At 33.4% G+C, this 56,778-nt stretch overlaps 4 protein-coding genes and 1 long non-coding RNA gene across 5 annotated transcripts; all 5 read right to left on the bottom strand.

The window, feature by feature from the left end:
- Positions 1–1,566: 1,566 nt before the first annotated feature.
- Positions 1,567–3,049, bottom strand: LOC139520689 (uncharacterized). The gene has a single exon (XM_071313558.1). It carries the CDS (start codon positions 2,740–2,742, stop codon positions 2,122–2,124), a length of 621 nt encoding a protein of 206 aa, XP_071169659.1. The 5' UTR covers positions 2,743–3,049; the 3' UTR covers positions 1,567–2,121.
- A 16,133-nt stretch (positions 3,050–19,182) lies between these two features.
- LOC139518544 (homeobox protein ceh-30-like) lies at positions 19,183–21,366 on the bottom strand. Its single transcript, XM_071310038.1, has 3 exons — positions 20,916–21,366; positions 20,070–20,233; positions 19,183–19,645 (listed from the first exon to the last, which is right to left on the bottom strand). Exons 1-3 carry the CDS (start codon positions 21,235–21,237, stop codon positions 19,313–19,315), a joined length of 819 nt encoding a protein of 272 aa, XP_071166139.1. The 5' UTR covers positions 21,238–21,366; the 3' UTR covers positions 19,183–19,312.
- Positions 21,367–28,046: 6,680 nt separating this feature from the next.
- LOC139521561 (matrix metalloproteinase-19-like) lies at positions 28,047–31,335 on the bottom strand. The gene is made up of 5 exons (XM_071315037.1): positions 31,323–31,335; positions 30,851–31,030; positions 29,660–29,802; positions 28,912–29,060; positions 28,047–28,188 (listed from the first exon to the last, which is right to left on the bottom strand). The coding sequence occupies exons 1-5, from the start codon at positions 31,333–31,335 to the stop codon at positions 28,098–28,100; spliced, it is 576 nt and encodes a 191-aa protein (XP_071171138.1). The 3' UTR covers positions 28,047–28,097.
- A 199-nt stretch (positions 31,336–31,534) lies between these two features.
- LOC139518543 (uncharacterized) lies at positions 31,535–33,022 on the bottom strand. The gene is made up of 3 exons (XR_011663402.1): positions 32,892–33,022; positions 32,127–32,381; positions 31,535–31,663 (listed from the first exon to the last, which is right to left on the bottom strand). It is a non-coding gene; the product is annotated as an uncharacterized lncRNA (long non-coding RNA).
- Positions 33,023–41,739: 8,717 nt separating this feature from the next.
- Positions 41,740–43,356, bottom strand: LOC139521560 (uncharacterized). The gene has a single exon (XM_071315036.1). It carries the CDS (start codon positions 43,354–43,356, stop codon positions 41,740–41,742), a length of 1,617 nt encoding a protein of 538 aa, XP_071171137.1.
- Positions 43,357–56,778: the final 13,422 nt, after the last annotated feature.

Here is a 56,778-nt window from a genome sequence, read left to right as displayed (position 1 = left end):
TTTCATAAATTGATAAAAACCCGGGATTATATTTGCCGTTTTCGCGGACATTCCAGGAGTAGATTACTATATTTTAGAATGTATATCAGAAGTTAAACGCTATATATGACTTGGGAAATAATTCTCAAGCCAAGGTTCAAGTAATTGAAGGGGTGTATTTCGACAACTTATTTGCCAGGGAAAATACAAATTTAACCAAGGGTAAAAATGTTCGATTTACTTGCAGAGTGTCAGATATATTTGTATTGATTGAATTAAGATATAGAAATTTTACAATGACAGATGATATGCACCTTGAAAGTTAAACATCCTATGATAAAACAAAAATATGGAAAACCGTATACATGTACTTCCGTCCCATCTTTCCTTCCTACATTACTTGCGACAGTACTGCATTTTTAGTTAAAATAACTTAAAGGGTAAACATTATTAAATCGATTTCCACAACTCGAGGTAATGTTTTATAAAATGACATCACAAAACGAACAGAACCAGAATCAACCAACAATATAAAAAAACCGAATAAAACTTGCAAAAATTAGACGAAGTCACAAACCCTCTTCGACACCGCAATTTTGTGAAAGTGTAACGTCGTGTTGTAGGAATGTCGTGCCCAACGTTTGAAAGTAGAAATAGAGCTATCAATACTTCAATTCACCCTTATTACAAGAAGCCATGTAGTTTGCGCTTATATAAAGGGAGATGGAATGATTGGCATGCAATGTCAGTCCTCATATATTTCCACGTCTTATTTGTCTATTTCAAAGTTGTCTGACTGAACAGCCCTTCCACGGCAGGTATCTTATAAAACTTAAATGGGATTTTAAAAATATATAAGTTTCTCACTGAAGGTATCCAAAGAAGGTAACCAAAGATTTTGCGACGATGCAAATATTAAACTTTACAATATAAATAAAAAACCTTTAACCAATGAATTCAAATAGCAAAAGCTATGCAATTAACAAATATATACTTATTAAGAAATCATTAAGCTTCATGTAAATTATTTAACAATAAAATACATTAAATATGAAATTTTGAGTTTTACCAAGGGAGCTAATAATTAATTAATAACACTGTCTGCCACACAGCATTTCGGGGACTCTCCCTTTGGTATCTTTCCTCCCTCTTTTATAGCTGACTAATCGGGGGCTTTTCTAATTATTGGGGGCATTATGATGACCTATAGTTGTTAATTTCTGTGTCATTTAGTCTCTTGGCAATCATAATACATATTCTTTTATATATAGCGATGTCGTTATTACGATATAGCTATGTCGTTTTAACGACATAGTGATGTCGTTATTACGACATGATATGTCGAAATTACGACATAGCGATGTCGTTATAACGACATGTTATGTCGAAATTACGACATAGCGATGTTGTAATAACGACATGTTATGTTGAAATTACGACATGCTATGTCGTAATTACGACATAAATTTTTTTTTTTGAATGGCCCTTATCGGCTTCCGTACGATACTGTTTGATTTATACATATTCAAAAGATACCAGCATTCAAGCCAATACAAATCGGGTTCTAAAGAATAAAATCAAATAAGATTTTGTTTGCTAATCATTCTTTTTTAATTTTGTAACGCCTATCTGTATAATGAATGAATTTCAATGCTAACCACTTATGTCACAATTTATAAAAGCTGTAAGCAGTACTTCATCGAACGAGTGAAATTTAATCTTTATACATTAGCGATATATACTAATATTGAGCATATTCAATTTTGTCTCCATTAGATGAATTGAAAAATATAAATAAGAGTATTTGATAAATGAAAATATAGAACTTAAAATTATCTCACAGAATGTCGTCATACAAAATTGATTATACCTACTAAATATTTACATTTATTGGTAAGTCTGGTAATTAATTCTTTGTTATATTTGTCCTTTCAATTAAGCACCATTAAATCTCGTTAAATATTTAAACCTGTGGTCATTTCAGATGCCCGACAATGCAGCTAATTGATATAGACACATAAACACAATATATTGACAATTCACTTTGCGCGGCCTGTTGTCATTTTAATGACGCACATGACTTATTTCTCGTAACACAGATTAATACTGTTAGATAAGCAATATCAGAGCAAATGTGAAAGTTTAATAAGAGCGGTTTGAAATTTCTCTGTCTCTGAATCTTTTCGGTGCTGGTCGTAAATATCTACAATCTTTCAATTCGTCCCATTCTTCGTCGGTAATCGGTGGAGGAGGGGGTCTATACGAGAGGTCTGGTTTGCCTAGAGGATATGTTTTAGTACTATAGACAGACGGCAGCATGATTGGTGGAAGTTTTAAAGGTCTTCTGTAACACTTTGGTTCCGGGCTCTGAAGTCCAAAAGCATCGACGTCGTCTTTCTCCATACCGTTTTCTTGCGACAAGACTGGTAAAACTGATTTACTAGAAAGCACGGAAGATCCAATATCTTCATTCTGCGAACTCTGTCTTGACAATTGCTTTTTTGTTTTATCAAGAGAATAAATTGTTCCTATTTCACCATTTGGTAATACAATAGAAGCTTGAAGTCCGTTTTCACTTTGTTGTCTTTTGAATATTGATGCCGTCTTTAAATCTTGTTTGGATTCCACAGAAACAAGACGTTTTAAAAGTCGCATTTTAAATTTCGTTGGTGAAAGGTAAACTATATTTTCTGCACTGTCTGAATAGTTTTGGTTAGACACAGCTGGCATAGGAGCTAGCACTTGGTTTGAAGCCATCTCCATTCAATTCGTCTTCAGATTTTATCACTTTATTCCTAAGGTCAAGAGCTTTATATCTCTAAATGTTAATATAATCAAAATTGTTAAAGTGCAGCTTTTAAAGACTATCACAAATTGTCACGAGTCCTCAATATAATTTTCAATAAAACAATCCAATTTATCAACCATAAATGTTATATCCTGAATATTTATTGATGTCTCATGGGGTCTCAGCACTTAAAATTCTTTATGTAACAAGCGTTATGTCCAAACTATTCAAATACATACTATGATGAAACCATTTCTATTTCGTTGTTGATATACAGGCTTCTAGCAATGTATGTGAAGTTAGCAGCCGGTTCGTTATTCGTTATTCGATATTCAATATCCAACCGGCTGCTAGCAGCCAGTTTGTTATTCAAAATTTAGTGAAAAATTCAAAAGAAAATTAAATACTTGAAATCATAAAAAGCACGATTTTCATAGTCAAAAGGACTGATAAGATACGTAGGAATCATTAAATGACCTTTTCAAGCTGTCGCAATTTCTCGTTGTCCTCGAATATAAACCCTTTTCTGTGCGACTTATTTGTCTGTATGTAATATAGAGTTTTGTCATCAAAACGACTGCAAAGATGTACTTTTGTGTATAATGTTTCTTACGACAAAAAGAAAAACCAATAACTCTAGAAATATTTTTAACTATAAATAGAAATATATATGGAAAGCCGAAAAAAAAAATTCAGTCAAAAATTGTCAAAATTTTAGGACAAAGGGCACAGGGTGATGGTGAGAGCCCCCTGATCTCTCAATCTTTCTAATATTTAACAGACATTTAGTCAATAGGTAGATACAAACGTGACTAAAAGGACTTTGGCTACACTTCCTGTCTTCTATGTTTACGGATCGCCCAAAGTGCCAGTTGGATATTCAAAATATATAGCGAAAACCTACCCGAGACCGCTTAAATGAGGTTGAGACCCCCCTGGTCTTTCAATGTCCATAAAATTCAACCAAATCATTGACTCTGTATATATAAAGATTGTATTAGATTGATTTTCCAGAAAAACGTCATCTTCAATATCTACGGAGGGCTAAGATTGTCACTTTTCAGTCAAAAAATGTCCAAATTTTAGGACAAAGGGCACAGGGTGATGGTGAGAGCCCCCTGATCTCTCAATCTTTCTAATATTTAACAGACATTTAGTCAATAGGTAGATACAAACGTGACTAAAAGGACTTTGGCTACACTTCCTGTCTTCTATGTTTACGGAGCGCCCAAAGTGCCAGTTGGATATTCAAAATATATAGCGAAAACCTACCCGAGACCGCTTAAATGAGGTTGAGACCCCCCTGGTCTTTCAATGTCCATAAAATTCAACCAAATCATTGACTCTGTATATATAAAGATTGTATTAGATTGATTTTCCAGAAAAACGTCATCTTCAATATCTACGGAGGGCTAAGATTGTCACTTTTCAGTCAAAAAATGTCCAAATTTTAGGACAAAGGGCACAGGGTGATGGTGAGAGCCCCCTGATCTCTCAATCTTTCTAATATTTAACAGACATTTAGTCAATAGGTAGATACAAACGTGACTAAAAGGACTTTGGCTACACTTCCTGTCTTCTATGTTTACGGATCGCCCAAAGTGCCAGTTGGATATTCAAAATATATAGCGAAAACCTACCCGAGACCGCTTAAATGAGGTTGAGACCCCCCTGGTCTTTCAATGTCCATAAAATTCAACCAAATCATTGACTCTGTATATATAAAGATTGTATTAGATTGATTTTCCAGAAAAACGTCATCTTCAATATCTACGGAGGGCTAAGATTGTCACTTTTCAGTCAAAAAATGTCCAAATTTTAGGACAAAGGGCACAGGGTGATGGTGAGAGCCCCCTGATCTCTCAATCTTTCTAATATTTAACAGACATTTAGTCAATAGGTAGATACAAACGTGACTAAAAGGACTTTGGCTACACTTCCTGTCTTCTATGTTTACGGAGCGCCCAAAGTGCCAGTTGGATATTCAAAATATATAGCGAAAACCTACCCGAGACCGCTTAAATGAGGTTGAGACCCCCCTGGTCTTTCAATGTCCATAAAATTCAACCAAATCATTGACTCTGTATATATAAAGATTGTATTAGATTGATTTTCCAGAAAAACGTCATCTTCAATATCTACGGAGGGCTAAGATTGTCACTTTTCAGTCAAAAAATGTCCAAATTTTAGGACAAAGGGCACAGGGTGATGGTGAGAGCCCCCTGATCTCTCAATCTTTCTAATATTTAACAGACATTTAGTCAATAGGTAGATACAAACGTGACTAAAAGGACTTTGGCTACACTTCCTGTCTTCTATGTTTACGGATCGCCCAAAGTGCCAGTTGGATATTCAAAATATATAGCGAAAACCTACCCGAGACCGCTTAAATGAGGTTGAGACCCCCCTGGTCTTTCAATGTCCATAAAATTCAACCAAATCATTGACTCTGTATATATAAAGATTGTATTAGATTGATTTTCCAGAAAAACGTCATCTTCAATATCTACGGAGGGCTAAGATTGTCACTTTTCAGTCAAAAAATGTCCAAATTTTAGGACAAAGGGCACAGGGTGATGGTGAGAGCCCCCTGATCTCTCAATCTTTCTAATATTTAACAGACATTTAGTCAATAGGTAGATACAAACGTGACTAAAAGGACTTTGGCTACACTTCCTGTCTTCTATGTTTACGGAGCGCCCAAAGTGCCAGTTGGATATTCAAAATATATAGCGAAAACCTACCCGAGACCGCTTAAATGAGGTTGAGACCCCCCTGGTCTTTCAATGTCCATAAAATTCAACCAAATCATTGACTCTGTATATATAAAGATTGTATTAGATTGATTTTCCAGAAAAACGTCATCTTCAATATCTACGGAGGGCTAAGATTGTCACTTTTCAGTCAAAAATTGTCAAAATTTTAGGACAAAGGGCACAGGGTGATGGTGAGAGCCCCCTGATCTCTCAATCTTTCTAATATTTAACAGACATTTAGTCAATAGGTAGATACAAACGTGACTAAAAGGACTTTGGCTACACTTCCTGTCTTCTATGTTTACGGATCGCCCAAAGTGCCAGTTGGATATTCAAAATATATAGCGAAAACCTACCCGAGACCGCTTAAATGAGGTTGAGACCCCCCTGGTCTTTCAATGTCCATAAAATTCAACCAAATCATTGACTCTGTATATATAAAGATTGTATTAGATTGATTTTCCAGAAAAACGTCATCTTCAATATCTACGGAGGGCTAAGATTGTCACTTTTCAGTCAAAAAATGTCCAAATTTTAGGACAAAGGGCACAGGGTGATGGTGAGAGCCCCCTGATCTCTCAATCTTTCTAATATTTAACAGACATTTAGTCAATAGGTAGATACAAACGTGACTAAAAGGACTTTGGCTACACTTCCTGTCTTCTATGTTTACGGAGCGCCCAAAGTGCCAGTTGGATATTCAAAATATATAGCGAAAACCTACCCGAGACCGCTTAAATGAGGTTGAGACCCCCCTGGTCTTTCAATGTCCATAAAATTCAACCAAATCATTGACTCTGTATATATAAAGATTGTATTAGATTGATTTTCCAGAAAAACGTCATCTTCAATATCTACGGAGGGCTAAGATTGTCACTTTTCAGTCAAAAATTGTCAAAATTTTAGGACAAAGGGCACAGGGTGATGGTGAGAGCCCCCTGATCTCTCAATCTTTCTAATATTTAACAGACATTTAGTCAATAGGTAGATACAAACGTGACTAAAAGGACTTTGGCTACACTTCCTGTCTTCTATGTTTACGGATCGCCCAAAGTGCCAGTTGGATATTCAAAATATATAGCGAAAACCTACCCGAGACCGCTTAAATGAGGTTGAGACCCCCCTGGTCTTTCAATGTCCATAAAATTCAACCAAATCATTGACTCTGTATATATAAAGATTGTATTAGATTGATTTTCCAGAAAAACGTCATCTTCAATATCTACGGAGGGCTAAGATTGTCACTTTTCAGTCAAAAAATGTCCAAATTTTAGGACAAAGGGCACAGGGTGATGGTGAGAGCCCCCTGATCTCTCAATCTTTCTAATATTTAACAGACATTTAGTCAATAGGTAGATACAAACGTGACTAAAAGGACTTTGGGTACACTTCCTGTCTTCTATGTTTACGGAGCGCCCAAAGTGCCAGTTGGATATTCAAAATATATAGCGAAAACCTACCCGAGACCGCTTAAATGAGGTTGAGACCCCCCTGGTCTTTCAATGTCCATAAAATTCAACCAAATCATTGACTCTGTATATATAAAGATTGTGTTAGATTGATTTTCCAGAAAAAACGTCATCTTCAATATCTACGGAGGGCTAAGATTGTCACTTTTCAGTCAAAAAATGTCCAAATTTTAGGACAAAGTGCACAGGGTGATGGTGAGAGCCCCCTGATCTCTCAATCTTTCTAATATTTAATAGACATTTAGTCAATAGGTAGATACAAACGTGACTAAAAGGACTTTGGGTACACTTCCTGTCTTCTATGTTTACGGAGCGCCCAAAGTGCCAGTTGGATATTCAAAATATATAGTGAAAAGATACCTGAGACCGCTTAAATGAGGTTGAGACCCCCCTGGTCTTTCAATGTCTATAAAATTTAATCAATTCATAGACTCTGTATATATGAAGGTTTTATTAGAAGTATTTCCCAGAATATTGTCATATTAGATATATATGGAGGGCTTATATTGTCACTTTTCAGCTAAAAATTATCAGAATTTTAGGACAAAGGGCACAGGGCAATGGTGATAGCCCTCTTATCTCTCAATCTGGGTATTACTAAGCAGACATTTAGTTAATAGGTAGGCAGAAATTATAACCTTATGTTCGAAGGGGGCAACTATCCCCACTTGGGGTTGTGAGAGATTAAACCAGCAGCTGACCACCGTCTTGACAAAGATATAGACCGATTGAGCTCGGCAAATTGTGAGCTATGGGATGAAAAAACCAGGCGCACAGGGTATGATTACCACGAATTTTATATATTTTGATATGGACGATAGGATCGAAAGATCAAAAGCTGGGTCTAAAAACCATTTAATCGTGGATATTGGTTTTGGGTGAAGCAAATTGATTTTATTTTGGATTGTTATAAAGATAAAGACATCGATCCAATAGCTATTAATAGCTGGAATTAGTTGTTGAAAACGTCAAAGCCCTGAGTGGTATTGCCAAATGAACCACCGCCGATGGTACTCCCGGATGAGGAAGGATCAGTTGGATCAGTTGATCGGAACGAAGTCCAACATTTTAGCGTTGTCCCAACCCTATACTAGGAAGGATATTATCACCCAAGCCAAACAGCATGAGTTGATAGAGGTTAGCAGGATGTCGAAAGATCGACTACTGGAGAAGTTACAGGAACAGATCAGAGAAGATAGGAAATAATTGGGGATAAAATTGAGGTACATCCACTGAAGAAAGCCTTTAAAGATGTATTTACTACCTGAAAGATGACCACTATTATTGACATGGATGTGCCGACCTTCCTTGAGGTCTCTCAGATGTCAAGGGTGGAACTTATAGACGATTGGGCATTGAAAGGATAACAAGTCAATGTGATGCTGCACTGTGAAGATTAACCCAACAGGTAAGATGGATGATGAGAACGTGGGATACTTTCACTCGGGAAACCAGATTTTCCCCTCAACCACGGACTTGCTTGAAACCCTTGAGAAGATGGATGAAACGATCGGAGAGAAGATTGCACAGTGGACCTCTGAAAAAAGTGACTGGACATCGAAAGCAATTGTAAAATTTTAAGTCAATATTACCAACGACCGCTGGGTAGGTCACAGTACATTGATTAGCCGGCGTGGATCAAATCCAAGAAGGCTGTAATCAATGTAAAAAATAACGACGAGGAGTGTTTCAAGTGGGCCATACTTTCGGCCTTGCAGGTAGACCCAAAACAAACGGACAGGGTTACACAGAGCTCAATCTGGTAAGCCTTTAGGATATTAATTAATTTGAGAAGGCCAATTCCACCCTGGCGGTTAATGTATTTACAATAGATGATAGTAAAGTATACCCGCTGCACATTTCAAACGTTAGTGAACAGCGGGAGAGAAAACTCAACTTACTGCTGATCGAAGGCTACATGTGCTTGAACCACGTTTATAGCAAGGAAGTTCTGAAAACCAACAAAGAGTGTTTCGTCAACCACAAGGCAATTAGAAGTTTAGTGTCGTATTATGGCCATGGTGAATTTTTTAAATATGAAAGTTTTTGTACAATGAAATAGATTCTTAGATAATTGAAGAATAATATAGCCTCCTTAGTGGGGTTATATGAACATTTAGATTGTTTTTAGCATGTTTTATATGGTATTTATCTGTTCGACAGTCCGTTTTTTTCTATCCGTACCACCCATAGGTCCATAAATTATTGTAGTGTTTATTAAAAAAAAATTATCGCTCGACCTTTTCAATTCAATTTATGGAAAAACGAGCAAAAATGCATGTGTGTTTTTTTAACCTTTCGATAGATATATGCCTACAGCCTCAGGAAAGGTAATGGTGAAAAAGAAATCAGAATCTTTCGAGCCCGAAGTTTTTAAGACCTTGTCGACTATGCAGAGATCCTGAACAGTTCCGGTGCCATGTATCAAGTCAATTAACCCTCTCGAGAACCCTAAGGCGATAAAGATCTAAAAGTGGACGAAGATTGTGTCTCACAACTAAAGCAAGATAAGCATTGTAGCGGACTTCAAACAGTGTTTCTACCCTCCGCCTTTGACCAGCTCCTCTATCGCTTGGACCTGTGCAACACTGCATACCGTGCTGGAAACAATGGTGTGCGCAACGCGATTATGGCGATCCTCGATGCCATAAAGAAAGGTGAACACATCAGCATCAAGGAATATAAGCAACTCCATCGTAATATCCTCAATTAAGAAAGGTTTTGCTCGAAAGTATGCATACGGTGGTAGAAGTTTTTTTGACACTATCGCCAGTATCGCTGGTCGCATGTTCACCTCCTCTGCTGCCAAGACATTGAAAAGCAGGCCTATGAGCACTGCCACCAATGCAGCCATGATAGGAGTGGTAGGTGGTAGTCGTCAACCATGTCGTTGACAAAGTGACCCGCACTCGAAAACCCATTGACCAACGCAGCAAGCCCAATCAACAGCTTAGTGTTAAACGCAGAAAGCCCAACAACCAAACCCAGTTAAACAATCTCATATCTGGTCGTGGCATCGGTAACTTCGTCCAATGCTATAAATAAATACATAATGTCTGACATCCTTACAATCACAGAAGGGTTGACCTTCGATGAAAGTCTTCAAAAATATTAATACTAGGTTCACGAAGTCGAACCATAAGCTGTCGCCCAACTTACCAGCTCTGGAGCGTACCTCCTGCAGACGAAAACAAGATGCAACTGTACAAAACCATCCAGAAAAAATCCACGATCCTCTGTGGATTTCGCATGAGACAGTGTGATTTCATAGCCGTTCCCTAAGCCTCACAGTTTAACTGCCGCCTAGCTGCCAATAGTGGTCGCGAAAAGACAAGATATATTATCGTTGCCTTTCAAACCGACAGAGATAGTGACAAAACCCATAATGCTTCCGTGTTCAATCGCTGTCGATTGCAAAATATCCATGTCACCCTCAAAGCTGAACGCTACTCAGCCGTCGACTTTAATGCCGGATTTTTTTTCACAAAACAAGGTTGCCATAGAGTTCGAGGAGGATGTAGATTTCAGAAAGAAATTCTACAACATTGACACCCTCCTCAGTAACGGTGGTGTCAACCCCTCTGATTTCATTGACATATACTAGTAGCCGCTGTTTGTCATCGATGTAAGTCATCAGTCCAAGCGGACATCCAGATTCGGTCGGAATTCGAACGTTATGTTCCCGCCAACACCGAAGCATTTGCACTTCCAATCTCCGTAGGAGTCATAGGCCTCCAGTTCGAATCGGTCGGTCAGTAGTTGAACGTCGTGTTTTAATAAATAAATGGACACCACACTGTTGCAGCAAATCGTCCACAACACAGACCAAAAACAAGGGTTTTCCATCCTTGTCTCTGGAAACGACAGTCGCATTTTTACTCGGTTCAACCCCCTCCCCCAACTACAATTTAAGGAATCGAACACCACATTGGGGTTTAAGAGACAGCTGGCTCAATATCTTTAATTGTTTTTCCATAGGCGGTAATGGTAACGTTTCTTTCTGTAGCTCAGTCCATATCGTAAACTTGGATATGTATGATAGCTCGTTTCGAAGCTGTGACATTTTCACATATGTGGTTAAATTTTCGGGGTAGGAAAATTTAATACTTTGAACACATTCAATAGCTCCATAGTTTTTACACATTTATTCTATGTTCCTCTACTTTCCTAATCACCACAAATAATTAAGTTCAGTCATTTGTTAAAGATAGAAACATGTCCAATATCACTACACAGAGATTTTTTCTTTACACGTGACTTTTGAGTTCCTCATTTCAAGGCGCATTAGGGATGTTGTCCCAGCTGTACACATTTGATCGGGCAACTAATGTTACAAAGAGGGTGAATACATTGTTAGCATCAGAAGCATCAACAGCATCCTGGTGAACAGTGGCATCATCAATAACAGCTACATACACGGCACCCAACAGTCCACTATCTGAAGCTCCCCCCCCCCCGCAATCGATCCCGGGGTAAAGATCATTCAAACCCCCATAAAATATGGTGTACTTACCCGTGATCTTGAGAACCATCAATCGCATCCTCCACAATCTCCGCAGAGAACATCTCACCATCCGCTTCCATCTTCGCGAGGCATGAATAAATAGTCTATCGAAATACGGTTTGAACTTTATAAAAGGTCAATCTAAATATTACAGAGAGCAGACAAAAAAGGTTTCCCGGTCACCATTCGTTAATTATCCCACACAAACCTGCAAGGTGAACACAAGATGTTGCTCACCCCGCGACAGATTAAAAAGATCACCAAACTCCTATAAAATGGTTCTAGTGGAAAAAAGCACTAACCAATTGAAGAAAAACAATCAAAAAGAAAGTGGATTCCTATCCATGTTAGCGGAAAGGGCAATGCGAGTCCTTCCTATGTTGGCGAAGACAATTCATGTCAGCATGAGGTGTTGAAGCCCATAGTTGTCTGTGTGAAATAGCGATCAACAATGCATTTGGACCTGGATTTTACATCAAAAGGGGTAGTTGTGTGAGCTGTGTGAAGGTGCGTGATAAAGGTCTGTATATTTTCCTTTCAACCTATAGATCGGTTTGTATTTGAAACTAGGTCATCGATTATATTAGGCCTAGGGTTCTGGTCTGATCTGATCTACAGCAAACAGTCCGTTCACCCTCATTTAAGTGGTCTCAGGTAGCTTTTCACTATATATTTTGAATATCCAACTGGCACTTTAGGCGCTCCGTTAACAAAAAAGACTGGAAGTCTACCCAAATTGCATTTAGTCACGTGTGTATCTACCTATTGACTAAATGTCTGCATAATATTAGAAAGATTGAGAAATTAGGGGGCTCTCACCATTGCCCTGTGACCTTTGTCCTAAAACTTTGATAATTTTTAGCTGAAAAGTGACAATACAAGCCCTCCATAGATATCGAATATGACATTATTCTGGGCAATCCTTCTGATACAACCTTTATATGTACAGAGTTTATGATTTACTTAAATTTTGTGGACATTGAAAGACCAGGGGGGTCTCACCCTCATTTAAGCGGTCTCAGGTAGCTTTTCACTAAATATTTTGAATATCCAACTGGCACTTTGGGCGCTCCGTAAACATAAAAGACAGGAAGTCTATCCAAATTCCTTTTAGTCAAGTGTGTATCTACCTATTGACTAAATGTTTGCATAATATTAGAAAGATTGAGCAATTAGGGGGCTCTCACCATTGCCCTGTGCCCTTTGTCCTAAAATTTTGATAATTTTTAGCTGAAAAGTGACAATACAAGCCCTCCATAGATATCAAATATGACATTATTCTGGGCAATCCTTCTGACACAACCTTTATATATACAGAGTCTATGATTTACCTCAATTTTGTGGACATTGAAAGACCAGGGGGGTCTCGCCCTCATTTAAGCGGTCTCAGGTAGCTTTTCACTATATATTTTGAATATCCAACTGGCATTTTGGGCGCGCCGTAAACAAATAGACAGGAAGTCTACCCAAATTCCTTTTAGTCACGTGTGTATATACCTATTGACGAAATTTCTGCATAATATTAGAAAGATTGAGCAATTAGGGGGCTCTCACCATTGCCCTGTGCCCTTTGTCCTAAAATTTTGATAATTTTTAGCTGAAAAGTGACAATACAAGCCCTCCATAGATATCGAATATGACATTATTCTGGGCAATTCTTCTGATACAACCTTTATATATACAGAGTCTATGATTTACTTAAATTTTGTGGACATTGAAAGACCCAGGGGGTCTCACCCTCATTTAAGCGGTCTCAGGTAGCTTTTCACTAAATATTTTGAATATCCAACTGGCACTTTGGGCGCTCCGTAAACATAAAAGACAGGAAGTGTACCCAAATTCCTTTTAGTCACGTGTGTATCTACCTATTTACTAAATGTCTGCATACTATTAGAAAGATTAAGCAATTAGGGGGCTCTCACCATTGCCCTGTGCCCTTTGTCCTAATATTTTGATAATTTTTAGCTGAAAAATGACAATACAAGCCCTCCATAGATATCGAATATGACATTATTCAGGGCAATCCTTCAGATACAACCTTTATATATATAGAGTTTATGATTTACTTAAATGTTGTGGACATTGAAAGACCAGGGGGTCTCGCCCTCATTTAAGCGGTCTCAGGTAGCTTTTCACTATATATTTTGAATATCCAACTGGCACTTTGGGCGCTCCGTAAACAAAAAAGACAGGAAATCTTCCCAAATTCCTTTTAGTCACGTATGTATCTACCTATTGACTACATGTCTGCATAATATTAGAAAGATTGAGAAATTAGGGGGCTCTCACCATTGCCCTGTGCCCTTTGTCCTTACATTTTGATAATTTTTAGCTGAAAAATGACAATACAAGCCCTCCATAGATATCGAATATGACATTATTCTGGGCAATCCTTCTGATACAACTTTTATATATACAGAGTCTATGATTTACTTAAATTTTGTGGACATTGAAAGACCAGGGTGGTGTCGCCCTCATTTAAGCGGTCTTAGGTAGCTTTTCACTATATATTTTGAATATCCAACTGGCACTTTGGGCGCTCCGTAAACATAAAAGACAGTAAGTCTACCCAAATTTCTTTTAGTCACGTGTGTATCTACCTATTGACTAAATGTCTGCATAATATTAGAAAGATTGAGCAATTAGTGGGCTCTCACCATTGCCCTGTGCCCTTTGTCCTAAAGTGTTGATAATTTTTAGCTGAAAAGTGACAATACAAGCCCTCCATAGATATCGAATATGACATTATTCTGGGCAATCCTTCTGATACAACCTTTATATATACAGAGTCCATGATTTACTAAAATTTGGTGGACATTGAATGACCAGGGGGTCTCACCCTCATTTAAGCGGTCTCAGGTAGCTTTTCACTATATATTTCTAATATGGGCTTTCCATAAACATTTCTATTTATAATCCTAATTGTTTTCTAGAGTAATCGGTTTTTGTTTTTGTTTTTAAGAAAAATCCTGTATAAAAGTACTGTACCTCTTTGATTTTTTTTTATTGACAACAATCTATATTACATTTAGACAAATATGCAAATTAGAAAAGGGTTTATATTCGAGAACAACGAGAATTTGCGACAGCTTGAAGAGGTCATGAAACTATTTCCTACGTATCTTATCAGTTCTTTTAACTATAAAAATCATGCTTTTAATGCTATTAAGAATTATCCTTTTTTATTTTCAACTTAATTTTGAATATCCAACCGACTGCTAGCAGTCGGTTGGATATTGAATATCGAATATCGAATAACGAACCGGCTGCTAACTTCACACACATCTTCTAGCAACGGTAACAGTCAATCTAAATGTTCCTCCCTACTAAGTTAACTTCTTCATTGTGAGCGGTTTAATTGGATACAATTAAAAGTACAGTAGAAATCGGTAGAGCGTCTTTATCGTAAATTTTCTCCTGCCTTACCCTGATACAATCCTTTACTTATATCAATACATATTATTGTTCCGTGCTTTATATAGTCCTCCAGGGTTGCTAATTTCACCAATAAACCGATCACATCACACAGTACGTCCTTGTTTAGAAACACAGGTGCCCGAATTAAATTATATTAAAATTGATACGTCAGTCATCGTCGCTCAATTTAACTTTATGACACATTTAATCAGTTTTAAAACTTAATATTATTTTACAACTGTTTTTAAAAATCCATTTTGAACAATCTATATTTGAGATTTATTGACTTTTTCATTTAAATTAAACTCAAAATATCACGCTGCATGACAATTATAAAGGCAAATTAATGATTTTAAATAGCAAACAGTGAACGTGTTGTCACAGAAGAGAGGCGAAAGATCCCAAAGGGATATTCACAGTCCAGTCTCAAATTGTTTATATTAACCTCATCAAATATTGATTAAGAAAGTTTGCTGGCCGTAATTTTGGTTATATTTATGTATTTTCCGAATTTTTTTGACCCTGTAATCAATACTACTGCTAAAATATCTGTTGTTTTCTCATAAAAAAAATCTTCCTCTTTCATACTGCAATATTATATTCATTGCAACACCGAAGCAACATTTACGTCACAGCAAAATCAATTTACAGACTCCAACACATGAAATTAAATGCAGTCTGAACATTATTCAAATACAGGCATTATAAAAGTAAACATTGTTTCTATGAAGAGACAAGTTGTTCCAACTTCATTGCAGCTCCGAGTGAGCACATGTCGTCGGGGACAAATCACTTTCAATTATACCTTCGAATCGATTGATCATAGTGATGTAGATTGACCCTTATTTCAAGTGCAGCTAAAGAAATCAAGGGCCAAAATACTGCTTGGGAGGTGAATTCTTAAAGCAAGAATGTTCAGGTCAAAAGATGATTTTGATTGTTTTCTTAGTGTTCAGTGGCAAATATTTCATTCATATATATTGATAGAACCAAGGATTTGAATACTATACAAATCCTTGCTAGAACAAATCAACAATGCATAGACAAGGAGGGGGTTCTTTATCTTACAGATAATGTATCACACTCCCTACAGGATTGTTTGGATTTAGTGTCACAATTAACATAAGCGTTTGTATAAGTAAAATTGAGAATGGAAATGGGGAATGTGTCAAAGAGACAACAACCCGACCAAATAAAAAACAACAGCAGAGGGTCACCAACAGGTCTTCAATGTAGCGAGAAATTCCCGCACCCGGAGGATCCTTCAGCTGGCCCCTAAACAAATATATATTAGTCCAGTGATAATGAACGCCATACTAATTTCCAAATTGTACACAATAAACTAAAATTAAAATAATTAGACTAACAAAGGCCAGAGGCTCCTGACTTGGGACAGGCGCAAAAATGCGGCGGGGTTAAACATGTTTGTGAGATCTCAACCCTCCCCCTATACCTCTAACCAATGTAGAAAAGTAAACGCATAACAATACGCACATTAAAATTCAGTTCAAGAGAAGTCCGAGTCTGGTGTCAGAAGATGTAACCAAAGAAAATAAACAAAATGACAATAATACATAAATAACAACCGAATACTAGCAGTTAACTGACATGCCAGCTCCAGACTTCAATTAAACTGACTGAAAGATTGTGATTTCATCATATGAATATCAGGCACAATCCTTCCCGTTAGGGGTTTAGTATCATACCATCATAACATATATGAGAAGAACATAACCCGTGTCATGCCAACAACTGTTTTTAGAATAAATGTGTTTAGTTCCGATGCAAAGACCTTATCAGTGACTCAATATTAACGCCAAAATATGCAATCTTTAATGACTTGACAACAGTATCGTAATTATATCCCTTCTTAATAAGTCTATTCAAAGGTTTTGTAAGTTTCTGAGGTGAATACTGACACCTTTGTGCTTTATAAAGAATATTTCCATAAAAAATTGGATGTGAAATACCTGAACGTATTAGAAGTCTGCATGTTGAGCTATATTTACGAATGATGTCTTTATACCGATGATAAAATTTAGTAAATGTTTTGACTAGTTTGTGATATCGAAAACCCTGGTGTAATAATTTTTCAGTAATACATAAATTTCTCTCGTTAAAATCTAAAACATTGTTACATACACGACCGAATCGTACAAGTTGAGATATATAAACACCGTAAGATGGTGACAAGGGAACGTCACCATCTAAAAACGGATAATTAACGATAGGAAATGAAAAATCATCCCTTTTATCATAAATTTCAATATTCAGCTTTCCATTAGTGATATAGATATCAAGATCGAGAAAAGAGCAGTGGTCATTGTTAGTATTAGCTTTATTTAAAGTAAGTTCAACAGGATAAATTTCATTAATATACATACTGAAGTCGTCATTATTGAGAGCCAAAATATCATCCAAATATCTAAAAGTATTATTAAATTTGTTTATCAGATGTTGTTTCGATGGGTCTTTGCTTATTTTTGTCATAAATTGTAACTCATAACAATACAAAAACATATAGTCCTGAAAATATAATGTACCCTACTGTATGGCCGGCGGACGTCAAATGCAATAAGTCGAAGAATATTTACGACACACATAATTCAGCAATACGAACTATTGAAAAAACACCAATTTTGAGCAGATGCGTCGGTTGAAGGCATGTATTATTCAACTAGTGGATTCCATCGTTTCGCTCACAGTAGTATTTGAATAAGAACTAGTTTACTTTACAGGTATGAATTGTTCGGTGATGCCATAAATTTTGGAAAGAAGACAGGCTTGAGGCAACCATTCTTTTCTTCAAGCCTCTGTGTAATTTATTCAATTGTATATAGTCTGCATCATACTGGAATAAAAGAATGACTCTGTGTTGGTAAGAATAGTACAGATTTTCCTTTAAGGATGCTCAGTTTTATTGCTCACTTTCTGTTAAATAACACATTCACCAAAAGTATAAGTTAACCATACATTTAGTCGTTATGTATTAGCATCGAAGTGATCACAGTTAAACAGAATTGTTGTTTGGTATGTATTTATAAAGATGTTTTCCTTGGTAATGTTTTCATAATATGATACAGTGAAACTAATTCTACCAACCAGTTTCGAGTTTATATAAATTGTTGAGAACACTAATTCAAACGATAGAGTAGTCAAATGTTTAGAACTATCATAATGTACGAAATACAAATTGTACATTTCTTTTTCCTTTTTTCCTAGTTTAAAAGTTGGTGACGCAGTTACCTAATTGCCAATAACACGATAATAAATTTTGTATGTTTCTGTTATATATCTGGGTCAAAATTCTAATTTGGCATATACTTATTTTTGTACTATAAAAAATATATCCCTAGATATGGCTACAAACCCATGAGTATTATCTGTATTTGTTCTCGTACTATTGTGCTTTTTTTGCATGGTTGTATGCCGTGACTCAGTTATTATTTATCCCGCAATCGAATTTTTGACTTTTGGCATCCATGGTGCATTTGGGTTCTGATGTGCGATTCGGACGCAGGAGGATTTTACAGTGGTGTTTCCATTGTATTTGTGTTTAACTTGATTTGAACTTTACCTAGAAAGTGTATATCATATATTATATGTAACTACAAAAATTACTTTCGCGGCGTATTTGTCAATGTACAATCAGCTACACAAACATTGTTTGTTGGCGTCTATGTCTATTTACTGTCATTAGCGTTTTTGTTGGCGTCTTTTTTTTTTTATTAGTTTGAACGTTTTTATATTCTTATTACTTAAGTTATGTGTGTTGCATGTCTGAGTTGTCTGTTTACAAGGTTTCGGATGTTGGTTCTCAATTCATGTCGCATTGGCTTATTGTGTCAGTATAACGAATTTACATTTGTATATGCAACTGACAATTAATTAAGCTCATTGCAATAGATTTTTACGACGTTTTCTTATGTCTTACTGTTGTTCTATTGTCTCAGGTTAGGGAAAGGGTATCAAACGCTCTAAAACATGTTTCACAACTCTAAATTATATGTTAGTCCGTTGTTTTGTTGTTAAAGGCCGCCATCTAATTGCTTACTTTTACTTCAATTGAACTCTCTTTTGTCTCATTGCTCATCATCCCTGTTATTATAAATGTACAAACTTGAAACAAAAGAGACACAAAATCTGTGTTAAAATCCCAATTTGGCACGTATAAATAAAAATGTTTCACTACAAAATGAACCCCATTCGAAAACAGACGTACAATGTGGAAAACCTAATATAACATAACAAGAAAAAAAGATGAATATACACTATTTATATACCATTTATTTATTTTACCATGACATTAAATACAATAACAATATTCAAATTACAATATTTGGCACTTTGGAAACATTAACGAAGATAGCACTATAGTTCACATAATATACAGACAAAATCAAAACGAATGATGCCCAAGTAGTGGAGAACTTCTGTCGAATTTAGTACTGTATGGAGAGTTGTAGTATCCTGGAACAATGGCAGACGGTGATTTACGCGCTGAGAAAGTTGACATCGGATGTTGCGACATCATGTGTGGTGCTCCTATAAAACCTGGAAGTTGTAACATATTTGTTCCGCTGATGTTGTGTGGAGGAGGACATGGCATTCCCATAGCAACAAGTTGAGCAATGTCGACGCCACCTGTTGGTAACAAAAATGATCTTGACTGGTCGTCATCTCTTTGTTGTCGCTTTTCCTTCATTCTTCTGTTTTGAAACCAGGTTTTTACCTAGAAAAGAAAACAATAATAATTATTATGTACAACAATATCATTAAATATAAAAATTATCATAAAGGCATTATTTTCAATCTCAATTCGATCTTAATTGACAGCTTAATTTAATTGCTACAAACAATACTAATTCTAATTGTTTTGTCTAATTGTTTTGTATCATTTTGTTCGTCTAGACAGTGGTACTTGTATTTCAATAAAATATGCAAGTGGAGGCATATACCGACTTCATAAATCTTAGTTAATAATTCATTAGATATTTATATACATGTATCGATTACACATCTTACTATGAAATAGTAAAAAATAAGATCAGATACTTTATTAAATTAAGCATATGAATTAGGCTATTGTCCGATCTATTTATGAATAACATTTGCGTATCAAATGAAATATTCCCGAAGCTACAATGTATACTTACTTGTTGATCAGAAAGCATAAGCTTTTCTGCAAGAACACTGCGCTCGTTGGCTGGAAGGTACTTCTGTGTATGGTATCTCTTTTCCAAATCACAAATTTGTTCTGTTGTGAAGGCTGTACGGGCTTTCTTTCTCCTTCCAGATGTGTCAGAGCCATCTTCAGAATCTACAAAAAAGCAACACCATTAAGATAAAGATATTTTTTTCTCTTGATCTAAACAATTTTAGTTGAGTTTACTGAGTGGCAGTTTGCAGTAAATAAATAATTATGCATTTGTTTTATTGGTTTGCAGTTAGTAACATATGCAATTTAAAATTCTTTTCAACTACATAACTAATTTCGAAGATTATTATGCAATTTTTGCGTAACAAGTCTATTTAAATCTAAATCAAACAATTTCACTTATTTTCTCCTTGTATAGCTCAATTATATCAAACTTAGCACGTGAGAATTTCAATTGTAAAATATATACTACATAATTCGCATGTAAAATAATGTCAAATATTCATATTTGAGGAAAATATCATGTTCATATTAGACTATGATCATTTAACTCCCCATTTTATAATTAAGTATATGTCCTTTTCTAGCTATGGTTCTTATGCGCTTTATCAATGTTTCAAATTGATTTAAAAATAATTATGTTATTCCCAAAAAATACATAGACATTTTCTTTATATTGTTGTATAATAAGTAAACTCGCATTTTTGCCGGCAATTTCAAATGTTTAAAATTCCATGTGCAGACGACTGCTTTGACGCATGCACGTACGAACAATAGCAGTGTACTTTTAAAAAATGAATTCTAAAGTGATTTTTTTTTACAATGGAAATGCTGTGATACATACCAGAAATGAATGCACCAAATGATTCAGAACTCTCTTCACTAGTTGATTTAGATCTGCTTGAAGTGGTACTCTCTGTGTCCGAGACTTCAGAATGGTTCCGTTTTCTTTTGGAATTCGTCTTTGGTGTGCTCATGGATGGAATAACAGTTGCTTGCAGCTTGACTGGAGTGTAGTTATCCAGAAGCTGAAGTCGTGGTGCAAATCCAATTGGCGGCAAGTTTGGAAATGTTAACGGTACTTCTGGAAAACTCTCTTCTCTACTGCTTTTCGCCAGATTCTCAATGGTAAACGCCATTCTCTGTGGTTTCTGATTTACCAACATTTTTGTTTGAATTTTCTGTCTCTTAGTGTGAAGCTTTTCCAAGAACAATTTTGAATGTGAGTGATTTATGCCAAATCGGGTATATATACCAGGGGTAATTAATCTGATCACTTTTATAAACACCGTTTAGGTGAATTTGACACATATGTATTTTCTATTAGTCCCTAATGAGAGGGGTGTTAATCTTTCTATTGTTCACCCTGCGAGGACAAGTTGGCTGTCATCAGTCACCCGTAACATGTTGTTTTTGCTAAATACCATGCTATTCATTAATTATAGAAACTGCATAATAATTATTTACAATTATAGGAATGTTTTCTCAGTTGGGATTAAGTTTGACTGATAATACCAAGCTATCATCTGTTCCCCCAAGCCTTCACACAATAGTATATTAGTAATTTTATTGTACACATTTTCGTATCACATGTTAAAATTTAATCAGAATTATCAAATTTATTGGATTATCTGCAAAATTTTATGTTTGATGTTTTTGTAGTAGATTCTAATCGCATTTTGTCTACAATGTATTTTTAAATTGATTAAATTGATGAAAAGATTCAAATTAAAGTTTATTGAAAAGAAACATTGATTTTTTAAAAAGATTTAGTAAATTAAATAATTTCTCTATTGTATATCAATTTTCAAATTACACCCAAATAGTTTAGTTCCACCCTTTGTTAGGTAATAAGTATAATGAGTATATTGTTCTTGCAGTCTTCATAATAGTGTACTGCACTAAAAAACATTGATACTGAACACCCATTTTTTTCAAATTTTATTTCATAATATTACATAGTGAACCGTTATCTAAGGAAAGACACCATGCCACAAGTTGATCAATCGGAAGAAATTCGCCCCCATCAGAAGCTAATCATTAATCAAGTTCATATAGAACAGAAAGTACAAAAACAAATTCTGACAAGGACAATTTTCACAATCTCTATCAACCCTACACGGAGTGATTTAAACCCTGTTATAATGGCTTATAAAATTATAGCAAAAAAGGTTATGTAGTTTTTTTCATTTGAATTGTGTAGCATTTTTTTTTTATATCCGGACCATTTACAGAAGACTATGCGTTGTGGGTTTTGCTCATTATTGAAGGCCGTACGGTGACATATAGTTGTTAATTTCTATGTCATTTAGTCTTTTTTGGGAGCTCAGTTGTCATATTGGCAATCATACCACATCTTCAGTATTATTTTTATTCCTTGTAATGTTTTAGTTTTTAGAAGATTCTGGTAGCTGGTGTTGCCTATCTTGCACTTTTGATGGTTCCTGTTAACCTTTTTTTCGATTGTGATAATATGGAGAATTTTAACATTGTATCTTTATAAATTTTAAACATGCACGGTTCATCCAGACGATCGCTAGAGTAATCTGGACGTATAAAACAGTTGAACGTCTCTAAATACGAGCAATATTTTAAAGTCAATAGAAAAAAGTTTTCATGCATTTTATAGAAAATATAAGATAGAATAGCGTGAAATTAAAACGCAAATTCATTTTATAGGAACTTTATACAAAAAACATATAATATGCTGCCGATGGTGAATGGAGAGAGAGAAAATAAATACATTCATCATTTGAAATGATCCAGAATTAAAACTTATTTTGTGTGTGAGAGAGGGGTGTCATCATGAAAAAAAATAAGTTTGCAGTAATTTAAAATAGTTGTATACATATTGATTGCAATTAAATTTCAGACATAAAATTGCAATTAACCATATGATATATTAATCTAGGTGTGAAAGCCATAATATATGCGTATATTAATTATGTATTACAATTAAAACAATGGATATATGCTGAGGATTCCTCGAGGTAAGATATGCCACAGTTTATTATTGGTCAATTAATTAGCATTCCTGCCATAGAGTATCATTACTGTCTGGGAATTATGGGTAATTCTGCAACCTGTGAGGTATAATCTTAAACACTAACAACATATTTATAAAACGTATGCAGGTATTCATCGTAGTGTAAAACTTGACCATGACATCAATACTAGACTCTTATCGCGCAAGTATAATAAAAATATGTATAAAATTAAGCAAGAAAAAAAACCCAAGAAAATTACAAAATTATAAAAAATATTTATGTTTAGAAAGTGTAAAACGATAGATGAAGCAAGAGCAACTGAAGTTTAAAAAAAGGGAAAACTGCATGGTAACAATATTATTTTGAATCCCGATGATTTTCGGTTCTTTTTTTTATATTACGATACTAGTAAGATTAACAGAGTTATGGGAATAATATAACGGAGTAAGGATTCTAAACATCCTCCTTGGACGCACAATCAGTTTCCATTGGTGAAGTGCATGATTAAGACCAGGCCAAACAGACAAACTATCTGTATAAAAAGCTCAAAAGTAAAATTTAACTATACACGTGTCAATAACTAGTATGTATGGAATACAGGAAATAATGTTCGTGTTTAAACTGGTCAACCCTTCAATACTTATGCTTAAATACCCGTATTTTTTTCTTCAAAATTACTTACTATGTTAAGTTTAATCTCATCATAGAAGAATACCCATCAAATAGGATTAATGAGTGTGCTACTATTTTAGCAGATAAAGATAAACCTAAGTTGGATTACACTTAGCTCTATTTTGTTGTTATAGTTGATCAAATAAGATTGTAATTTTAAAGACAAGGTGCTAACTTGTATATCGAGTACTCCTTTCTGTAGCTACATTCTTTGTAAACGAGGATTAACAAGTTGGACCATAGTCAAAGGGGGGAAATGAAAGAATTCTTTGTAAAAGTGTCAATTTTCTTATAAACAACAATTTAATTTCAGCCACGCGCTTTATTTACTTAGGCTAGTCTCTGTCTGAAAACTCATAACTCTATGTATACGTAATTGGGTGGTATTTAATATATTTATGAAAGTTTGTATGCATGCAACTCATTGAACTGCATTCAAAATATTAAAATTTTTAAAACACAAACTTTAAATTTAGAAGAAAAACATATATACTGCATAAAAAGCACGCATTTTTTTTTAATTTAATCACATCAAACGCTATTAATGTACCAGATGTGCACTTTGACAAGCCCAGAGTCTCTTCAGTAGTACTCAAGATCAAAATAGTTAAAAACCCCAACATGAAATGTTACAAGAGCAGATATAATTGACATGGAATTACAAGCATTGCCAAATCCGGACAAGGAATCAAAGCTATACAGAAAATTTCAATTTAACAAATTCCAGGTTCAAAGCACTAAGCCACTGATCTGGTAATACATCTGATGCTAACAGTCCACTGAACAGCAGAGGTTTCGTCCCAATTGTACATGCAGCAATTAAATTTAACGGTACCTATATAAAAAAAAAAATACCAAAAAAGCACTGCTTAATCAGGGCAATGAAACAAAGTAATGCAGATTTCTATTTAATAATATCCATATTTTTATGCCAGTACCGAAGTACAAAGATACTTGGCTTTTAATACCGTCAGAGACCAACAGGGGCGCAAATGCATTTGCGCCAATTTAAAAAAAAATCAAATCTTTCATTTGCGCCACAAGGTTATATTTCATTTGCGCAAAAATATAACAACTTTATTTGTGCCATTTCACAGGTAATACAGGCAACATATAACGGAAATGTTAAATATTCATTGTTGAATCGTGAATAAAATTTGTTTCTACAGTATTTCTCCAAGATAATTGTTCATACCCATTTCTAATACAAAACTGAGGTTTAGAATTATAAAATGTTCACATGTTTGAGGTGTATAGATAGACATTGTAAGTTCAGAGACAAACAGAGGAAACATGTTTGTATTTTTTTATGATCACACATACGTTTAGGTGTACCATAAAACTTGCAAAGCATGAATAAAACTGATACGGCCAAAATTATAACTTTACTGTCGTGTATAATGCTTTAAGTTAAAACTGTCTCGCAATTTTAGTACTTTCAAAATATGTTCAAAGTATAACAGAACTGTGTTTCAACGAAGTTTTAACATACTTTGTATGGTTTTATGATGACTGATTTCTAATGATTGTGTTTTGTTATATAGAAACGAAAACTGTCTTTATCATTAAAAGTCTTTTTTTTGAAAAAAAAAACAGTTTTTATACAATTTACGTGTATATACCTGTATTATTGGCGCAAATGAAATATGGTTTGTGTCGTAAATGAAAGATTTTTTTGGCGCAAATGAAATGCCAATTGGCCCAAAAGCAAAGCACCGACCAACAGTGCACCAGAAGAGATTTTGACCCAGTTGTTGTAATACCATAAAAAGGCTTGCTGTAAAATCGCATGTTTGTTTAAATACCCATCAAACTTCAATGTTGTAGAATGCAAGCACGGATCCGGTAACTCCTAGATGTTCAGATGCAACTAAACAATCTCTAAATAGTAACAAAATTAAAACAAACCTTAACGTCCGCCTTTAGTAAATACTCATCTTACAATCGAAAGATAGACTTTCTATAAGAAAGTAAATCTTAAACGCCGTTCAATGCACATACACTCCTCGGTCTACTGTAAGACTACAATGGCATGCAGCGTTCATTTAGGCCTTTACGATTTGCAATGATGTAGAACAAACCAATAGTACAAACATAAAGTTACCGATGTCCTTTTTTGTATAAAATTATGATCCGTGCAATAATCTTAAAGGTACAGTTAACTATAACTGAAATTCAATGATAGAAGCTCTGATAATCAAGCGACCAACATAACAAGTTTGTTCAAGTGAGCGAAATCAATACACAGAGAACAAAAGAAATGGGGGAAATTATAAGACTGAAAATTCGTGCACGTATGGTTCTCTACATTTACTTCTGCTTCATCTGTAATTAAACCTGACAACAGTGATTTAGCAAAGTGTGCTGAAAGTGGCATCGAACAAAAACAACATCCTACAAAAAAAAAAAACACTTAAAAAAAGCAAAAGGACATGTTTCTGGCTTTAAATAACCTCTCCGTCGAATTTTCAATCAATTTATAACAACTACTATGGACATTTGTTAATGTGGAACTCGGCAAGAATTTTCGCGATATATTCGTGCCAACAAACCAATAGTATATACATAAAGTTTCCGATGTCCTTTTTTGTATAACATTATGATCCGTGCAATTTAGGCACAGTTAACAAATTCAACTACTATGGACATTTGTTAATTAGGAACTCGGCAAGAAATTTTCGCGATATATTCGTGCCAATGTATTTTATCCACCATGACAACATATATACATCACATTTAGGATACTAAGGTTGGAAAGTGCGACGAGCGAAACAGTCTCTTGTCTCTGAAAAAAAGTACCTCTAAACTTAAACGAAACATAAGTTGTATATAGGTATATAGATATATAATATAGATATTTTTTTTCAGAGACAAGTGCCCGGCCGTGGAGTGAAGCCAAGACTTGTATGCTTAGTATATAACTTTTCGCGTTATCGTGAGAGTAAGGCTCTTTCAAAGCAGCTGATATAGTAGTAACGTTTGTCAAATAGCATTTATTCAAAAACAGAAAAAAACATATGCATGCTGACGGAGTTCGCACTACGTTTGCGCGCATTTGGGGATTAAAATGTTTTACGTTTGCGCGCAGCTTTTGATTACATTTGCGCGCATTCATTTTACAGGTAAACTCAGGTAAAAATATAAAGAAAAAATTAAATTAATTATAATTGACAATATTTTTTTTTTTATTTTCATAATAAATATGACTATCAATTATTAATTTGGAAAATATTTCTTAATTCAAATTATGTATTTTCATATTAAATTCTAAAACAAATTATAAAGTGATCATTATAAACTCGTATAGCTTAAGACATACATCTAACTTCATTGCGAATATTTCAGAGTGAAAAGTGTTTCAACGAATAGTGATCGTTTTTAAAATTAGTAAATAACTTAAGTTAGTTTGTAAAGTTACACCAAGGCACTAACATGGAGTTTCGGCATGTATACCGACATGTAAAGAAATGAATTTATCAATACTTTAACCTTTACAATTAGGTACGTTTTAGCATTTTAGAATTTTTACCTTTATATTTTTCTAGAATTTAGTGCTTGTGCATAATAAAACGGACTTATCTTTCTCGAAATCCCACTTTAAGCTCATCGTTGGTGAGCTGGGGACTCACACTAACGGAATGAGAACTTATACTTGTTAATAATTGACCAAATTATAATCAAATAAGTATTATTACCTGTATTTTACCTGAGTTTACCTGTCAAAAAAATGCGCGCAATTGTAATCAAAAGCTGCGCGCAAACGTAATGATTTTTGCGCGCAAATGTAATGGTAATGCGCGCAAACGTAATGCACCGGTTCATTGAACGGCTGAAAATATAAGTGTTATAATATGATGTGACTTGTATTTCGTTGACCTTTATAAGTATTTTTACTCTTTACAACCATATTGTTTTCTTATTTCATAACTTTATTTCTTTAAGAAGCATGCCATAAAACTATGAATAAACATAGATAAAATGAATTAAGTGCATATAACACCTTCTTTAATGCCATTTATAGCCAAAATCCATATTCGGGACTATATATGAAAGACTTGTATATTATGTCTCAATTGCACGTAAAAAAACTTTAACGGTCTAAGTAATTTGTTGTGGTATTCTATCAGCAGACAACTGGGTGGGCTTGTATTGCCCAGTTTTAAGTTTCTACGAAGTGTTATGTCAACTTTTTGGACTTTTCGTCGTCTTTCGTTTGTTTGTCATGGCGTTTTTTCCACTGCTTTTGAATCCCCTCTTGGTATCGTTCACCTTTTTTATATAAACAAATTAGGCAGATAAATATAAGACCTGTTTACTTTATTACATATAAATTAATGTCCTTTTGACACAAGATTGACAAAATCAGTTCACCAGCAAACATTTGATATCCAAGATACAGATACTGATTTAGGATATCCTTTGAGTGCTTTGCGTTTCGTCGGATGTACCTTTGTGTACCTAAACAATAAAAAGAATATTTTAATCTTAATAATAGTAAAATATAACTATACTATTTTCGTATCACAATCCGTGCAGTGTGATACGAGAAATCATTAGAGAACATTTATTAGTTGCCACATGTGTGAAGGCTTTTACACACATTACATATTTCAGTAACTGCGAGTACTCTTAGATCGGTACTCTGTCTTTCGTCTATATGCTAATCTGATGAGTCAAGCCATTTCCAACTTATAGTTAGTCTGTTAACTTATTATGTTGTGCTGTATAACAACTATGAATCTTATGCGACTTTTTGGTAAGTAGACATATTTGAAAACTCGCTGCTAGCTTGAGTCTGGTCCCCGATGCCATATCAAAAACGGAAGCTGTACATTCAGTAATGTCGATTATCAGATTTTGATTTAATATATTGAAATTGTTAATATCAGCTGTTCGACACTTTTGTTCAGAACTTTTTTAGTAGAAATATCAGTTGAGGTATCAACTGAAACTGACATTATTTGACAAAATATTTCCGTTTTACGTAATATTTTAGCAACATTAAATATATGCCAAGACCTTACCCGAAAAAGGTAGTTCACAAACATAATTATTTGATAAGATCTTGACTCAAATTTAGATATTAATGCCAAGTAATATTTGCCACTGGAAGTTAAACATGACTTGTGCAGAATGACATCAGGAAATACTTAAAATGTCCTACATCAACAGAAAACTTACTGAAGATTTTTGAAAAAGTACAAGTAACCGTTCTTGTATGTAATGGCGCCTGACCCTTCCAGAACTCCCCTCCAGTATTTGCTTATTCGAAGTCGGTGTCTAGGTCGTACATTATCGTTCCAAAAACTCCATTCCCAATAGAAAGATTCCTGAAGTTTAAAGCATAAAGAATGGGTATTAAGGTTTATGTCAAAAATTGAGAAAATAGCACGAAGCTTCTCCGTATTTTGTATATAAGCTTATTGTAATAGCTTGAATTACTATAGTATGAGTATAACACCTCCACGCAGTGTCGATATAAAATATGTGTCTTTTTGTATATTATATATTTTTTTTGGTTTTTTATTTGTATTTGTATTCTGTAAATGTCAGCTGGTATCATTCCTGTTTTGGAATTTACACCAATAAAATTATTTGATTTGATTTGATTTGATTTATAAATGCATGAATACGTAACAAAAATAATTGCACGAATACGTAACAAAAAGATAAATAGCCATGATAGATAGGTATTCAACATTGTTTATGCATTTCAGTATATGAATGAATACGCCATTCAGTTGTGATAATGTTGATGAAAATTTTAACCGCCATATAGCTTTGACAGCATAATTTTTTTAAAATATATAATACATAAATACGCTAAACTATTCTTGGAGCCTAATTTGCAACTGAAAAATACATTTTGTGAAGATGAAATGATTTGAAGGGATTCTAAGAGGTAATAATTCTGGATTTGTAAACTAACACCAAATAAGAAAAGTCTTTCCTTTCTACCCCAGTTTGGTATCATTACAGCAGCTCTTGGTGGTCCGTGTTTCCTATGGAATGGAACCTCCGTCTTGGAAACGGAAGTTGGGTTATCAACATCACATTTCCATAATATATCATCTAAAATACACATTGCAGTTACAATTGCCGCATTTGCAGTATTATTTGTAGCATTTGCTATATCTATTATATAGCATTTGCGGTATTTAATATAACATTTGCAACACAATATAATTTTGAGCCTAATAATACGCCATATGTGTGGGATGTATAAATACCAAGACACGTCTGTCCGATAAAATTGATATGTAAAATCATACGACTTATAAAGGGAGTATGCAAAGCTCTCTGTGTGTTGAAAAGGCTTGCTACAACTCGTTGAGGGGTACACAGATGTCTTGCTTAAAGAAAAAAATGCTTTTTTTTATCCAAAAACCCCTTATCCAGAGGCTGTTAAATTTCCCGTTGACCACCTATTCATCTTCTACCCATTGAATGTATTGCTGCCCCGAGTGTTCTTGTCCAGTATATACATGAAGTATCATTAGCTACATGACTTTTATAAACAACAATCAATCAATGAATACTTCCATTTCTATTATCTATTTTGAATTTATTGAACCATTAAACTAATTTTTGAATCTTCACATTGAATAATCAGCGAAGCGGATTATGTAAAATGTGAAGAGTCAAAAATTAGTTTTATGGTTCAATAAAATCAAAATAAATTATTGACATTCATTATAAATAAATTTCTATAAAAATAAGGCTCAAAGAACTTTTTATATTATTTATATTAACAATAACAACGTACACACATGTTGGCGTATGAATACACAACGCCAGAGTGGGCGTGTCGCCATCAAAATTGACAACATGGAAAATAAAACTAATAATTTTAACCAATCAGAAGACAGTAAAAACACCAAATTTATTTATTCTTAATTTAATTCCATACCTTGATTGTATATTTAGCAAATTTAGAAAGTATTGCTATATTGCTATTTTATGTTTTAATTGGTTGTTGCTTACTGGTATTTTTTACTGGCAAATGTTTCGTGCATAACTGTGACAGATCTTTTATATAGAATTTAATCGTATTAATAGTAAAAAATATATTATTTTACTGCTAAAAAAAAATCCATTATTGTAAGCAAATTGTATTCACCTTTGAAAAAATAATATTTCTTTTCGTTTGGTACGTATACTGCAGCATCGACATGGGATTGGACACCTTCACAAAAGTTCGACAGGGAATGGACTTTGATCTGACCCGTATGTCCATTTCCAGTTTGGTTTAATGGGACAGCTAAGTTATTGCTGACAATATACTCCTGACCACTGCTAGCTTACATAAAATAAACATAACATAAAAATGAAAATAAAAAATATGATAATCTAATACTAATTATAATTAATCAGAACACATTGTTATATATAATTCTAAAACGATAAAACAATTGTTATTTCTACTTTCATTCTTTGGTTTTTTGACTATGGTATTTATGATATGTTGAGAAAATATTTTACACATGCTTTTTGTGGTTCGGGCAATTCCACTGCACAATATTGTGTGTGTTGGAGTCATATTTTCCAAAAATAAGATACCGACCTTTGCAGGAGGTAAAATTAGTATAAACCTGAGTTACACATTTTGAATCACTAAAACATACCACTTACAACTCTAAAACTCTTTAAAACGTTTTACGTATTTGAAGAGGCCAATTATGGAAAATAAATTAGTTTAAAGTGATTTATAAAATATTATTTAACGATATCAAGACATAAAATTTACAACTCAATTTATTCTTCAAAAGAAATCTGAAAGTAATATTTAATATTTTACCAACGATAATATCATCAACGTTTCTACATAGTTCCGGTGTCTTTGTCCTATAATGTACCCGAAGGACGTGCTTCCTACGCATGATTTTCTTCATATACTTTAAATATCTTATATTATGACTTTTCTTCTTTAAACCTGAAAATAGTATATATAAGGAGTTTTTTGCTGAAATTCAATACAACATATTTTTAAGTTTCATGTTTTCAATAATGAAGAATTATACATCAACATGTTATCGTTTTTTTGTATTATCATGTATGGAATAGCATTTGCGAGAGAAATATGTATAAATAATTTGAATGCACTCAACAATGAGAATTTTTCTTTTGAAATATATAACCTGTTGGTGACCTTCTGCTGTTGTTTTTTTTCTATGGTCGGGTTGTTGTCTCTTTGGCGGCACATTCCCAATTTCCATTCTCAATTTTAATTGAAGTTGAAATAAAATGCATTTGATAATTAGTTGTGTATAGGATTTAAAAACAAGACTTTTGCATTTTCATGAAGCTATGTTTGAAACGATTACTGTTTTTGAATGCAACGAACTCCACATTAAATGTATATAAAATGGGGAGGGTTTTTGCAGTTTACAATTTACCGTATATAGCTTGGGCTCTGCGTTTATCGTTAAGTTGAAGTTCATGATGAATCTTGTCAAAAAATGGTGCCATGACGTCATTTTTGTCAGAGGAATGCGATAAGCCAATGGCATGACCGAGTTCATGGATGGCAACTGATAAAAGATTGATTCCAGAATCTGTAGAAACACTCCAGGGTTCTGATTCATCAAAATGAGTATCACCTGAGATAACGTGATCTTCTCCGGGTTCAAAAGCGTGTGCTAACACGTTACCTAAACAATGATACAGAGGTTAATACCACAGGAGTATATAAAATAAGTTTTTTTGTTTTTTTTATTTGAATATTGCACATTTGTACTCCAATGTGGTTGGAGGTATACATAAATAAATAAAAATAAGTTTACAATACACATAAAAATAAACAATAAAAGAACAAAACATTATATACATATAAAATAGGCATAATAAGCACCAGTAAACTATTGTTTTTCTTTGTGTTGTTTTTGAAACTTTGAATTATTCTTTTATTTTTGTTATTTCAAGACGTTTTAAAGCTGAACATAATGCATGGTTTTGCTCATTTATAGAGGCCTTGCAGTTATATATAGTTGGTGGAAAGTTGTCTCATTTGCATTATACTACATCTCCTTTTTTATATAAAACATAACATAATTGTAACCATTCATAAACAGCCAGCCATAGTCCAAATTTTGGCATGCAACTGTTAACCAGTTTCGTGTTTTACTATCAAGATAACTTAGTCTAAGGGAGCTGCATGTTACCTTTTCCATCAAAGGGATTGTTATCGCCATGGTCTCCACTAGCAAACCGGATGTTTATTACAGGATCTTTCGTTACATAGTAGAATTTCAACGGAATTGCCTTGGACCATATCCTCAGTGCTTTATCGAATATTTTTCTGGAAATAGTAACAAAACTTAAAGATATACAGATATAACTACTAATGTATACTTTTCTAACAAAAAAGGTTACAATAGAAACAACGATCATAAATTAGTAGTGCCTGATGAACTAGGTAACAATGGTATGATGAAATAAAATATCTGTAATGAATGGTAATTTTAAGGTAACTTTCCTTAGTTTGTTATTTTTGAAATTTCATTTCAATCCGTTTCTTTTTTAAGGGATTCATTTTACCAAAGAAAAAGGGGGAACATAAGAACCAATGAATAAATAGATCTATCTACCCTGAAATTTTAGACCAATCAGACAATCCGTTGTTGATTTGCTGCCCCTGTATTGGTAATTTGCAGTTTTTAGTTGTCATCTTGAATATTATTATAGATTGAGATAACTGTAACAGCAAGCATGTCCAGTAAATTGTTATCAAAGGTAGTAAAAAGTAAAAACACAAAAATACTGAACTCCGAGGAAAATTCAAAAAGGAAAGTCCAAAATCAAAAGGCAAAATCAAAAGTCCAAACACATCAAACGAATAGATAACAACTGTCATATTCCTGACTTGGTACAGGCATTTTCTAATGTAGAAAATGGTGGATTGAACCTGGTTTTATAGCTACCTAAACCTCTCACTTATATGACAGTCGCATCAAATTCCATTACATTGTCAACGATGTTTGAACAAAACAAACATACTCAAAGAGTAAAAATGTCAAAAATAGGGGTACAGCAGTCAACATTATGTTATCATCTTAATCACTATAAAAACAACAAATGTAACGAAGAAGCACAAAAAGGCATACATCAAATTTAACATCCTCATTTTACTTATCTTATACGATTTTATTTATCTATGTAAAGTCTACCAATAAAGGATGGAAGGTTTTCATTACTGGTGTAAAATTGCGCGTTTGAAATTCGCACAGGTAGACATAAAAGTAAGATCTACAAATAAATCATCATCACCAGGTTTATCAATTGACCCCTTAAGGAGTAATGGTACGTTATAGTCAATATTTCGTATATTTTCATAATCTTTTACAAAAATAGTCTCCACTTAATTTACTGTGAAAAAACTAATTTAAAAGGCAATAACTCCTTTAAGAGTCAATTGAAAATTTTGGTAATGTTGACTTATTTGTAGATCCTACTTTGCTGAACAATTTTGTTATTTACAGTTTATCTACAGCTCTTTGAAAGTTCCCAATTTTGATGATTTTCCAATTTTTCATCAGTTTTTGCCCATTTTTGGGCTATTATATAGGTGTAAATATAAGAAAGTTTTGTCATATTTTGATGCTTTTTCGTGACAAATTTACCATGCTGCCAATTTTGTAAATTTGTGATTTTATTTTGTTTTAAGAACAAAATGCATATGATCTCAAGTTTTTTTGTTATTAATGATTGAAAAAATACATATTTTAGTAGTTGAAAAGACAAAAGTGACATGGGATGACATTTTTCTGGAAAAAAAAATTTCATGTACCCCTTACATATTTTCTCAAAGTTTTGGCTAAATAGACTGCCTTGATTGGTAATAAATTTGAAAAATTTATTACTCAAAAACTACTGATTGTAAATACCCATTTTTTTCACAGAGTTTAGTTTGATTATGATATATATCAAATACATTGCTATTTTCCACTTATATTACATAGTTTTGAAATAATTCGAGAACGAGATTTCAACGAGACTGAAACATTAGAAGAATACATCCTTAATTCATTTTTTGAACTGGATACGCTAAGGATGATATAGACCAAGTTTGGTTTAAGTTTGCTCAGTAGTTTTAGAATATTTTTGTAAAAGTTAACCGACAACTGACGACGAAAGAAGCCAAGTAGTGAGATAAGCTCTTTGACCCTATTGGGCAAGGTGAGCTAAAAATCAGTTGAAAAAGGCTTTACTCATCAGATGGATACAAATAGAAATTCATCTTACAAAAACACAGAGTGAACGTGGCCGGGTACTTGTACATCCCAACAACTATAAGAAACTAAGTACATATCTGACAGTACTCAAAGTTACTGACTGCTGGCCCAAAGCCAATAAAAACTAATAAAAAAATCAGGCATCTAAAACTAATTATCAATCAGTACACATCCAATATCCAATAGATTTAGTGTAAAGACTAAATTAACAGTCAGAGAAAAACGTGACCTTGTGTAATGCCAAGATACAGGTATCGACAGATTCTAGATCCTAAAAGTGCATATGTATATAACAATTATATTTAGTTTGCTTTTAATTTCCTGATAACTTAATCAATATTGTTACCAATAAATTAATGTTCAAAGATCTAATTACAGTATTCAATTGGTTTCATTTTAGAATAAGTTTATTAAGAGGATTAAGAGAATTAACAAGTTTACCAGGATCGTTTTTTAATTTCTGGGCACGATAAACAACATCTACGTAAAATGAGGATAAATAAACTCATAGATACCAGGACTAAATTTTGTATATACGCCAGACGCGCGTTTCGTCTTCAAAAGACTCATCAGTGACACTCGAATCCCAAAAAGGTAAAAAGGCCAAATAAAGTACGAAGATGAAGAGTATTGAGGACCAAAATTACTTAAAGTTTTGCCAAATAAGCTATCCTATGGAACGCCAACACTGTCTTGTTTTGACAATTTTCATTATATGATGTGCATTTACCTTTATATGATGTGCACTTGTCATTGTATGATGTACACACACCTTTATATGATGTGCAAATATCCTTATATGATGTGCAAACATCCTATACGATTCCATTAATATATGTAGTTTAAAGGTTTGGTTGGCTCTCTTGCTTTGTTTGTATAAATGTTTGTTCAAGCATCCAATAACACCATACAAGCTGAAACCCAGCCTATCTAATGACTAGAATTGTAAAACTAAATTAAAATGCATGAGCAAACAGTTATAATCAAGCCAATCAAACTTTCAAACTACATGCATAGCTGTAATGTGATATGAATGTTAACCCTGCTTTGTACTAGACCGACACCCTGAGCCGTATTTTTTAACATGCTAGTTCACAAGGTAACTTTCCGAAGGAAGACATGTCACCTTACCCGGACAAATTCTTCTGATTCCGAGCCGACCAGCTTTTGCTCTTATTTCTTAATTTCGCGTTCTTAGCAGGGAAGCAGCAAAAATCAATTTTAAAGTCTTTGGATTTGACCCGGCCGGGGTCGAACCCATGACCTCTCCCACTCTATGCGAACATGCTACCACGAAAGCACCACCATGTGCAGTAACCCGCAATTTAAAGGTTTTGTGGGAAGCCGCTCATTATTTGGTGATGGGGGGGGGGGGGGGGGGGGCACTTTTTTTGGTAAATGTTTGATTCCAAATTTCTTGAAAGAGATTTTCCATTTTCAGAAGGGAAGCGAAATAAATTGTTTCCATTTAAAATCAGGGGAAAATAAAACAATAATGAAATAAAAAAAATAACCATGTTCTTTTTTTTTTAAATTAAAGTCCATCAAGGATATACACGTGCTCCTACCCACACTACAGTCGGTGTCTAACAAATGATTAAAATATAAAGTACAGATCATCTGTCTAAGATTTGGTTACAAGGATCTAACAACACTTCGTTTAACTTTCTCTCCTGGTAAATATTACATCAGCCAATGAAATTTCAGCCTTCATATTTTTGAAGGTGTGGATCAATCCGACAAAACCAGAGAATCCCAATGGTCTTGAATTGAGCGTTTTCAGATCGGCGTAAGCAAAGCTTGAACACACAATACCTGTAATCTAATCAGATTGGTGTCTAAATGAACTTAAACACTGCATTTATTCATTGTTTACTGAGATCTGTTGTTCTTTTACAGATAGAGAGTTGTGTTTTGAATTTTCCAAAGTGAAGATTTACGGCAGTGGCTTTTAATATTTTGCGTTTATCCAGGAAACTATAATATATTTAAAAAAAAACCAAATAGTGCAATGTGTCTGAGTATGCTCTATAATAAAGGTCCTTTTTGGGCAATTTTAGCTCTTCAGAGTTTTTTTGTTTTATTGGCTATTATCTTGATAACTTATCTTTAGAGAAACCTTTTCTTGAAAACCGGTATAGACAAGAATAGATATAATCAAAGTAGTGAAGTACTGATCATCGGATTACTGCAAATTATTGTGGATGGTCACAAGCATTTGTCTCAGAAAAATCTGTATCTGAAAGCAATGTTAATGTTCTTATAGAATTTTTTTTTTATGGTGTACATAAATTGACAAACATAATGCCCCCTCTTGTTAAAATGAGCATAGAGCATGAAATAAAAGAATTATTTCTTAAATTTAACAATTTTAACCGTATGTTCATTATTGCAGATTCCGTATGTTTATTTTCTAGACCAGTCGATTAAAACAAAACGTTGCAATTCATATATTTTGACATTTTTCCTACAATATCAGATGCGATTTTTTACATCTTAAAACGAGGTTTCTCTCTTTTTAAATCTCAACCATTTTCCAAACGACGGCTAAACATTTGAGCCTGATTAAGTGTTACTCCGCAGAAGCAGATCGGAATCAGTTATGACGTAGTGAGTAATCGCTTTAATCGCAATCATGTTCATTGACCATCAGGACGATGAATGCATATCATCATAATGATGTTCTGACATCATATAAAGATGTAAACCGGACCACATCATATGATGTTACATTGTCATAATATAATGACTTAACCACATCATATAAAAATGTTAGCACACAACATAAGGATAAGTTCACATCATATATAAAGAAGTTTGCACATAATATAAAGACATCTGTACATGAAATAAGATAATTTTCACATCATATAAGACCATTTGCACATCATATAATATAATTTTCACATCAGATAATGTCAAATTGTCATCATAGAAAGGTGATTGCACATCACATAATGCCGTTTTAACATCGTATAAGGAAAGCATCTCATAATATAAGGACTCAATCACATAACATAATGGAGAAAGCACATCATATAATGAATTGTGGACATGATATAAAGATGTTTGCACCTCATATAAATGTGTTTGGACAGCATATAAGGACAACTTCACATCATATAATGACATGTGTACATCATATAAGGATAAGTTCACATCACATAATGACAATTGTACATCAAATAAGGACAAGTGCACATCATATAATGTCATTTGCACATCATGTAAGGGTAAAATGACATCATATAATGGCAAATGAACGTCAAATAATGAGAAATGTCATAATAAGACAGTGTCGGCGTTGCATACCGTTTGAAATAAGTTTTCTACGGGAACAACCAAACTTCAAAACCAAATATCTGATTCTAAATTGATGTCTAGAAATCAAAAGAAAAATGTCCCGGCAGAACTTAAATATTGAAAAGAAAATAAATCAAATATCTTATAAATATTACAACAAAGAACGAAAAAGAAATATGATTATCAGGCTATGACAATCAGTGGATTGCAGATTCCTCGCTATATGATCAAGAATTCTAAATTCTATGGCGTAAACATTTTCACGTTTTTATTTAGTAAAAAGTGAAATAACCAAAATACCGAACTCTGAGGAAATTTCTAAATGGAAAGTCATCGGAAGGTACCAAGACCTTGTTGATAAATATTCCGTATCAACTTCACAAATAATACACGATGGTCTTGATGTATAGATTCTGCGTACTGATGTTGTTTATTATCTTAACAAAGTGTTTTTATAGTTCTTTCATTTGTCTTTGTTCTATTATTAATATTACTTTTACTGTTGAATGGTTTTATGTGATATTCGTTTGACGTGGCTCGGTACTTATACATCTCGTCAATGTGTTTGTATTGTCTTTCATTTTTTGGTGGTGTGTTTTGTATATGCAACTTTTTGTATTTCGTTGGTTCTTATAACGTGACTCTGTACTTTAAAAGATCCCGTCAGTATGATATTGTTCTATTTTATGTCATTATGATATATTTCTATTATGAATTACAATATACGTTGAACCACAAACGTCAAAATCATTCAATCGCGTTGTGGAATTAACTATTTGTGGATTCTTATAAATTGTATATAGGGGGAACTTTTGGACTAGTTTAAATCTCGGTCTATTTCTGAAATTTATTCTTACATACTTTTGATTTTTTAACCCTGTATGCTAACATTGCCTATGTAAATTTTAAAATTGTTTGTATGCACATTGAACGACAAATCTATGTGACATATAAAATTTTCTGACGTCAGACACACAAATCAATGAATGTGTTTGTAGATAGATGTGTTTGTGTTCTGTTAAATTGTTCCTTTTAAAATTGTTATACGATGATGACTGATGTACCCATATTCTGACTATTTTATTTATTGTGTCTGTTTAGTTAACGCATCAATGTAAATATAACGGAAATTGATGAGACTGTCATCAAAGTGAGAGGGTTAGCGCTTTAAAACCAGGTTTAATCCACCATTTTCTACATTTGAAAATGCCTGTACCAAGTCAAGAATATGACAGTTCTTGTCCATTCGTTTTTGATGCGTTTTTTTATTTGATTTTGCCATGTGATTGTGGACTTTCCGAATTGATTTTCCTCTAAGTCCAGTATTTTTGTGATTTCACTTTTTTCTCTAAGCAAATGGCACTATCAAAATCTCAAACACATTAAACGAACGGAAAACAACTGTCATATTCCTGATTTGGTACATGACTTTTCATATGTAGAAAATGGTGGTTTAATCCTGGTTTTAAAGCTAGCTAAACCTCTCACTTGAATGAAAGTCGGTATACAATTCCATTTAATTGATAATTGTGAGTGAACAAAACAAATAGACATAATAGACAAAATATAAAAAAATAGGGGTATATCAGTCAACGTTTTGGTAACAAAGAAAAACAATAAGGCATATAGACAAAGCACATTAGCAAAAACGAAAGAAGAATACAAACATTCACCATGATAGCACAATTATACAATGACAGAATGTATAAATACCGAGCCACGTCAAATGGGTATACACAAAAAAGACTAAACATTAAACATAATAATTTGCAAAGACAAATAAAAAAATGCTATAACACTTTATTAAGATGATAAACAACTTTAGTACCAATAATCTATATTTCGACGGGTGTCGTATACGGTGCAGGAAATGCTTATCCTTCCGGAGCACCTGATTTCACTCCCGGTTTTTAGTGGAGTTCGTGTTGTTTCTTATTTATTATTTGTAACTGTTGATGTAAATGTCTTTTGGTTTTATGAGTCTTTGTTTACTCCTTGGTGTTGATTGTTATTGTCTTTCAAGATCATCGTGTATTATTTGTGAAGGTATCTATCGATGAACTTTTTTAGAAAAAGGACGAGACATTTATTAACATACGCCCTAGTTCATCAACTTTCTTTTCAGACACTGACGACGTACAAGAAAGTCTGTGTATCAGCTGCAAGCTCTTGAATAATAATGAGTTGGAAAATGCATACCGATATATACATATGCAATGGAATTTGGTATATTGCTTCTAAGGAAGGGGAAATTGATAATTTCAAAATTAAAATCGTCTCGTTTGTCATAGATTCTGGTACTTAGATTATCGCTCATATCAAATTTGAGGTATAAGCTTAAAAATGAGACAGTAGAAGTCGTGTCTGTTGTTTCTTTATTTTCTAGTTCTAGAGGATATATAAATGAAACCTAATCTGAAAAGTTTGGATTATTAATTAAAAGAACATCATCAATATATCTGAATGTGAAATTAGATAATATGGCTTCTTTGATCTTCTTGTGACTGAATGAACCCCGACTCATATAAAAATACGAAGAGGTCGGTAAGGAGAGGCACTCAGTTTGTTCCTGAAGGAATGCCGACAATTTATTGAAAAAGTCTACCTCCAAATTTAACAAATATGTTGTCATTAAGAAACTCGAGCAAACGGATCAGTTGTTCCTCTGTGTACCATGTTTTACTTTTTTGTTCATTAAAATACCATTTGAATGCAAAGAAAGAAGAATTAATCTAAAAGTCTACTCTCAGCTGTTAATAACTTTTGATCTTCTCAATTTACGAAAGTTGTCTCCTATTAAAATGACGTCACAGACGTATGTTAAAAAAAGACAACGGCGGCAGCTTATAAGCCCATAAGTGACGAGGAAACAAGATATAAAATAACTTGAACGGTGTGGAAAAAGGTCTTTTAGTGTAAAGGACATATCTTAAAAATGCCCCTTTTCAGGGATACCAATATGTTTTGTAAAGAGTCCACTTTTGTTGAACAAACGAGAAATTCTTAGACCCAAAATGATTTTCTGACATACGTGTTTTGACAATCTGTTATCATAGTAAGGCAATTTCTTTTTTTTTTGTGATTAAAAAGGTCTTTCAGCTGTTAGTTTTTCGGTATAATAAAACTATTATGACCTCTTAGAAGCGATGCATATTTAAAATTGTCAACCATCAAAATATTTCATTTTGGACTGTACCCTAAGGGAAATTACTAGTACCACTTTTTGATATATTCCCTTTTTTCTACGGGCCATTATTGTATAATGTCGGAGACAATTTCATACAACGAATGATTATATGAAATTGTATTTGATGGAAAATACACATGAGTCATCTGTAGTTTAGTGTTAAGTTAAAAATTGTCCTACTGATGTACACATCTTCTTCTATGGATAGTACGAAACAAACTTCCAAAGCAATTTATTTTCTCTTGTTTACATGTATGTAAGAGTATAAGTATATATTATATAAATGTTTTAACATCCTGATATAGTCACTTCATATAACTTGGCGTCCTTGGTTGTACTGCCAGCTGGCGCACTACATCCTATGTAGAGTTGTCCTGTTGGAGTGAATGCAAGAGACCATGGAAAGATTATGTTTATGTCACTTGTTTTATAGTACGTCAGCAGCAGGCCATCAATGTTCAGGAAATGAAGTGTACTATTTTCCACATCGGCTACTATCACATTTTCTGTAGGAGTTTTCACTATGTCTCCTGGGTAGAATGGTATGGCCTTATTTATCTCCCTATGTCCAGTATAGATATTAATTATATCACCATCCTGTCCTAACACTACTATTCTGCCTCTGACAAGGCTGACTCTATCCCCAACATGAATATTCCCATTACTGGTACTGGTTATTTTCAAGGGATAGGTAAATATAGATTGTTTATTTTGATCATGTTCATACACTCTCTCATGGTCTCCATTCTGATTCATTAGTATTACAGCTCGCCTCCCTGGCATAGGGAATTCTTTATTAACACCTCCTATCAGAACTTTATCGTCACTGGTGATATGGACTGCTGTAGGTCCTAATGGTGACATATTATATACTGAGTCTGTAAGTGTACCTGTATTAGTATTAATTTCTTGGAGTCTTGATCCCACAGAACACAAAAGTAGATTATTTGATTGAGTAATAGCCATACCATAGACTCTTGTATAAAAATTGGATTGTATCTTCAGTTTTGGTCCATCAGGTTTCACTGATTGAACTAAATCATCATTACCAGAACCTATCCAAAAGGAGTGATCACTAGATGAGCAAACATATTCCACTACCACAAGTTCAGTTTGATATTGTTTATTTACTTCCAGATTAATATGGGGTTGATGAGATACATTTGCATCAAATTTGAACACCCCAATGTCAGACTCAGTGAATTCTCCTGGAACAAAGTTTGGTGTAGAGCCATGACTTAACCTTGGTTGAGGCATTTGGATGCAAATAGATGTTTCTAATTTGTTGACTTCTAAAAAGAACAAGGAAGCATCCTTTATTTGAATGATTTCCTGGACTACATTGTTCTTATCGTCAGCTTGTTTAAGTAAGTCTAAGATAGTATTTAAATCAGATTTGATTGAGTTAGACACAGTGTTGTGATTTTCAGCCAGTTCGTCTTTGAGTTTTTTAAAGTACCTTTCAACTGCTTCTTTGACAGATTTTTCATGATTACGAACATTTTGAAATACCTGGTTATATTTATAATTTTCTAATGACAAAAGTTGGTTGAGATGCTCTTTTCCTGAAACTATTTGATTTCTATCCTTTTGAATACTACTTTGTTCTTTTTTCAACTTGTCTATTTTCACCTCATATCCTTCCTGGATTTCTGTTATATCATGTTTCTTGTGAACATTTGAAATGCAGGTTGCACAAATAAGAGTGTCACATGTCTTACAATAAAGACAGGTATATTGTCCAGCATGGTACTGACAGGAAATGTTTTCAAAATCTAGTTCTTTTTTAAACAGCCCACTTTCTTTCAAATCAATTATTCTGTGATTTTTTGCAGTTTTTACCTTTACAATAATTACACAATAAAAAGTTACAGTCAAAACACTTCCATTTAATTTTTCTATCATTTTCACATGATCCACATCTAACAGGAGTTTGTCCTTTTCTGACTGATTGTGAAAACGCCATTTTTAAAAACGACACTGGTATTCTAATTCTTTTATTGATCAGGTGACCTTCTAGATAACCGTATCCCAGGATAAATAATTTAATAATATTCCTCCGTTATGAATATAGATTTTGGTAGGTTACTTTATGTATTCAGTTGATATCAACTTTAAACACTAAAGTTTATTGATAATTTAGAAGACACTTATTGATATCAATGCAATGTGCATGCCAGCCAAAAGATAATTATGAGACCAGTTTCAATGGGTGAAATAAGACTTAACAATGATATATATATTTAAATTGAAAACAACGTCCAAAATATAATTGCTTTAAAAAAAAAAACGCAATTTTTATACGTGTGCATGTAAAACAAATTTCGTTGTAGTGGGGTCTAAGTACAGCACACAAAAAAACATTGTCCAAAAGACCAAAAGAGTGAAAAATTATATTTTAACAAAACGCATTTGACTAAAAGTTCGAACAACTGATGTTCTGAAACACTGCTGACTGCCATTGACGATTGCCAAATAAATTGATCACAAGATTTAACAAATGAATATAATATATACGTCTCAACATTTGAAAACTTTATGACAGACATTCTTGAGAAACTGCTATTCTGACTCACAAACAAACTTTTTTACCACATTTACACTGCAGGAGATACACATCGTTTGTCGCCTTGTAATTCACATTGCAAAATATGGTGTACTTGTAGATAAAATTGTACACAGTGTCAGCACCTAGAATCTATAACTTAAAACCATCCTGTATTATCCTGTATTATTTGTTAAATAGACTGAATATTTATCTATTATGTCTTAGTACTTTTCAATGAACTTTTTGAGAAAAACGACTAGACGTTCTTTCACAAAACACTGACTCAATAATACTCTGCTCAGACACTGATGACATTTTACAAATTATGAGTAGGAGCTGCAATCTCCTGATTGTCATATGTGTTGTGAAATGTTGGTAAATTGCTGCTTAGTTGAGGAAAATTTTTAATTTCAAAATTTAAATCATCTCGTCAGTCATAGAATCTGGTATTGAAATGTCAGCTGTTATCCGGTTAAGATTTTAAATCGAACTGTTATTCTAGATATATCATATTTGCTCACAAAGTTCTTGTTATTAGGTGACATTTGCCTACAGTATATATTGACCACGTTTTTTCAAAGATGTGAACATTGGAATTTATAATGAAATCCGGCTAGACCAGTAATTAATGACTTTATGTTTCACTCAAATTTTCCATTGCGTTGTTTCAAATAAGTACATGTTCGGATCACCAATTTCATATTTCAAGAAGATGATTGCTTTGATAGCAATTAATCAGGTGTTACTTTTAGTTGTTTTAATTCATAGTTGTCTATCTGCAATTTTCCAATCGCTTTAGGTGTATACAGCTCTGCATATACTTCCAAACACGGTACGTGCCTTTTGTCTCTGATTGTTTCAGCAGGTTGTAAGGTAGATATTACGTAAATTACTGGGTCAGCTGCGTCCATGGTAAAGAAAGAATTATCTTGATTATCCTTTCCTAATTTTTGTTTACAGTGCTTCGATATTTTATTCCAGCTAGAAGCCAGTAAATTTTAAAAAACCATAAAACATGATTCACGATGGCTGTAGTCATATGCAGAAAGACAAAGATCAGATTGTATGTGAGCAATGTTAGATCAGTTTTGTTGTACGGTTCAGAAACATTGAGAACAACCAAAACAGTAGAAAGTCGAATTAGAAGGATTCGAAGGACGCTGTTTGAGACGAATAATTAACATCAGATGGCCAGATGTAATTTCAAACAGTGAACTATCAGAAAGAACAGGTGTGAAGAACATAGTGAATGAGATAATGAGAGGGTGGTGGAAATATATTGGACATATACTGCGAATAGATAACAACCGGCATGTGAAAAAGGTATTGACATGGACACCACAAGGGACAAGAAAGCCTAGAAGACCGAAAGGCACACGGAGAAGAGATATAGCAGCAGAGATAAGAAGACATGGTTACCACTGGAATCAAATAGAAAAAATCGCGAAAGATAGAACGAGTTGGAGGTTCCTTGTTGATGCCTTATGTGTTCAAGAACATGAAGAGGATTAAGTAAGTAAGTACGTAGTCATATGTCATATTTTTTAAGACTTGTAAGTCAAATGGTTTATTATTTTCTACTACTGTTATGACGCCTGCATAGGTAGGGGCACAGCAAGTTATCGAACCGAGCTGCCCACCCAGTTTTGAGTCTACGAAGCTGTTCGAACATTGGTTTACATAAACTTAGCATAAATCAGCACTTAACGTTTCTCATTGTCTTTCATATTGTTTAATATCGAATGAGTCAGATATGCATCCTTTTCATTTAACTTTAAAAGAAGTATCTCTGTTAATCAATAATTAAAATACATTGTTTTGAAATACACCGATGGTAGAGTTTTCTAATTAGAATTGTATGTCTAGCTTCATCAAAAGCAGATTTTGCGTCTAGCATTCTGTACATTGTTTTTTTTTAATCCTTACTTTCTCTTTTTAATTCCTCTATGATTCAGGATAACGAAGGAGTAATTGCGGTTTCATTTGATTTAAAATGGTTCAAGTTGTTTGATATATAGCAGTGCTGGAATGATGCATTGATGACTTTAAGCAATGTGCTATCACGTGCTTCCTCTGTGCAAAGAAGGCCATTTTACAGCATTACCAAAAATGTCCGCTGACTTATTTCTATTTAATCTATTCAGAGCTGTTTAAAAATTTATCAGTAATTGCATCTAGATATATTTGAATAATTTGAAGATATTCGGAGTCAACCAAAATCAAATTAGTCTTGATCAAAGTTGTAGGATCATCTTATTTTGCAAATTTAGCAAAATGGGTCTTCCGTCCTTTTATAATATTGTTGTCAACTTTAAGACTGGTTTCATCTTCTTGAAGTTCATCTATGAATCGATCTAATTTTCCTGTTTGTTTTTAATGAGATGATAGAAAAAATTTGATATCCATTGTTCTTGCATCGATGAGTTTTTGTTTATCTGTTATTCGAAATTCGTATTTTCAGCTCTTGATAGTTTTATAAGGTCATACGATGTAGTTTGTTTTTAATCTAAAGTAGAAGATTAGAAGGATTTTCTGGTCTGTCGTTGGTTTTATTTTCACAGATGGCGTTTTTATTTGTATTGCTTGCCTGCTTAATATTGTGAGTTAAAAAATTCAGTTATGGTTTTCTTTTTTGTCTTTTCTGGGTTGTTGCAATAGCTGTTAATGTCAAATTTTCTGATGTGTTGATGTTGGTAACTGTCTAATCAATTTCTATCGGATCACTTACTGTGAAGTCACACTTATCAAGTTAAACAGAAAAAGACTTTATTATATATATTCGTCAATTTTATTCCAGTCTACTTCACGAACAGTTTGTTATTTAATACTTTTTAGATTGAGTGTAGGTTTCATAGAAAAACTAAGGTTTGACATTGGCACAAACTGGATAATAATCAGAAATGTCACTTGTAATTTCTGTTTTTCTAAGATGTAAATGTTGTCACTAAAGTGCTCAGGATATAAACAATATTAATAAATTATGCTTAAATGATCTAGGTTGGAATTAGTTCTCATAGGCTCTGATATATCAGTTAATTCTTGGTTATGTTTAGCATGATCATTCTGTGAAAAACTTCCTTGGTCTGTTGTATTGGCTGTGTTTCCAATACGGCTTTTTATGTTTAAAGTTTTTATAGTCTGTTAAAGTTCAAAATTTCTAATTTCTGAAAAGTATAGTTTCTCAAGGATCTTTTTTCTTTTTCTCTTCAGTCATCGTTGATCATAGCCTCTTAGACTTTAAGTTGTTCTTCCATACTTTTTCAATCTCGTAGATCGTTCAGTTCGGCAGATGTATCTTGCTGTATATCGGGTATAGTTCATTGTTTTGTTGAGTTGTTATAAGATATGATTGGACGGTCTACTATAGATTGGTCAGCTGGCCGGAGTGAGTAGGGTCCCCCTGTTTTTGTAGAAACTAGTACATTAATGCAGGCAAGTTTTTTTGCCGACGTATTTATTTTTTACATGTTCAGAATCTTGAGAAAGACAGATATTCTGAGTCTTTTGTAGGTTGCTACCAAAACAGGCGTAGCAAGCATCTTTTAATTAGCATTTAAGCATCTTATATGGAATTTTAGCTACATGTTAAGCATGTAGATTTGTAAGAACAAACAGTTATTGCTAGTAACGTCTCAATCTGGTAAAATTTGTTGAGCAGTTATGAGACATATAATAACAACACAACACTACATAATAACAAACTGTAAAAAATAGTTTAAAAGAACTTGACTCATAACCGATTTTAACAATAATGCAAATGAGAAAAGGAAAAAAGGTAAAAAGGCACAATGTACCGATCTTAGATTACTTGCAATTACCAGAAGCTTGTTGAATAAACCATGTTGTGTAGGATTTAACTGTTGATCAATTAATCTCCAGCGGATTAAGTGTAAAGATGTAAATTTATTAACCGGATTTCTGAAGGAATTTGGTGATGTACGGCGAACAGTACCAAAAAGATTCCGTGCATTACCTAGAAAACGCTTTGACGAAACATTTTCAAATTTAGATATGTTGTTTCCTGTGACTAAATGGAGGTTAATATCAATTTTCGCGATGTAGTTTTTATCGTTGTTGAGTAGTAGACCGTTAAGTCGCGAAAAATGATACTTTGAGCGTTGTCGGTGCAATAACATGAAAACGGGAAAACGCTTAAACAAACCTTTTCAAATTTAGACATATTCCTTCCTAGGACTAAATGAAGGTCTAGAACGAATTTCACGATTTTAGCTTTTATCATTGTCGAGTTGTATATCTTTAAGTAGCGAAAGATTGATTTTGGCCTTTCCATTTTGAACCCTATAAAAATCTATTTATTTTTTTACTTGATCCTATTTGGGATTTGCAAATATCATTTTACTGTAGGAAAATTCCGATTCCGGTTTGCTGTCAGTCTGGTAACCTCTTGTTCATAATTGTTTTATTGTTATATGCATAACAAGAATGTGTCCCAAGTACACGGATGCCCCATTCGCACTATCAATTTCTATGTTCAGTGGACCGTGAAAATGGGGTAAAAACTCTAATTTGTCATTAAAATTAGAATGATTATATCATAGGGAACATGTGTACTAAGTTTCAAGTTTATTGGACTTCAACTTCATAAAAAAACTACCTCGACCAAAAACTTTAACCTGACCTCGACCAAAAACTTTCATCTGAAGCGGGACAGACGGACGAATGGACGAACAGACGAACGCACAGACCAGGAAACATAATGCCCATAAATGGGGCATAAAAGGATTGAAATGACTATAGATATTCTTACATTTGCTGAAATTTTGTCATGTGACTTGATAACTGCGTCACTCCCCAAGTTATAACAGTTTTCTGCCAACCTAAAAGAATGATATATGCTATGGTATCAAATGTAACTGTTGTTTTTTTTTTATATATATCAACTACCGCGATTGGACTCACTATTTAAGGTCATAATTTCAAAATAGAATCCACAACCTTTATCCCAAATTTTCGACCTCAGTTTAATTTAAGCGACTGTTCACGGTGACAGTTTATTATGTCGACTGCTTACGATGACACCTCATATGGCGAATGTTCAAACGACTTTGTTTTGTGACGACATTTAGTTTGGTGTCAGTTTTAAATGACGACATTTCACTATGGTGTCTGTTTACGACGACTTTTTACGTTTGGAAGAAAGTTAAATTAAAGTATGATAATTGATTACGACGAGTTTACTATGCCGGTTGTTTATATAAATACAAATTCAGAAAGGTGTGGGAAAAAATTCCTTTAGAAGTTCACAGTAATTTAAGAGCACAGTACTAACAATACTTTATTATGATTTTTGCATTAACTTGATGCCTTTTAAGCTATAAATTTAATTTGCAATAGCCATGTGTATTTTGTTGTGAAAAGAGTAAACATAAGGTTAATGGTATTTCAATCTTAAAATCTATCATTAATCTATGTTGATGTGTAAACTCTTTTTTTGAACATACCTTTAGTAGATCTTGTCTGTCTAGTTTTGTTTATGTCTGATATTCCACATCTGGGTTTCTTCATTATTCGTATGGTTCTTTTATTTAGTTTCCCAGTAGGTATTATTCCATAATGATTCTGAAAAGATCTATAAAAATGAATTTTATAAAAATTGTATGATAATCTGCAGCATTCTTACATATAATGTAATAACAAGAACTGACACATACTGAAACTTATGCAATTTTTTTGGTGATCGAATTTCTTTGGTCTATCTGTTAAATTACATAACTTGAAGTCATTTTTACCTTGTCTTTTTTTCAAAATAAAACAGAATGCAAGTGATACCTTAATTTCTTTCAACCAGTTGGCCAAACTGAGGGACTTTCACATACTCAAAGAAGATTAACTCGCCATACTTTGCAACAGGTTGAGACGAGATCTTTATTTTTAAATATATGTACATTGTATATGCATTCAGTATATCGCATCTGTCATATGAACAATGTTTTTGTCATCAGTTTATGTAATTTTGATCATAAACTGTAAATGAAAATGGCTTTAGATAAATGGTAAGATTTGGCAGAATTATTTAAAAAAAAAAAAAACATAAAGGCTCACATGAGCATGAAATGCCCACTTGCGAATTCAGTATTAAAATCATTAGCAACCATATAGATTGTGACCAGGTTTAATCAAGAACCAGTTGGGAGACTATTTTTAGGGATGGTTTCGGAGGAGATTATAAAAACGGTTTACAACGGACGACGACGAACACCTAGTTATGGCCACAGGTATAAGACGATATTCTTTCACAAGATGTATATATACTAAATACATGTGCATTAACATGTATTAAGTATACATGTATATATATTCGGCTGTTATCTCCTCTTTGGTCGGGTTCACCGTTGTTGTCTCTTTGACATATTCCCCATTTTCAATTTTCAATTTTATATGTATAAAAAGATCTCGTCTTGTACCTGTAGATTGGCATAATATAGGCTCACATTGTCATTTGAAATTAGCAAGTCTGTATGTAGAAACGGCTAGCGTTTACATAGAGAATAATACATGGCAAATTCCGTATCATATGTCGTATCATCCCAAGACACCATTATCAGCCAAAGGGCCTTTAGGCCCGAGGGATGATATTGGTCGAGGGTGATACGGCATGTGATACGGATTTTGCCATGTTTTATACGCTTTATCATATATTTCAACAGGAGAGTATTATATTATATGAACTGTTTTCTGATCCATAGCACTGGGTTACCTTTAGTTCTACTCAGTTTTGTCTTGCTTTAAAAGCCCTAAAAGATCTGCTCAATTACTTATCCGGAGCACCTGGGTTATCTTACAATTTGCGTGCTGTTGTTTTAAAAAATATTTTGTTTATTATTGTATTTTTTGTGTGTTTTTTTTATAGTTGCATTTAAAAATAAAAACTGACTATGTAAAAAAAAAAAAAAGTAGGGGTGTGATGAAGCCGGGTATGCGATAAAGGGTAGGGGTGCGATAAAGGGTGCGCATCAAAGTTGCGCGATATGAATTAAACAGCAGGAACTGGGCTATTTATCAAATATGCAAAACTACTGTATTTACTACTAAACATATGATAAACTTTAATAGCAAACTAGCCATCTTATCTGTTGCCAGTATTAATATAGATAATAAAGATGTGTAATAGAATGAAATTCAAAACAGTGTGGCTGTGGCCATTGATTGACACATTAAATTCATCCATTGACTGAGACAATTTAGGTGAACGTTTGTATGTAACGACCACTGCTCACTATGTACTTTTTAAAGACACTTAAACTATGGGGTCACCAAAGGTTCTCAACAGCTTAATAAAGTAATTCGAAAAATTAATCAGAAATAACACGATGTTTTGATTTATATCAATTATATAAATCAAAACATAAAGGTTATTCCTGATTAATTTTTCGAATTATTTTATAATTAAAGGCGTTAAGAAACCTTTGGTGACCCCACAGTTTAAATGTCTATCGTAAGTACGTAGTGAACAGTTGTCGTTACAGACAAACGTTCACGTAAATTGTCCCAGTTAATGGATGAATTTAATGTGTCAATCAATGGCCACAGCCACACTGTTTTGAATTTCATTCTACTTAGTCAAGCAATTTTTTTTATTTGTACCTGATAGCCGTTTTCAGTCTAGCTCGACTAGGTATGTCATCTGTCAGTGTAGACAAATATCCAAATGTCTTGAGAAATTTCTGGAATTTTTTTTAAACAAAGATATAAATAAAAGGTGCTCAATCTCAATATTAGTTGCTAAAACTTTGTGAAGCTTCACATATCTTGTTTGAAACTGCAGGATGCATTGTGTACACAGAATTGGAACTCCTTTGAAAATTCCCTAGTATGGAAAATTGGGACAAAAACATCCTCAAACAATTTCATCATAGCAGGTGATCGTAACTATATAAAATACGAAATCGTTGTATGATTGCCAACGAGACAACTCTCTATACAAGAGACCAACTGAAACAGACATTAACAGCTATAGGTCAACTTACGGCCTTCAAAAATATTTATGGTCTCAAAATCTGTTATGTAGGGATTTTGTTGGAAATTTGATAACTAAAAGTAGGAACCGTCTTTTGTTAATTTTTGTTGAAAAATGACTTAATTCCAGGATATTTTAAAATTTTCAAACAATCCTATAATACCAGGATCATAACTAAAAGTAGGAACCGTCTTTTGTTAATTTTTGTTGAAAAATGACTTAATTCCAGGATATTTTAAAATTTTCAAACAATCCTATAATACCAGGATCATAACTAAAAGTAGGAACCGTCTTTTGTTAATTTTTGTTGAAAAATGACTTAATTCCGGATATTGTAAAATTTTCAAACAATCCTATAATACCAGGATCATATCTGCAACATGTGTTCTATTTACATGTGACATTAAATAAAAAATAATGGAAAATAAATTACACACTTTTCTTTAAATACCCAGCCGACATCATCACATGACATTTCTAATCATTCGGAATAAGTATTCTCTATTCAAAATTATAGAGTGTTGAAAATTGTCACATCATATATTATAGAAATATTAAATTCATTTTACTTCCATGCATACATTAACTTATATTATAAAATCTAATAAAATTGTGTCAGTTTAGTTTTAAAAGTTTAAAAAAACTTCTTCAACAAATTTAAACACAAGTCGCGTTACCATACTATTTTTACGCTTATTTTACGCATTAACCATGAAGTGGTCATTCTGTATATCGATTTAAATATTCGTAAAATAATAGAATGAAATTCATAACAGTGTAGCTATGGCCATTCATTGACTGGGGAAAATTAGGTGAACGTTCGTCTGTAATGCCCACGAGGTCACCAAAGGTTCTAAACGCCTAAATAAAATAATTAAAAAACTAATCAGGAATAACCTTTGTAATTTGAAAATAAATGAAAATGGCCTTCAACACGGAGTCTTGGCTCACACCGAACAGCAAGCTATAAAGGTTGAATACTTAAAATTCTTTACTTGATTTTTTGTTATGGTTTGACCATCAATTTTCCTAATATGATATCGCACGTTCTTTCAGATTATTGTTTTTACTTAATTGGCTTTAAAAGTTACAATGCATGATGTCGTCTGTTTATGTAGTTCATATGTGTTTCTCGTTTCTCGTTGGTTTTCCCGTTTGAATGGTTTTACACTAGTAGTTTTGGGGCCCTCTATAACTTGCTGTTCGGTGTGAGCCAAGGGTCCGTGTTGCAGGTCGTACCTTGACCTATAATGGTTTACTTTTATGAATTATTACTTGGGAGGAGAGTTGTCTCATTGGCACTCATACCACATCTTCCTATATCTATCTATATCTATACATTTTTTTTTCAACAAAAGAATACATCACAAGAATATAAGTTTTGTAAGAAACGTGAGAAATTGTGTTGGACTTGAAGATAAGGCAAAGTGACAAATATCTGAAAGAATGAATCGTTTTATGGTATTAAACAAAGAAATCAAATGATTTTTTAATTATCCAGAACTCTTCACAAACAAAACCCACATGTATACGCATTGAATAAATAGTAGGCCATTCTTAAATGTTCACACCGTAGGAGTAGTTGTGCTCTTAATCAATGAGATATTTTGTGAATTAACCCCATCAACTTAATAGGTTTTTTTTACAATGGATAAACCTATTTTTTTTTATTATTATTAAATAATATCATCTCTGAACATTATTATTCTTATAAATGACACGGTTGTATGTGATAATTATAATAAATATTTAAAACAAATTCCTTTCAAGCTTTGTAAAAAGAAAGTTTCATTTTATGTATCGGAATGTGTAACAAGTGAATATTTCAATCCCCACTGGAAGGCCTCTGACAGACTGGGTGAGCATAAAATCATAGCCGTTGACAAACAAGTTACAACCTACAAACGTTTTAATGTCGACCACACTGTTATGCAATTAATTGTAAGTATAATTTTGGCCAAGAATGCAAAAAGATTGAGAAAAATCTGGTATCGGTTATGGTATGCAATTAGATAAACTAGAAAAGGGAAAAGAAAAGCATCGGCACTTGTTCCTTATTAGAAAGTTGATGCTTTCAAGGAAACTATCGAACCAAGAGTTTCGTGCAATGAAGTTGAAATTTTCCCTTTAAACGTTTTACAGACGCCATGCACCACGCTTTGGTAGACCACTATGGACGTCACTATGGAATTTCCGTTCACAGTTGAAGATGTTCCAATTGTGTTAACCACAGTCCAGTCCTCTTCACCTCGATTATGACCTACCAAATTATACTTATCATCAGATTTGTACGTAAATGAGCAACATGATGGGTGCTTCACGAAGAGTAGAATCTCCTTACCCTTCCGGATCACCTGAGATCAAACCGGTTTTTAGTGGTGTTCGTGTTGCTCAGTCTTTATAGTTTTACATTTTGTGTTTTATGTCAAAGCCGTTTTTTGTCATTTCGTCGTTTTTTTGTTTTTTTTTGCATTGCATTTTCAGTTTGTTTTGACCAATGGTTTTGAATATCCCCTTTGCATCTTTCGCCTCTCTTTTCGAGAAAAATTCAAGAGACATGTCGATCCACAATCATACGCGAATTATTAAAGAAGAGTCACGTTTGGAATCTATAATGGTAACATTCAAACATATCATGGCTTTTTTTAAATGAATCTTTAGCGTGTCAGATAATACAGTTACATGTATATGTATTTTGCCTTCTTTTTTTTTTTAATAAAGAACCAGAATGCTTTTAAAAAGGTAGGATTTTTGAATTTTTCATCACAATTGATTGTGAATGATCAGCCAATACATTTTTATGATTTTACTTTTTTAAATTAGTTTAAGTTGTACTGGATAAGAGAGCATAACACTTTATAAAGTGTATTTGTCTGAAGTGTTTTTTTATTTCAAGGAATCCTACTAACATGGTGAAAATCAAGGATGTAAAAGAACGTAAACCGATGTTTTCGGTTTAGTATATTTTTTAGATGTGTTATTGACCACCATGCACATCCTTCAAAAGCTTTCAAAATAACTCAATGAAAAATAATATCTATATTTATCTACAAATAGTCTGAAATCATTCACAGAGGAAATACAAGTTTTTATGGCATAGATCTAAAAAAAACCAAACCCCCATACATATTGAAATCTAACGCAAATATTATTACATGTATACTTTAACTTACTGTGGCTGTTGTTATTTTGTCAGATCTTTCACAATTAACAGATATATAAACATAATAAGCCACAAGTAAATATTGCAGGTGTAAGGATCCCGTCCTCATTATTTCATTAGAAATCGAATAGGCATTTCAACTATATGTCATACCCTTTGCTCTTAATTCGACCATACGAAGGGGAAAGCAGAGCGTGTAAAATTTGACAATTATACGGGTCGTGAACTTTAAAGAAAGTTAAAGATTTTTTTAATATAAGTTTTTGGTGTTAATAATTTCAAAAGGTTCAAATATGTTTTTCTCATAGTATCATGAATGGTTTCTTTTCAAATACATTATAGGATTAGCCAATAGCAGTCAATATAAGATGTGTACAATAGAAATACTTAACATTGCACAAAATGTCAAAGACCTCCGTCTTTACAAGTTAATCAAATACTAGCTTGGTTATTTGTGTAACTCGGTAAATGCAAATGTTAGAAACTAAATAGAGCTTGATTTTCACCTAATAAATACTTGAATACATGTAAACAAATTCCAGCAATGTCATTTTCAATGAAATGTAGTTCGTTCTGTCCTTTGTCCATTTACTTGGAACAATGATTATATCGATAATTATTCAAACAAGGTCGAATTATGAACTTTTCGTTTTCGAAAGAGAAAAGAAGAAACGAACATATTCGTGCATTTAGATAGACACTTTGAACATTGGTGAAACTGGTTTATTTGTTGGTTGAATGTGTGGTTTGAAACGGCTTTCAGTTGATATTTACAGTGTGTACTTACCGGGAGGGATGAGCGCTAGTATTTAATGGATATATATCTCTTTATTGTTTTACTATATTCTAAAAATTAATTGTCAAAAAAATTGCTGGTCAAAAACTGAGAGTTTTAAAGCAGCTTGAAAGGTGGAGAGAGAATTTGAGCAAATCTTATTGCGGTGTAAACTTTGACCTTTTAAAGAGATATGGTGTTGCTAAAACGACAAACTTTTTACGACATCATTAATCCAAAAAATGAGATATATTTTTTTTATCAAATGGTTATCTTTTAAATTGAATAATCAACTTGTTATAAAAAGTAATAACATTAAACTTATTAACACGGAAGCTATCGCATTCAAGCATCTTGCTATATACTCTAAAGTTCTTCACGTTAAAGTTATAATTTCCTTTTTTTCTCGATTTCCATAATTTGATTTTGGATTCGAAATATATATTTGTTATTTTTTCTTCTTTCAATTTGTTCCTCTAATGCCTGGAACAAAATATTCTATCGTTATTTGAACTAAGCTATATCATTTAAATATACTATCGTTATTTTATCTTAAGCTATTCCATTTAAATATTCTATCGTTATTTTATCTAAGCTATATATCGTTAAAAATTATAAATGACAAAACAAAAACAAAAATTTTAAATGTCTGTTTTTAGTCATTTGGTTGTTGTATCAATCACATTTATCAACAGCTATATATCTTTATTCTCAGAAACCAATGCAAATTACAAAGGTATAGCAATAATTATACATATTTCAATACAATTACATAAATTGATAATGTACGAAAGTAGAGTCATTCACAATTGTTCACCCAGGAAAGTTCAATTTGTTTTTGATCCTCTTGATAAGTTTACATA

This window comes from Mytilus edulis, chromosome 4 (genome assembly GCF_963676685.1).
Source record: "Mytilus edulis chromosome 4, xbMytEdul2.2, whole genome shotgun sequence".
NCBI classification, from domain to species: Eukaryota; Metazoa; Mollusca; class Bivalvia; order Mytilida; family Mytilidae; genus Mytilus; species Mytilus edulis.
The sequence above is the reverse complement of the archived record's forward strand: the minus strand, read 5'-3'. Positions and strand labels throughout refer to the sequence as shown.

Coding starts and splice junctions, on each gene's coding strand:
- LOC139520689 (XM_071313558.1), bottom strand. CDS start 2,742: ATGGAGATGGCTTCAAACCAAGTGCTAGCTCCTATGCCAGCTGTGTCT.
- LOC139518544 (XM_071310038.1), bottom strand. CDS start 21,237: ATGTTGGTAAATCAGAAACCACAGAGAATGGCGTTTACCATTGAGAAT. Junction 20,234..20,915: donor ATTTGGTGCATTCATTTCTG/GTATGTATCACA, acceptor GCTTTTTTGTAG/ATTCTGAAGATGGCTCTGAC. Junction 19,646..20,069: donor TTATGCTTTCTGATCAACAA/GTAAGTATACAT, acceptor TTTCTTTTCTAG/GTAAAAACCTGGTTTCAAAA.
- LOC139521561 (XM_071315037.1), bottom strand. Junction 29,061..29,659: donor AAAGACTTTTCTTATTTGGT/GTTAGTTTACAA, acceptor TTTAAACTTCAG/GAATCTTTCTATTGGGAATG. Junction 28,189..28,911: donor TACTTTTTCAAAAATCTTCA/GTAAGTTTTCTG, acceptor TTTATTGTTTAG/GTACACAAAGGTACATCCGA.
- LOC139521560 (XM_071315036.1), bottom strand. CDS start 43,356: ATGATAGAAAAATTAAATGGAAGTGTTTTGACTGTAACTTTTTATTGT.